This window comes from Amblyomma maculatum, chromosome 3 (assembly GCF_055883805.1).
Source record: "Amblyomma maculatum isolate TAMU_Amacu chromosome 3, ASM5588380v1, whole genome shotgun sequence".
In the NCBI taxonomy this organism is placed as follows: Eukaryota; Metazoa; Arthropoda; class Arachnida; order Ixodida; family Ixodidae; genus Amblyomma; species Amblyomma maculatum.
Window position 1 is genome coordinate 210,541,522 of NC_139346.1, and position 72,089 is coordinate 210,613,610.

Here is a 72,089-nt window from a genome sequence, read left to right on the forward strand (position 1 = left end):
ACTTGCTACGGGGCGTTACTTCCGACGCTGACTTTCTTCTTCTTCTTCCTCTTCTTCTTCTCCCTCGTTGTAATGGCACATACCCACAGTGGGGTATTGGCCAGAATTCGTTGTAGGTGACATATTTCTTCATCTTTTTTTTTTTTTACCTTTTTAAATATGACACATACCCAAGTGGGCTTTGGTCAAGGCGTAGTGGTATGTATTTACATGGAAATTTCCATGGGTGATTACGAGAAAAAAGTAGCGCCAATCTAGAATTAAAAAAAAAAAATGTACTGATGGAAAGCGACCGAAGAGCATTTAATGTAAAATAACAAACAGAAAATTTGGTGGATGAAGAAGATGTCAAAAAAATTTGAACGAGTTGGTAATTCAATCTACCAGATGCAATTATGTAATCATGGAGATTCACGTATAATAAGCCTAATGCAAATCCTTTGGCGCTCGCACCAAACGATAGTAACATTCATACACAGTCACACCAGCATCAAGCTCTCACTTTGACCACACATCAAAATTCCGGGAAACATGTACATGAATCGAGTAAAGGTAACCAGGCAGGAGTTCGATCTTGCGCAGCATGTACCCCTCGCATCATAGCACACTGTTCCCTGAACAGCGACGGGAATGGCGGGCTTTTAAACGCGCTCTTATTCGTTTTGATAATATTTTCGCTATTTGTCGCCAGGAGACGCTGCTCAGAGGACCCCACTTCCGTTGAGAGAACGGAATCACGCGTCGGCCTAATCAAAGCATTGTGTGTAGACAGAAAATTCGCGCTGGAGAATCATCGGGTAGTACTGGGGGAGGAATACATAGCTTAGGCGTGTTGCGACATCTACCGCCTTTTTCAGTGCCACCGCTTACTTCTAGAAATGTTGGACCTGGTTATATGGAAGCGTACTGCCTGGTTTAAAACATTTATCGATCTGGCTCAGCAGAGGGAATGGGAAGGGCCCCAGACCTTCGGGAAGTAGTCAAGTGCGAGCAGAAGCCCAAATGGTACTCACTCTCTTTAAGAACAATTAACCAGCCAAAGGACGAGGACGAAGAAATACGAGACACACACGGCAGCCGGACTAGCAACTGTGCTTCATTGAAAAGAGCACGTTTTCCAAGAAAACTAGCAAGACATGCACTGCTCGAAATGCCCTTCACAAACATGGTCTGTTGATTTTATAGCTCGGTACTCTCTTGGTCTGCCGGCCGCCACAGCTTAAGCCATTCGTCGTATTTTGGCACCGAAAAAAAAGCGGAAATATTTCCTTGCAGGATTTGCAGCCCGTATTGCAGCGGGGAACAAAGCGCTTTTTTCCACATTACATGAACGCAGAATATACCATGATCGAAGCATGGAGCGGGGGCGTGAGCGAATGCACCATGCAATGAGCAAAGAAAACATAACGCGCGCCGGTGCAAGTCGAGAACTGACTGCCGCTCCTTGCGGCAACCACGAACCCATGGCCCTCAACAGTCAACGTCACCTCTCGGTAGCCGCCTGAAATCGGAGCATCGGTGTCGCCACTTGCTCTTCGGTGCTGAGCGGCCTCAGTTCACACACCAAGGGGTGGAAGCAGCTCAGGGAGCAGTAAGAAAGCCATTTTGGAGCTGCTTTGGATCAATGCAACAAGAGTTCTGAAAAAACCTAATTATGTTTTGGGGCATGTTTCTAGGCTCAAACGCTTTTAGTACTGGCAAGTTTTGCTTTCTTACATAAAAAAATCCAATCTGCTTACTTTTTACTCAACGTTCAATGTTTACTAAGTAGGCACGCATCTCTGACAAGATGAGACAAAAATCCAAAACATGCACAGGTCCTTAAAATAACACAATCTGAGCAAAACTTCGGAACAGACAGGCAACAAATGAAATGCTTGCTTTTACACTTCATAACTGAACATCTAACTTGATTTTAAACCAGCTAAGAGACACAACACAGGGAAAAGAAGCAAACAAGGCGAGGCTGGCCCGATTAGGAATTCGCCCAGTCGTCAACCTTGTTACTTCATCAGGTTTAAAGGGGTCATGCCACGGTCATAGAGTTTTGCAGTGTGGCAGATAATACTGGACTTATTTTTTTAGTTCCGAAATTTGAGCGCCCTAAACACATTCCTTATTTCGAAATAAGTGTCTGAAGTTGACGCCGCGAAGCTCCTCCCACCGACAGCGATCGCCATGTTGAAACACTTGGTGACGCCACAGAGCGACACCGGCCACCGCATCGTCGGCTGCTGTGCCGGCGCCGAAGAGCTGCATGCAGATACACTGTCTGTGTTCGTGCCTGCTAACATGACTCCAATAAATGTACTCAGCATGTTCCTAAAAATAGAACACACAGACTGTAGTGAAGCGCGATTTAGTGCTTGCCCAGGAATACACCTTCGGTGCGACCGCCGCCATCGTCCGATGGCAGCACAGCTGGCACCGCTTGGGCGCGCCCACAGATGTGCCGCTATTCCGCGCTAACAGAAATCGACGAAAAGCTCAATTTGCAGTAACCCCGGTAAGCGGCATGAGTGCTGTTCAGCCGAAATTACCGCGGCTGACGCTGCTCGTGCACAGATCATGCAGCAGACCGCGACATCAGCCTATGTGGTCATCGGCTGCGCCGGTTGCCAGATCAGCAAGCTTTTCACGAAGAAACGCAAACACTAGTTTTAAAAATACCTGCAGCCCCGATTCAGCGGACACTTTTGAGGTTTAGTTGCCTGGCACATCAGGAATAAGATGCCATAAACAGTTTATATTCCAAAGTTGGTAACATGACCCCTTTAACTAAAAAGCTTTTCACTATTTTGACTTCATAAATTCAGAGAGGGAGCTCACTTTAATGTGCTCAAACCACCACTAATCTGGAGTTTACATCGATGAGCAGCACGTTTCCACTCCCTATCTTGTGCATGTGCTTTTTGATTCCATTCTTGTACTGATAAATTTCTGGGCACTGGTCAGTAGGGGTCCAGGGAGGGTAGTCGGCACTCATGGATAGCTTCTTCCCCCTTCATATTCATTACTTGACGCCCTTTTGTCAGTGGTTTCTGGCAGTGGCTTAAGCTGGGGCTTCCTTAATTTCAACATGATGGCAATAAGCCCTCCATGGCTTTCCAACGCTCCTGAGGACACCTTTAGTTATGTACACCTACGTGGCCTCACTTCCATAGCAGTTCAGGTACGCTTTTGTCTAGCATAGGCATGACAGCCTCAATGAAGTACCTGCTTGTTTTCACAGCAGAACCATTGGAACCACTCGTGCAGTTCTTTGCAGCCAGACAAGTTTCCTAACGACTCGTGGTAGCCGGGAGAAAGTGCTATGTCAAATCAACAGAGCATTTATTTTTTTTTGGCAGTCAATTCCCGGCCATCATATCATTTGAAATTTACCGTGAACAAACAATTATTAGGCTCCATGCTCGTCTAGTTTATGAAAAATGTATTAGGCTCAGCGAGAGATACCGCTGCCTTCGGCGTGTTGCCATCATATTTACTAGGGCGGCCTCTATACCGTGTACGCGCAACTCACAACATGTCATCGCCATGCTGTGCTTCACATAGTCGTCTAATAAAATTGCAACGAATCGAATCATTAGGAACTGCCATGAATTACCCACCGAGCTGCAAAACCGCGTTTAACTAAATTTGATGGGAAAACATCAAGGCAGTTTTGGATCAATATTTAGCTTTGGAGCAGGACGGAGCAGGAAGAGAAGTTTTCAGCAGAATGGAGCAAATGGAGCAGCACTTCCACCTTTGCACACCTATTCTGACACAGGTCTAGGCGCTCGTCACTATTCCTCAAGTGCAGGTGCGGACAAAGGTAAACGTGGCACGCCATTGCCTTCAAATATTTTTCTCGTGTTGCCTAATTGAAACTGGCAGCTTTTGTACGTACAGGCTAATAGTCGACCCTAGTGCACTTTCTCAGGGATAAATCATTACTTCCAATAGGGAAAACGTGAATGCAATATAAGTAGATTAAATGTGGTCTGTTTATTTATGTCCGCTATTACGTTACCATGACTTAGAACAGAACAGAACAGCTAGGTTGCATCAGTCACACCGCAGCGCCGGGAACACCATCAGACCCAGCATGCTTACGTCCACTAAAGAATAATGGGCATAACTACCCAATATATCACAACTGCTCGACTTTCACGCTTACAAGCATGTCAGTGGGCTCCTCTTTACACGGAGCCGTGTGTGGTCGTTCCCAGTTAAATCTGCTCCAGCTACGGTGAATCTGTCACTAAGGGACAGAGGCGGCGTCTTCGTTATGCCTATCTGCTTTATTTCAGGAGTGTTTAACGGTAATCACAGCAACCTCTGCTTACCGAGGCATGGTCTTCATTGAAGCAACAGGTGTTACCGCACATTGAACACGTGAATGCGCAAACCCTTTTGATCGCCTGCTAACTTCTTTATAAAAGCTGCACGGTTGCCCAAGGGATTTCGGGTTGACTTCGACGACTACCTCGGTTTGTTTGCTTCTACTAGCATCACACGATGCCGTGCGTCTGCGGCCTGGAGGTTCGCAACTTCGGATGATTTAGGGTCACAGATTTAGGGATACAGATTTCTTTGCATCTGGCTGTCCCACACCGGGCTGTCAAAGGTATAACCTGTGGCATAACATTTACCTCAGCGTAAGAAAGTATAACGATTGTTAGCCATGGTGCCCATTTCTCTTTCGTGCTTGCCTACCGTATGCGCTGCACTGCTTCCTGAAATCTTGACCCATCTTGATACAAGTTACTTTAAATCAGTGATGGCCCGCTTGATGTATGCTCAAGCATTGAACGCTGAAAGAGAGAGCGCTATTGCGAACTGACATGTTATTTATTCCCTACAGGCTTTTTTACATACGAGTCGCTTCAAAGCACCTATTGGAGATTCGTTTTAGATGCTCCACAGGGAGTCTTTTTTTGGGCATCTCGACGGGTTTTTAAAGAAGTATAGAGGTTAAATTATGCTTGAACCTATAGTTTCACGAGTGTAAGTCATCGGCCGCAGCCTCGCTCCCGCTTTTAATTTGGGACGCTTCCACGTTTGGCAAGCCTCTCTGCAACGGGCTAGCCTGGATTCTTGTTTATTGTCGGGGGTCTTGGCAGCCTGTCTGGCACGGCTCCGTTCGGGCTTTAACAAGAGTAGCTTCTACGTCAAGCTGCCTCTTTCTCTCTCTTTTTTTTTTTTTTAATACGTGGCCTGGTGGATTCATCCGGCAATACGCTCGCGGATCTCTCCAGCACACGTCCAGATGGCTTATGTATATGACGTATTTTCCAAGACTTAACGAATGAGCAGCGCAGAGTACTAGATTGTGCTGCAGTTGGAACTTGATGAAGACGATGACGTTTGCTGCAAAGCGCGAGTAGGGGAAGTCAAATGTTCGGAGCCAGATGACCTTGAGTTTTGTCATTGAAAAAGTGCAGCTTTTGCCTTATAAAAGTATTGTTAGCCGCCCCTCGATTTCTCGCCGCGCCTGACGACACCAACGCGCTTAGAGATGACTCGCAGGGCTCAGTTTGCAATATGAGTTCGTGAACATGATACACACAGAAATAACGTGATTGTGCTGTCTGCGCCCCCATTTCATTCGTTTTCGTTTACCGCGCCTTTCTCATGACATTGAACTGCGCCGACAAGTCCAGCTTCCATTTACTGATTGATCTAAAATTACAAAACCATAACCAGGATTATGCAGAAGCACTGCCGTCAGCTGCACATCCTATAACTAAACTTAGCACGCTTTATTTGTACGCAAGTGCAAAACATTCGTCATCACCAACCAATACGTCTGTTATAGAAAACGAGACAGAAAATAGTGAGTACTATTAAACGTGTACGTAACCGTACAATAGAACAGAAAGTTTTTTATTGTTATTATTACAACAGGTCGATCAAAAATTGCGTCTCGTAATATGGGATCGACGCTACCTTTTTTTTTTCTAGCTGAATACCGAGCCATGTAACCGAATAAAATAGACGAGGAGAGCCGTAAAGGATGAAGAAAATTTATTTACAAGTGTAAAATGCGCATGATAGGATATGGGAGGAAATGAGCACTCATCTTCCGAACCAGGCCTTGATGTCAGAAAGCCTACAAAGGTCCTTGCTTTCGGAAAAGATTCTAGACACTTCGTGGTGTTTCTATCACCACCATTATCCCTTGACTCGAGCGTGGCATCTCTACTTTCCTTCCTTCTTTGTTTTTTTTTTGCTTTTCAGCTGTACTGCACCGTAGATATGCGGCATACCCTTGTTGAACGAAAAATTCGGCATTCCTTAAGGGGCCGGCTGTCGCGTTGGAAAAGACACCCAACATCAAGCCGAAGTCGCGAGAGATATATGTGTCAGCGAGTAGTCGCTTCTCGCCGGCAAGGGAAGTACACTGATCACTTTGGAGGAAGAACCCGCCAGTGTATCTGCCGACTAAGTCGAAACAACGACCGAATGTGTCTCACGCTGGGGGCCTTCCGACAAACGTTCGAAGTAGTTCACAGGATGGAATACATTAAGGAGAAATAACTCGTTATTCGGTTTTGTTATTTGGTGGCTGAATACGTCGCGAAGGATGGATCGAAGGCTGAAAATTTGTTAAGAGCTACGAACTATAGACAATGAGTAAAGTGAGCCTTGCTGAAAGATTATGGTACTCTTATTGGAGAACGTACCTCTCTGGCTGCACTTGATTAGCGCCGCTGGCAAAGAGTAAAGTTTACGTCGAGTCGAACAGTCATCGGCTCGACATAATAATGGGAAGTGTATTCTGGATGCGTTTTCAGTTATGCGGGCTGTCGTCCCACGGAAGACATCAAGACCACAGCAGGAAGACGAGGGAAATGAACGGCTGCCCGTTCTTGCGGCCTTGGTTGGTTTCCTTTCACGCAGTTAAGCCGATATACATGCACAGCGCCGATTGAGGTTAGATACCTGAAATTGCAGGAACTCCCACCGAACGAGGTATTAGTTGCCATATTTGCGTACCACAAAGAAGAGCTATCACAACGCAGACTCATTTTGTGACTAAGAGGCCTGAGCCGAACAAAACAGGAAGCAGGCAGCGCAGCAGCACTGCAAAACACAATAAATACAAACTTCGACACGTTTTCTTTGGCAAAGCTTTGTACAAAATAAGATTTCTGATGTCATATGATAAACATCGGACTCATAAAACCAAGAAGAAAAAGAACGCGAACGAAAAGCAGCCGCACTTAACAGAGCAACAAACGACCGTCAAACGTTATAGGCCAAAAAAAAAATGAAATTAATAACCAAGGCTCCAGATTCTTCCAGTGCACGGCACTGGCTACAGTCGGCTACCAGAGCGGTGAGACACTCTAGGGTCTTCAGTGCAAGTAGCGCGATCACGTAGTATATTATTCTGTCGCCAATGTTAATACATAACCCAGCAGGAGCGTCAGGGTAAACGCAAGAGCGCGATTGACTAGTTACTCTTTGCGTATAGGACATGAAACGGAAAACGAAAAATGAGCTAGAAATCTTGCGGATCTCTTCTTCGCTCGCTCCTATAGCTGGTAACCTTGCATATCTCGCAGCCGGAGAAGGCACCAACAGCCAGGAGTAAATGTATTTTCACTGTACGACTCCAGTCAACTGGCGAAGCGCAATCGATTGCAAAGGCTAAATGGGAGGCCTCCCGGAGGAGACACCTATATCACATTTTGCAGAGAGCCGCGTACATTTACAATGACGGTGGAGACTGCGAAATATCCGCTTCTCAGAAGCCATAGCACTTCCGCACTTATCCTCAGCGATGGCACGTTTACAGCGCAGACACAGCACATGACATTGTAACAAGTCATCACAAACTGGCTTTAGATAACTTGGGTTTGGCTTGATTTATGGCGCTAAGCTTTGCAAAGCAGTTCAGACTATGAGGGGCGCCGTGGTGGGTGGCTCCGAATAATTTAGACCCTTCAGGGTTGCTTAACGTACACTTAAATCGCATAGTATACGGTGCTTTGCGTTTCGCTTCTATTTAAACGCGCTTGCTTCGGCCGAGACCACAATCAAGTCTCCTGGCTCAGTAGTCGAGCGCCCTAACCACTGCGGTACAGCAGTAAGATCCAGGTTAATTTCAAGTCCGTAATTACTCGTTTTCAAGTCTTGAGCTGTAACTACACTGCAAAAGTCACTTCATGAAGAATTAAGTCGTCGAAACCATTAAACTTGTCAACTACGCTCGTCGCTTTCGCCCTCTCCTCGAGTAATCTGATTCGTGAAAACACCGAAACCGGATGTCAGTTCGGTTGCCAACATTTCTAATTCCGGCGTTCCCATCAATCAAATAAGGATGAAAGCGGCGAAAACAACCCTTGTGAAAACGACGCGAACTCGGAATACGATCCCAGATTTCGCTACGCTTAGAGGAAGCGCTACAGCTTTCGTCGACTCACACTGGTCGTCACACTTTCAACCATCACTGAGCGAACGGTCTATATGAGAGAACTCTGACGTCAAATCAATTCTCCCATCGTCCTCAGGCAGTAGCAGAACTTCTCCAACCAATGGTTGCGTACGCAGAACGACTGGCCAGAAAACCAGTTGCACCTACTGACCTCCTTCAACACAGTGAAGTTATTCCCGCGCACACGCACAGTTCCTTCAAACACTGCCTGGCCAGGAGACAGCTTGACGGTAACCCAATAATGGCTAGTGTTGACCGCGCGCTCACCAGGCGTCGCCTGGAGCGCCGTCACATCCATGACATGAAGCAGCTGGTACACGGCACACTTGCGCACTGCCTGTGCAACCCAGCCGTTGATCTTCGATACGAAGTGGTTGGCCAGTGACCAGGCCAGTTCGGCCGACACGCCGCCGTCGGCCCGGGCATTGCACGTGCACCAGTGATGCGTGATGGAAGCGTCGGCGCACGTCCTTGTGTCCGGAACCTCGTGCAGCAAACTGATTCCATACGTGGTATTCGGATGCTGGACGTTAGGGTAGTCGAGCAGCTCGACCAGCGTAGCATGAACGTCAAAGTGCGTAGTGAGGCGCTGCTGGTTAATGCGCAGGTTGCGAGCTGCCTCCGGATTCTGCTTGAGAAACCAGGGCGGAAAGGCCAAGAATGCGAAAGGCTGCCGGTCCTCGAACTTGCCTATGTACGTGGCGCGCACATCTCCGAATCTTAAGCCGTGATCACTCAGGAAGACGAGAACCGTGTGATTGAGCGTCCCTGAAGATTGAAGTTTCTCTAGAGTTCGCCGGAAAGGCTCATCCGCGTAACCTGCACTGTTCAGCGAATCGTGAGTGATCTCGCTGATCCAGGTGTAGGAGAAGAAGCGTCGCTCAGCCATCGTGTCCGTGAATCGAATAAGGTAGTCAAGCAGTTCCTCAAAAGGCATTATGGGACCCAGGCATCGAACCCGCTGCCAGTCCTGCTTCTTCTTGGGCGAGTCATCCATGGCCATGATGACAGGCCTTAGGTAGTAGTCAGCCGGCGCGCGTCGAAATCCTTGGCTGAAGTAATTGAATAGACCATAAAACGGAGACTCTTCGAGGAACATTGTTCGGTAGCCTCGCTTACTATATTGCTTCCAGATGAACTGGTCAGTAAGGTTGTCATAAAAGCCATCTGGAGCAGCGTGGGTCGCTTCGAAGTCTTTGAGGCCGGTTATGAGCGGGACCTGGTTAGGATATGAGTTGTCACCAAGTTTGTTGTATCCACGCAGCTCAAACGCATCAAGATTTTCGCGCATAAACTTGGCTGTTTCCGGTAGGTGCCTGTCCAAGTTCAAGTATGAGACCGAGTCTAGACCCAGCACCAAAACGCTGAGGTTATGGGGAGTCCCGCCAGTTGTCATCGCGCAGCGGTCTTCAACGCTGCTCATGATGATCGGGTTCAGGAGAAACTGGTCGTGAAATGGTTCATCGGGATACTGGATCGTGGCGCATTCCACAAAGAGGAAATCCTTTGTCAACGGCCTTTCAAACAGCAAAGGCTCTCTGGGTCCGTAGAAATATTTTTCGTCTGGCTTATCTAGAGATTCATTTCGGTAGATTTCTTTGTAAAAGCAAATGAGGTCTTCTAAGCGCACGCCATGTTCCTCCAGGTTCTCAGGAATCAGAGCCGGGAATCCATGCCTGCAAATGATATAGTTCACCAATTAGTATCCCTTCAGATGTAGACAGGCTAAAATATTACGCGATTTGTTCTAATTTATACACACTGTATTGCTTTATTTTTACTCTAAATGCGTTCAGCATTGTCTCTCAACAGTGTAGGGCTATATGATATGAGATTCACCATATAGCAGCAGGTAATAACCAATTATACGTACAAAAAAGCAATAATAAAACAATTTGGTCCGCTTATTACGATATTATAGTATATTAATCACAACTGTTGCAGTGTTTCGGAATGGTATAAAGTCTTTGGAGGCAATTCGGTTCCAGTTTCTCGACGTACGATGGATGAATGAATTTGTAAAACACAATGATGTTGCATGTATAGAAGAAGGAGGGCAGACACCTGGTCGCCTCTGACTGCGTTTAATCCCAGGCTTTTCCCCCGGCTGTCAGTAGGGCCATTTTTTAACCTACACCAGCTATCCAAGTACAGCGAAAATCCCTTGTAGGTATAAGAAATTTGCTACACTTGTGTAGCTGGTGTAGGTTAAACAAATGACCCTATGTATGGAAACTTGGTGCTCAATCTCTCCATCGCGCGCCTTATTCTCTTGTTTTGCACTGTTGGTATCCTGTGGCGGAAGTTGGAAGCCGGTGTTTATAGAGCATCTCATGTCATCATTAACCAGATTTACGAGCGATATATCAGTACCTACTTAATCATGGTGGTCATCAGAGACCATTTATATGTCATTGCTCCACTCTCAAGAACATGGGATCATGACTTTCTTATGCGTGTGCTCCAATCGCTATGATTTGTTTATGTGTATGGAATGAGCAGTTCATATCGTAACTTATCGTTCTGATAATCTTGGGAGTGACGGATAACCGTTCAGTTTCAGTTTCCCGATGAGATGGAAATGATTTTAATGCCAAGTCGTATTTCAAGCTTGATACCCTGGATGTGCGGTAATGGTTTAAAACGATAGAAGCGCCGCTTTAATTTTCTTTAAGATGGCATCTGGTTGGTTAATTTAAAAAAAAAAAAAAAGGTTCCAGCCGGCTCCCATAACAAGGTTGCGTACTCTTGTTGCAAATCAAATGACCAATGATTTTGCACGGGAGCAAAGTGGAAGTTATATTTAGGTATTCTAGCGTGAGAATCGCCGTCTTAGCGTCGTGCCCAATGAGGGTTTCCAGCTATGATTAGAAGCACAGTGAGCGGCTAGGTGCCTGATCATGCTTCGGATGCGATTGCGATGCCACGTAATAGAAAATATGTTAGTAAGTATTCAGCCGTGCAGTGGATGCACACGGTTTAACATTTCTCGTAAATTTTTAATGTCATTTGTTAGACCTAGAGATGATGGTGAAAACATTTATTGACACTGGCTTAGATTAAGGGAAGGCTGGTCGGGTCCCTATTCCGGGACACGGTTGGTAAAAGCCGCGCACCCGTGCTCTTTCGACGAGGGCTCGTTGTTCCTCGAGGTTCGAGCTGGACAGGGCCGCCTCCCAGCCTTCCCACGTAGCTGATTTATTATATCAATGCTGGTATTTTGTTGAGAATGCCATACCATATGGTATAAGTTTGCCTTCTGGCCACAAAATTTGCACTGCACCGAAAAGGATTCGGGCTCAATTGCGTGAAGTGTTGCTGGATTATTAAATGACATAGTTTGTAACCTTCGAAGGTGACGCTCTTCCGATTTACTAAGACCCTTAGCCGGCTTCGGGAATGTCTGCCTTTCAAGGCGCAGATGCTGTAATATCTCTAAATATGTTGTTAATGGAAAGGGGTAGCCTAAATCAGCAAAGGAGGACGTAGAAGGATTCCGGGGAAGAAAAGCTCGGGCCGAAGCGTGTGCGCACTCGTTTCCTTCAACTCCCTGGTGACCTGGTACCCATATTAGCTCCTTCTGTGCAGCTGAAGTCCTACAATGATCAGAATTTTGCAGGCAAGCGGCGTGATTCTGCCACGCATATAGTTTCTATAAGCTGCCTGGGAATCTGTAACTATGTATTTCGATGCGGAGTGCGTTGCGGCTAGGGCTATCGCCACTACCTCCATAGCCTGCGTATCTCCGTTACGAACTGAAAGCCCGTCCACGACTTGCATTTGGTGCACCACTGATATTGTTGATATTCCCGCTACAGGACCCGCAGCGTCCACGAAGACGGCTCCTTCTTCTCTTGAATAAGATTCGTTCATCTTCTTGCTTCTCGCCACTCGTCTAGCACGATGATGCTCCGGGTGCATATTTTTGGAGAGCGGAAGCGTAAAGAATTTGTTCTTCCACTCTTGAGGTTTACCTTGTCTCCCAGCCACTTGTCGTCGAAAGCAAATGTTCAAATTTTCTAAGACCCTGCGACCAGTCGGTTGCGGCCAGTCGCATTACCTGGCTTGTAAGATGGGCACTTATCAGTTCATCAGCCGTATTGTGCACCCCCAGTTATAGCAGACGCTGCATAGATGCTTTCATGGGTAACCCGAGCGCCTTCTTATAAGCAGTTGGAATGATAACGTCCAGTTGGTTTAGATCGGTATTCCGAAGGTACGGGGTCACGTACACTATCCTGCAGATGATAAAGGCCTGTATTAGCCTAAGGGTATCTTTTTCTTGCATACCGTTCTTCTTGGTTGCGATCCGAGATAGCATACGGATGACCTGTTCGCACACCGTTCGGAGCTTAGTGATCGCTGCTGCGTTCACACCCTTGTTGTTAATAAGCAGATCTAGAGAGGAATAACCCTTGTTAGAAATGATAAAGTGCTATATAGCGGAATGCCAGGTATCATCCAGTCCGCCTGAGAACATTTATGCAACAAGTTTGATCGTGAGCTTCAGTAGCAAATGCTGACGAGAAACTCTCTCAAAGGGTCTGACGAAAGCTCAGAAATAAAAAACAGAGATAGCAGATTTAATGTATACGTACTTTTTTCATAAGTACATTTTATGTCGCACGTGGGTATGACTTACGGAGACCATGCTGAGGACGATGGAAAAACTGGACTACCTTCGGAAAAATCTACATCTTGTCAGAAAATAACCTGATATGAAATAGTGTATGAGATAATGGTGTCTGTAATAATGAGGTGAATATTTATTTCCAGGTTTTTATGCCTGCAGGTGTGACGTTGAACATTTTACAAATGGCCAGGAGCTCACTGAGGTCACTAAGGCTGTGGGAAGACTTTAATGCAGATACAGAGTAATAAAAAGGAGTTCTTTTCAACTTGTTTGTATTAAAAAGTCATTCTTCATTCTTCTCAGGAAACGTTGATTACCTGTCCTTTCTGTATATGCTGACGCTTGTCCGCCAGTACAAGACACATTAATCACTGAGGAAATTGTACTTAAAGATCTTCCCGCCAGTCAGTTCAAGCACGTGACGTCATTATACCGAAACGAAAAGGTTGTCACTGTTCTTAAGTCAATGGCAATGTGGTGTGTCCTCCGGGATCCGCATCGAAAAAATATTTCACTAGCAAATGCGACCGATGATGGCAGTTCAATTATTCTTTTCTGTCCTTTTTAAATTATAAAAGGTCGATTTTGAATAAAACGCAGTGCTTTATCGATACAAGCCAGCCTCTCATTTGGCTCAGTGTCTCTATAATATGGTGAATGCCGGCAGCGGCAATATAAAATTAGCGATTTCTTTAGAATCAAAGATGACATGGCACATCGCTAAACAGTTAGGGATACAAAGGACAAGTAATTCAGAGAGTAAAACATTAAAAGGAAAACACGAAAATAACCACAAAAAGCACTGTTCGAGTCGCTGGCACTTCATTACCGACCAGTGTCCTAACCTCGGTCCCTTGTAAAGCATTAGAACACATTATATATTCTTGTCTTATGAAGCAACGTACTGATAACGTCTTCACCACCGCTCAGCATGGCTTTCGTTCGAGTCTGCCTTGTGCGACTCAGCTCACCAAGTTCATCTATGATATTGCAGTAGGTATAGATAGCGGTGTTCAAATTGACACGTTTTTTTTTTTTACTTTTTATTTTTTTTATTTCAGTTTTGATTTACAAGGATGAGTAGGCAAAAGGCGTTATAGAATACCGGAGTGAAGCTTGACCTTTTATACACGAAAACAACAACCACAACAATACTTTCGCTGTAGTTTCGCATTCATTGCTTCCAAGTAAGCTATCATATATAGGTATTCCTTGTAGACTTCGCGGTTGGATTGAAGATTAATTGTATGGTAGTAAACGGTGCAACTTCGCATTCGGTTGGTGTATTATCGGGAGTGCTGCAAGGCTCGGTCCTCTTACCATTGTTGTTTCTTGGTTTTGTGAATGATCTGCCAAGTGATATGTGCTCTCGTTTTAGACTGTATGCAGATTATTGTGTTCTTTATCGCCCTACCTCGGGCGAAGATGATATATTGTGCTGCCTTCTGATCTGTATAAGCTGAGCGCGGTGTGATAGATGAACAAAAAAAAATCTCAACACAGCAATTGTCCAGTTGCAATTTACACACAAAAGTGTGGCACCTATAGTATATATTGTCGCGATGGAGCACCAGAGCAAGATGACCAGTGTGGCAGGCTTCTCATTCTGAACAGCCCGTGCCGTACCTGCGCTCCGAGCATGCGCTGTCCATCTTTATTTTCCTCTAACACTGATCTCAGCACCTCCGCTTTATAGAGTCGGCAGGCGCTATATAATACCAATGCTTTGGCCAAGTAGCTGACAGCGTAAAGTACCTCGGCGCATTGTTTACAGTGACATTAGAATGGACTGCACACGTTGATGCTGTAGGCACCAAGGCTTCCCGTCTTAGCTACAAGCATTACAACATAATCTTCCAAAACTTTAAAATAGATACAATGAGATAACCAGCCAACAAAGAATGCATTACATCTGTTATTTTTATAGAAGTAGCTGAAACATTCTCGCTGATATAAGTTTGTATTTCGTAATTTCGTTGTTTTTACCACATCAATTCTCAAAATGGTTATATCATATTAGTTATCATATTATGTAAAACAGTTGCAAGTTTCCGCTGCCGTGTCCATGTCAGTATACGGAATATATTTCTGCAATATATTTCTGAAGAGCATTCTGTTCTGTGAACATTTGTGCATTAATTTTCAATGGTGATTCTGCTTTTGTTATAGATGTAAAATGACACTTTCTTTTTTGTGCATGTGAATATGTTAACTATGTCGTGTTTTTTGTTTTGGTTTTTTCGCCTTGTAACGGCTGCCTGGGCATTGTCGAGCTGTATTTTCACAGCTTTTAGCTAAGGCAGCCGACCAGAATCTTTTGGCAAATAAATATATTGAATTAAAATTGAATTGAATTGAATCCCAAAAAAGGGCATTGTACCTCACGAATATTAGACCAGTTCTTGATGGGATCCGCTTACGAATATCTTAAAGGACGAATTAGAGCGAGTCCAGAAACGTGCGCGAGATTTGTAACTGGAAGATTGATTTCCATGGTAAGGGCTCCGAAATTCAATAATCGCTTTGGTGGAACTGTTATATATGTCCTAACAAGGAAAAATGCAGCGATTAAACTTCTTGCATAATATACCTAGAACAATAAAACCAGAAGTGCTAAAACACTCTATTTAAGGGATCCTCTTAGTGTTCTAGAAGGTTGGACAATACCATGAAAGTTAGAATTAATTAATATTAGTTTTAATATTCCGAATTACAATTCTGATGTACTCATTTTTCCCTAATACAATAAATGACTGGAATATGATGACGAATTGAGTATTTGTTAACCTGAACTTCCAGGCTGCCTTAGAAAATATCGTTCGCCTTTGGTATTTGCTGCCCTCGTAGTTGATTGCGCGGACCAGGGATGTGGCCTGTACCTTTGTTTGATGTTCCACTAGAGTTGTTATTGGCTTTATTTTTTTACTAAGTTCTGTTTTGCTGTGTTGCATTTTATCTGTGCTTTTGATTTATTAACCCTTCTGCAATAATGCCTTTCGGTGTCATGTAGGTATAATAAATGAGTAAACAAATAAACGAGTAGGTAACTTACATAAATAAATAAATAAATAAATAAATAAATAAATAAATAAATAAATAAATAAATAAATAAATAAATAAATAAATAAATAAATAAATAAATAAATAAATAAATAAATAAATGCAATTTTCTGCAGTCGGGCAACAGCGATTTTCGTTCACACAATTCGCGGGTTGTCTGGTGAATTAGCTGCTTGCGGCATTTTCTGCCATTATTTAATGTATTTCAAAATCTCTGGGAAATTGTATTTCAGCAGCCTTGAGTGGTGGCGTTTATGCACACTATTTCAAGAAGTTTAGAGCTCAATGGAATTGCTCTTAGCCACGCCGTGCAGCTCACAATGCTACCCCAGTGTTGAAAAGAACATCCTGAAAGAGAGATTTTTGTTCCTGCTCCCTCAGATGTATAGGACATGCGCAAATGGTGCAGAAGCCCTGTTACACAACCTAGAAATTACCTCCCTTGGCTCTAACCTATTGTGAAAGGATGCACATGTGGAGTTAACCTTAGAGTAGTCTGTGGTAAATACTTGGTCTTTGCCGCGCTCAAGTGACAGAATGTGTGCCCAGCAGTGCCCTATGGCCAGTGTCTTTTAAACTTCAATAATGCCTTTTTCACTCCTAGCCGCTCAGCATGTGAGCCATCAGGATACACGATGAGATAGATATCTACTCAAATAACCATTTGTAGAGCCCTCTCGTACGCACGCACTTTCAGAAATATAAGCGATACACTCAGCAGCGGTACGGGCTTCGTACATTTTCGCAAATAGGCCCAAGCGCCCTGCTTTGATAGAAAAACACAAGTCAAGTGGGCAGCGGTCTACAAGGGTAGGTTACAAGATTTAATAAGGAACAGTATGAAACGCTTAGCAAGCTGATCAAATCTGATCTTAAATAGCGACTCCGATTTAATTCAGTTCCGCCAGCTCCTATGTCAGTCCGGAAACAAAGTCAATAAATTATCTTTATTTGCAGTTTAATCTGATTCATACTGTGATAATCATGCAGTGATTTACCAGTCCCAATTTCTTTCTACATAGGGACCACCATTGAGAAATTTAATACGGGGTGATCGCTTAATTTGGGAAAGTATTATCTGTGAACAGAGTTCCAGAGAAGCCCATACTAAATGCAATATGTCGACGACTTTCTCTATGACCCCATAGTAGCGTGTGTGACAATCAAGAGTGGCTTTCCTGGACATCCCTTTTATCTTTCAGATAGCTGTAAAATATTGTAAAATGCTGTTAGAAAATATATTGGTGGGAATTAACTTACCTACTAATGTGCAGAAAACTCTTGTTTTAAAGTTTATCCTAGGTTCACACAGAGAGTTAAGCTACCTGCCAATGAAACCTATATAATGTGTTTTTGACTATTGTATAGGAATTAATGGAATATTGCAGGGCAATGCTTTGAGCACACTGATAAGAGTAGTCTAATCTCGAGACACCCAGCAAACTATTGTGTATAAAGTTTGTCCTGCGCTCGCACTAAGCAGTAAAAGCTGCGATTGAAAGCCTGCGGGGTGACGTTTTGACAAGAGGAGAAAACTATGTGTCCCGAAGGGCAATATACGGATATGCTCGTACTGAATATTATGGGTAAAATCGTATCTGTAAAAACACTGCGTTCATAAGTTCAGTTCAGTCGTTCAGTCGTGTCCGACTCTTCGTGACCCTATTGACCATGTCACGCCACGCTTTCCGGTCTCTCACTATCTTCCTAACATCACATAACTTCATCTGCAGTGCCTCGAGGATGCCATCTAACCATCGCGTTCGCTGCCTACCCTTTCTCCGGCGACCCTCAACCTTTCCCAACATCAAATCTTTCTCCAGCGACTCCTCTTTTCTCATCAGATGACCAAAGTAGCTGAGCTTTAACTTTAGAATTTGACCCTCCAGTGAGCAGTCAGGGTTTATGGTCGACAATATTGACTGATTTGATCTTCTGGCAGTCCAAGGAACTCCCAAGAGTCTTCGCCAGCACCACAATTCAAACGCGTCAATTCTTCGGCGGTCAGCCTTTTTCACAGTCCAACTCTCGTATCCATACATCACAACTGGAAAGACCATAGCACGAGTTATACGGATCTTGGTTGGCAGACTAATGTCTCTGCTCTTTACTAGGCGGTCAAGGCTAACCATTGCTCTCTTTCCCAGAAGCAGGCGTCTCCTAATTTCATGGCTGCAGTCTCCTTCCGAGGTAATCTTGGAGCCCAAGAAAAGAAAAGAAAAGAAAAACAGCTTTACAATGAAACAATTCCATTGTCCAGAACTTCTGGGTGGGTTGTGGAGGGCTAAACATTTATGACACTTTGTGCGAACTCTTAGTTTATGAAATAGAACTAATTGCCAGTACGTGCAAAACAGACCATTGTAATCCTGGAAATTCGAAGTTACCCATAAAAGAAGGGATATGTTGACCAACGAGCCTTACTATGCTTATTGAGTCGTGAAGCTGAGCGCAGGCGACGCAACTGGAGGGCGATCGTCTAGTATACAGGTGCCGTATCAGTCTGGTAACCTCTCGTTTATTTGACCAGGGTTTGGCACCATAGCCCTCGTGTGGAATGTTCCACCAAGTAACAAAATCAAGGGTTCTGGTTCGATAAGCAGAGAAACCTCACCTAATGGTGATGAAGTTGGGCCTCCCATTGCATCTGCTGCCGTCGGAGCGCCGCCGGAAGTAGGGCCTCACGGACGGGTCGAATGGGTCGAACTGGGGCAGCGTGCAGCCGGGTGTCCGGATGCGGTGGCCGATGGGAGTGGCACGATCCCAGGCGCCACCGGCAGACCCCGAGCTCTCCGCCATTGACGGCGTCGACCTCGGAGTCCACAGGTAGTGGCCCGCGCTGTATAGCAGCAGCACGTTGAGCGCCGTCACCAGCAGGAACAGGGGCCGAAACCGCGGCAGCCATGGCACGCTCATCGTGACCTCATCCGCTCAGGTGACCTCATCCTGCGTCATGAAATTTGTGCGAAAAATACAAGTTTTCTTTTCTACGTTGCTGCTTTCCTTTAGAAACCACCATGGAGGATTTTAGATTCAATCAAAAATTGTCCATTAACATTTAAGTTAACTATACAGTTCTAATCAGAAGACTGAAGAAGCGCTGTTCCGGCCGTATCGATTTACGGACGAAGAGTAAATAACTACTCACCTCTCCCCACTTTGCGACCCGCCAACCATAGCAGGCTGCAGGTGGCTTACAATTCACGGAGCAAATTGGGAAAACGGCAAATGACGAGGAAGCATCGACCTTTGACCCTCCCAGAAAAAAAGAAATCTGTCGAAGTGGAATCGAAACCAGGAATTTCTCAAGCGAGTAATGAATCTCATATGTAGGTAGCTATCACCGCAACCGATCCTCCCTCGCGTTTAACTGCCCCTGTTTCGCGGCGTGCACTGCATATCGTTATCCTCGCCAGCTCACATCCGTTCACGCACAATGTATCCAAACACACCGCTATCACATTGTCCTCTTTAATGTGCGTTAATTGGTTCCAAATTTTATAGTGCGCTACCACTAAGGGGCCCAGTCACCGCTATCGTCGATCTTTGCTTGAAGCCTGACCATATAAACCTTAGCCCCGAACCGAAAACGCAGTGATACGTGACCTGCTTTCACACATATACATCGCATTTGGCCAACTTAGCTGAATCAGCTGCATTTTTCTTCCGCAGTGGCGCTTCTGTACTATCGAATGATGCATACGCGGCACATCTCACTCTGAGTTGCAACAAAGTTGGTAGTTACGACTACGAACTCTAAGAATCAGAAATCCGATTTGGACAGATGAACCAATCTGATACAGTGCTTAAACTTCACTCGACACATCTAGTTGCCCTTCATCTGTAGAGGGAAGGAAGGCATTCAAGTCCTACCGTTGTACAGTGCTATTCAAATCTGAAGAAGCTTCCCTAGGCCTCTGACGGTTGTGGCAGTAAGTAGACGCGCTTCGTACCAGGAGCACCATAACCCGGACAAAGCAACACCACTGCACCGTAAGCGCCCCATAGGACTCTTTCGCTCGTGCATGTGGTCAGGTGGCGAGGCTGAATGTTTCTCCTCACCGCGCGCTCTGGAATTCGGAGCGACTAGCACGCTTTCTTGTATCCTGACGCGAAGTGCCAACGCACTACAGACAGCGGTTCTCAACTGAACATAAAATAAATGACCTTTCATTCATCTTTCCACGTATCCTCCTGCGCGAAACAAAGAAGTGAGACAGGTGTCCCCACTCCTCAGCGATCCATTTTATTCAGCTGCTTCATTCCGTTTTCCTGACACTGGTTTTCCTCCGCGACGGCTCCTTACTGTTTCCGCAGTATCACCACACTGTTCCGAGTATGCGACTAACGCTCTCTTCACACGTACGAGACACAAGGCGCGTTTCGACGAAAAGGTGTTTACGCTTAACAAAGAGCGCAACACACTGACGCAACGGCACCTTGCGATGCTCCCTCGAAAGGTTGCGACTCAGCGGGACATCAACATATGCAACGCTTTTCAGTGCAGGAAGCCGCTCCTCCAAGGGATCGCCCCCAATGCGAGAGGTTAAAAACATGCTTGGTTTAACATACTAATGTTTTGGTTTGCTATATAACAAAAAAAAAAAAGACGAAAAACGTCAACCAGAGCACAACACTGGACGAAGAAAGAACACGACACATCGCGCTGACTAATAAGTGGTTATCGATTTGTGTGTCGTGTTCTTTCTTCGTCTTGTGTTCGGCGCTGGTTTACTTTTTTTTAAATATGTAATGTACCAACTTGCCCCAGCCTCTGCCCTGGAATTTTTAGACAGCACCCTGGCATTTAAAGGTGAACCTAGTCACCTCTGAAACAAGGAGCTCGCTGACGCCTGCCGTGGTAAAGCCCGTTGATACAGCTTAAATAAAAGAAATCAAGACACGATCCGCAGATAATCAAGAAGTAATGTGAACGCATATTATGTAAAACAGTTGCAAGTTACCGCTGTCGTGTCCATGTCCGTATTACTGAAGAGTTAAAAATTGTGAACATTTTTACACTGATTTCAAATGGTGATCCTGCTTTTGTTACAGGCGTAAAATGACAAACTCTTGACAAACTTTTTTTTTTTTTGTGCATGTGAATACTTGAACTATGTCTGCTATTTTGTTTTTGCCTTCTAACGGCTGTCTGGGCCTTGTCGAGCTGTATTTTAACAACCTTTAGATCAGGCAGCCGACCAGAATCTTTTGGCAAATAAAGTGAAGCACACCACTTCAGCACACGATGATATTTCTAAGACATACCCAAAGTATACTTTAAAGACACAATTGTTGCCCTCATTTGAATTAATGTTGTGAAAATTTTTTCCGCTTGATTTCACTGAGCACAATCAAGAAAGTCTATGATATGGCGCGGTGCATTCGCTCCCAGTCCTGTCGCACATAATTCCCAGAAATTTTCACGCGAGCGCAAGCAACATTTTATTGCATACACATCGACCAGCGCTGTTTGCAACGTGCTGTAAGTCAATTTTGTGCAAGAAATCTTATTACACAGCAGCGATAGAACTTCGCCGATTCTCTTTGTTCGATAGAAACATTCAAAATAGGATTTACATTGAAGGCTCCGCCTTCTAGAATACGGGTCCGCGAGCTATGGTCTCGCCCGACGAGTGAAAAACCAAGTCTTTCTTAAAAATACCAGTTTATTCCGGATCAACAGAAAAGTATAAAATAGAAAAGAAACAGCATTGGTCAAAACTGCGCTAGAAACATGCCGTCGAAGTGCGCGACAATGGACTATGCAGAATAAAACGGAACATGGGTCAGGGCTTCACCGCGGGAACACAAAACACACTGTGGCGCGGATAGGGCGAGTAATACTGCTGTCACACGGGCACGGCTGAACTCCTTTTAACTCCCTTCAACGAAGGTAGTCTTTATCTCAATGGAGATACGCACCGTGTCACACGGCAGTCCTTTAGGAAAGGAAGTTTAAGGAGGTTCCTAGCGTAAGGAGTTCCAATCATCTCCCTCGAGCAGGTAAAGGGAGTACTCTGGTTCCCCGTGAGCTTTAGTACAGGTTTAAAAGAAGTACTTAAGCATTAATTTTGCGTTTTTAACTAATTTTGATACTATAGCGCTACGTAGAGCACGGAAAAAAGGAAATGCGCTAATATCCAAGCATACACGCAAGAATTTTGCAAGCACATTGTGGCCAGCAGAAAGGACAAACCCACTATGCCAGTAAAAGTAACAGCGCATTCCTTTCATATGAATGAAGGTACATTTATATTTTAAATTCAATTCAAACTGTTGAAAGGAAAGTAGATAAAAATTAATTTACCCGTTTCTAACTTGATTATTTTATATGCAAACACAAAACGAACAGCGCCTAATGGGACCCTGACGGCGTCTTTGAGGAGCTCATTCTTAGCCGTGTGACACGGCGACAACTCCCTTGGGGCTGAACTCCCTCTGTGGTCCTTTATGGAAAAGAAGTTCGAGGGAGTTGGGACTTGCCCGTGTGACAGAAGTATAATAGGGCTTAAGCGTTGACGACGGTACAAAAGCATTGCTTCTCGCGTGGCAGCACTCACGCTAACACTCCTAAGGCTTTCTTGTAGGCGCTGCTTCCGTCTTCGTCTCGCAGGACTCCGCTCCGTCGTCCGTGTACATACCGCCGACCTGGGACGCTGCCTCGTCGCCCTTCGCTGGCCGGCCGCCCGGCGAAAAAGCCCCGAGCCATGCTTCCGACGCGCTTATCTACCCTCGGTCTCGCGCCGATAACATGCCGCCCCCGCTCCAGGCAGCTCGCTCATGCGTACTCGCGCTGCCCGGGCAGACACCAACACAAACAGAAAAAAGCGCGCGCGGTTTAAAACACTAATGGCGGCTGCGGGGCTCCACAACATGAAGGAATTATTACCCTTATGCGCCGCTACAAAGCCTGCTGTAGCCGAATGGCTTTACTGTGGTGGATGTAAACTTCAATTACTAGGCCATTTGACACTGGTAATTATTTCCTTAAGTCCACAATTCTTGCCTTCAGACAAGCGAGGGGGCCTACGAAGGAATATTTGCCAAGTAGCGAAGTTGGCTGCTCTTCGAAGTCACAGGTGAACTGCGACACGTTTTCTGGACGAAATATTCTTCCGTTGGATGTGCAGAAAGGAGAAAACGAAGGCCGTGTTTGACGGAATACAATACGGTGACTTGCAGTCTCGCCATTCTGGACGACGCCGAAAGACAACGACACCACATAACACAAAGATCTGGACACATGGGCCAGCCACAGGGAGATGTTTACATTTCTAGCCGTCATAGCACCTCTGCATCTAGATCACTTATGACGAAGGGTACATTTGCGAAAAAAAAAAATACTATAGGGGAATATTACGCTGAATGGCTTCGGCGAGGTATGGTCGATTCCTGGCCTGAGCTCTTCAAATGACAAATCAGCTCCATAGCTACAATACAGACCACCTATTTCTCATTTAAAAGAACGAATTTACGTTGTGAGGAGGCGTGTTGCGCGGAGTAAAGTATGCGGGCACAAAGTATAGTCACACACTTTGATTTGGTGCAAGTAGAACTAGCCGCCTTGTTTGGAGATTGCATTCATGACTGCCAACTTCCTTGATTTATCGCAGATAATAAGCTATTGGAGCGTAAAGCGGACGAACATACACAAAGCCAAGACAAAGGACATATAGATCGTCATGCCGACTTCCGTTTTGTCGTTGCTGTTATTGTGTTTCTTTTATGTTTCCATCAAAGCAAAGAAAAAGAGTAATGTCGACATTGCCTCAGCGTTCTACGTAAGCACGCGGCTGGCGGTACCTATGTCACCATGAGCGAAGAGACGAAACCCGGGCTCGAAGAACTCCAGTATCAGCTTCATCAGTGCCATGATTAACCAGTTGGCGGTCGCAAGGTCCTGTCGAATCACTGAATCACTGAGCGCTTGTCGCTAACAGGACGCTCCACTGTCTCCGCTGCCACGGCAGGCTTAAGGGCGCGAACCACGCTATATGGTCTTCGGTCTTCGGGGCTCTCAATCATGCGTCTTCTCGGGACCTGTCCCGCGTTGGCTCGCTTCCAGCGCGGCCGCTGCAGGAGGCGACCTCAAGATGATAAGTCAAGCCGTCACGTAGTAGGGAGAAGAATGCTGCCTCTGCGCTCTTTCTCCTATCATCGCGGTGAGCGAGCGCTCAGACACGTCGCCCGCAGTCACTCGGAAAAAGCACGGGTGGGGTTCGACGGCAAACCATGGTCACTGCGAAGGAATTTGAGGTTAGCTCGCGAGTGTAACGCCATTTCAGATCACATGTTTACGCAGCACAGTACGTAGGTTTTACCATTCATAGTACGAACAGCGATCACATACCGGAGACGGGCGAACTTGCCTGTCGACGTAATTGTCACGAACTTCGGGAATAGGCGACAATATGGAGAAAACTCCCCTCGCTAGATAGGGAGACCGAGGAAAACTTCCAGTTTTTGTAGTACGTAAAAAAAAGATATGGATAGTATTTCAAAATTCTAACTAGCTTTTAGGGCGACAAGTAAGGCATTCATTGCTGAGGAAATTGGATTTCAACTTCTTCCCGTCATTCGATTGAAACTGGCTACGTCAGGACTGGAAAAGATTTCATGATAACCGCTTAAGAGCGCGTGATGGCATATCCCGGTATCGGGGACGCGCAGTCAGAAACTGTCGCGCGATGTACCGCAGTGCGAGCGTGGCGACACCCTTTCCTTCTGTTGAGTGGCGCTGCTGAGCAGTGACGAATGCGAGCTTCACTTTCAATGGGTGTATTGGCAAAGAGGCGAAACACACACAGTATGAACATTCACACATCCGCTAGCGGCTAGCCGACACCTGAAACACCGCAGGCCCCACAAGTCTGAACTGGGCGTCGGGCCTGCGCAGACTCACGCTCAGAGTGCGCGCCTTCCTAAAATCTAAGCGAAGCGTTGATAATTTAAAGAACCAACAGGAAGTTTGAAGATTAGCGCCCATGGCGAGAGGCTACAGCCATTGGTGAATTCTAGTATAGCTGCGGGCTACGTGAAAATGCTTTTTGGAAACTATGTTAGTTAGAAAAAAAAAAGGAATTAATTTCGATTTTGCATCAAACCTATAAGAATCGTTATGTACTCAAGTAATTTGCAGCAAATGCTGGTTAGTAAAGGGTGGGTATTCAGTTGTTGAATTTATAATATATATACCGTTTTTAAATATTGAGATCTTCCAGGTTTTTTTCTGCCCGTAGGGGCAAAATATATCGACAAAGAGTGCTGCAAGATAAGGCAGAAAATATGGCTTGAGATGAACACTGCCTTTCAATACCCTACAGTTAATGCAATTTATATCATTGCTTGTTGAGACGTTAAGGTCAGCATTGAGAAGAGCGATATCATCAGCAAGATTTGAATAGGATCGCCATACATTTGTAGTCATGTTCAGCAGCTACGTGCAAGCTGGAATAGTCTTCGCATGGTAAGATGTGATGACATTCGCTAAGCGAAAGTTGCAGTTGGACTTTCTCGCAGAGCGAGATGTGGTTACTAGAATTGCCGAGGGATATAACTCACAAAATATTTAGGATTAGATTTTAGAAGCGATGAAAGGTCGTCATGGCATCTTTGGAAGTGCGAGTAGCGGATCAATATTGTTAGGACGAGGAAGAAGCGGGCAATGGCGCGGGCAGGAGCTCACGCTCTAGGTCTACCGGCAATCATTAAAGTATTTTCATCTCATCGGTCACCTTCTGTCAATTCTCCAGCTCGCCGCCCCATAATAATATGCTTTGGTTAACCCTAGCTGAACTGCGAAAGCAACGGGGGAAGTTTCTTTTGCCTGCTGCATTATTCCTTCCCCCCCCCCCCCCCCCCCCTCCTCCCGTGCCTGAGTGTCGTAGGGGTGACGAGAATGCAAACGGTTCTGGCAGGCTGATTCTGATATCACCCTGCCGTATGAAAGGAGCGACTCACCCAAATCGACTGGGTGCGCGCGAACTATATTTTCATATACAAGCTTTTTTCCCCCAGACGATGGATAGTTTTATTGAATCATCGACTAGGTTTATTATTAGAGACAGAAACCAGGGGAACGTGCATGCCAACAAGATTAATTATGATAGTCTTGAAAAGAACCCGCCTTCTGTTCAAAGCAGACCTATTGAAAAATTTAACAACAATGTTTCAATGAAAGATACGTTTAATTCAGTATTCATGCTCTTGTAATTTACTATATTGTTATCGCGGATCTCTCTAGACACCATGTTAACGGGACATTAAGCTCTAATTGTGCAGGTTTATGGTCGTCAATACCGTCTAAATATACAATATAAATTTTAATATATAATTTGAGGTACACTACAGAAGACAAGATGCGAAATGTAGAACCGCGAGTTGGTTGATTATTGTTCAAAAAAAAAAAAAACTGAATTTCAAGGTGAAATGGAGTGTAAAAAAGAACGTACAATAAGAGCGATGAGCCATATGCTGAGGCGCGACGGAAGGGTGGCGAATTTGAGCAATATTTCTGCGTAAGCTCGAAGTGACCAAGAACCTAGATGATTTAAGCTGGATGGAAGAAGTGAGAATAGCAAGCGAGGTGGCGATTACGGGTAAGATTTCACCCATCATTTGAGGTCTGTTATGTGACTGTACTAACTTCAACTATCCCTCTCTCACAACTTTTATATCCACTCATCCCCTTCTCCCAGTGCAGGGTAGCAAATCGGTTGTTTTTACTGGTTAACCTCCCTGCCTTTCCTCCTCCTCCTCCTTTGAGGTGGGAGAGCCAGGCGGCACAAGTCATATCGGCCTGACGTTGACACTATTTTGGCAATGCACTGGTCCTGTGCTGGGCCTGAGGTCGCCAACATAGTGCCAGTAATGGGCCAATTGCTGCGCCGCAAAAGATCCAAAGTGTAAAACCACGAGGTGGACGGCAACATACAACTGGCGCTTGCATTGAATTTGTTGCACAAGCAGTCCGCAATGTTGCAAGAGTGGTAACGGTGATGAGTAATATGGGCGCAGAGGTATTATTATTATTTTTTTTTTCATCGGGTAGAAGGAGTTCGCCATTTGTTTAAGCAGAACGACCATGCCTTCACGTACGTGGTGCACGCACTTCGGTCAGTATATAGTTCGCCTACCATTAAACTAGGGCGCTACCATGTTGCGGTTAGTACCACCGTCGGCATCATCCAAGAACGAGCACACTTGGCCACACCTAAGCAGCCGGCATCGGATAGTAGTAAATGATATCGATAACAGCTGAAGGACAGCAACAGATGGTCTAGGCTGCACGTGAGAGCGCTTTCTTTTTTCTTGCTATCCGTGTTAATACAACTGAGTTAGTGGCGCTGTCGTAGATGTATATCTTTTCGATACTTCGTTTACCAGCAGCTGGTTGAAATTTCATATTCTAGTCATGAGCGAATTTCTGAGTGATTTCTCTCTCCTCTGCCTCGTTACCAAAAATAAATATTCACGAATAACATAATTAGAGTCGTTAAACTAGGACAAAGATGCCTGAGTCAATAGCTGGTCTTCGTGACATGCCGCTGCAAATATACACTGTAGAGCCTACTTATAAAGGCTGCAGTTGTAATGCACGCTTGATTATTACGAATGAGGATAGAGACACATTGAGAATATGTATTACGGCTATGCGACACTCCACTCTGCAGTCGAAAAACGCGCGCTTTTCCGTCAAGCCGCACAGAGAAAAGCATCAAAGCGACCGTGATCGTGATTCAAAAAATCCCCCCCCCCCCCCCTCACACACACATACAAGCACACACACACACACAAAAAGAAACAGTGAAAGAACGGCACTTAAATTGCAGTTAACCGCTGGCCAAGCGTGCGCCGACCGGCCACGAGGACAATTTGTGCGTTTGTGCGTACCGACTTGACAAATTTTTGAAGTGGAAGCCGAAGCACAGCCAGCACGGGACGGAGGCAGCGCTGAAAGCGAAACAAGAGCCCACGGCGGTGATCAAATAATGACGGCTACCTAAAAAGTTAAACTTTTTCCAAGATCTATAGGGCTCGAATGGCGACCAACTGTAACCATTTGCTGTGAAGGTGCCAATCGCTCCCGTCCGAAGTAACGGATATCAGCCAGGATTACATGAAGCGTTGGAAAGCTATAGAAAGCGCCTTGATAGAAACTGATTTGAAGAAACAAGCGTTCACAGGGGTGAATCTACAGAACTAAGCGGCAGTTTTGTCTGATAGCATTTTTTTCTTTCTATCTTTATTTATCTTTTTTTTTTTTTGGGGGGGGGGGGGGATTGTTTTGCAACGAACGTCATACACGGTTATTGGAATCGGCGTGGGATTCGTTATAAATGGACTCGACTGTTGCTCTCACCGCTAAACCAGAGGTCTGTTCCAGCCTGATCAGCTGCTGCTTCCCGTTTCTGCGCTACTGCCGTTGTCTTGCCCTAGCCTTCTTCCGCGGTTGCAGACCATCCGTGCTATTCCAAGCCCCGGCTCGTCGCCACCTGAAACACCGAAGGTACCTCCGGACGTCGACTCAACGTAGACTGGCATTCACAGCATATAATACAAACCAGTGCATGCAAAATATAATAAGCCTCTATTCACTCATACGCTCACTATACCACGGACCAAGAATCTTGTTCGATCTTGTTGGTGCCATCGCTTTGATAGGCTAAGCTCTTTTGTGGGATCACAACCACGTGGCCTCACGTAGGTAATTCAAACTTTGTCCGATATAGCGGTTTCAAGTTCTCCAGCCAACAAAGAGAATGATGGAGCATACATGATTGAACATTGAGTGACCATATAACCATGTGTGGTGCTTGCATGTTAAAAACTAAAGCCTTTGAACTGGATTGCAACCGGGGATGTGCGAAGCTGGGTACTCACGTTCAACAGCCGAGCGTTTTAACCAGTGAGCCACCGCAACCATGTTTTCTCTCTCTTTTTTTTTTTTTAAGAAAATACCTTTATTTACCTACATGTGTACAAGGCTGTTACTCATTCATAGCCGAGAGCACAGATGATCAAAGTAATAACAATGTCATGAAATAACCAAGAACTGAGAGTACGTAAATCAAAGTGCGTAAGAATCATTGAGAGGGGGGTGGTAATAAGGGTGCGTGCTCTCATTCGTTATAATCAGGTTTAAGCGTCCGCCATTTGAGGGAGAAAGTCCCAGACGACACAAGGAGCAGAATTAGACTCTCGACCTGCGAGATCAAGCGCACCTTTTCACCGCAGCTAGTAGCGGAGGCCAGGGTTAAAAACTCTGCCATTTGATGCGGCGGCTCTAAGATAGTGCTGACTGTAGAGCTGAAACAGCAGCTTCTCGTGCTTTCGAACTATAATCAATTTAACAGAGATATAACCCTTGGAAGTGTTTTAGCCTTCTTACACTGCTAGAAAGCAGATGACTTAGTTTAGGCACCGTACTCATACATGAATTGCGTAACAATTACGTGAAATAACCACATGTGAATGTGACAAAAATGTCTACAAAAACTGCACAGCGACCAAACTCTTCCAGAACTGGACATGCGTGATTTTAATCCGAAAGAGTGTCAAGCGAGGTGACGCAACTTCCGCGCTGTTATTCACGGGTGATCAACAAGAGACATTCATAAGGTTCATTAGGGAATGCGTAGATATGACTTGAAAATTATTGCAGAACGCCTTAGTATTATCCAGTCTGCCAAGTAATTCATGGAAGGAATTTGCATCTATATCTGCGTACCTAATCGCAAAAATCTTATACCGGTATATAGGCTAAATGAATATGAAGAAAACAAGAACCACGAAAAAAGGCTTGCAGGAGTGAGTCACAGTCACGATATGTGAATACGTGTTGGAAGGCCGATTGATGAGAGCAGAGCCAGACCACAAGGCAGAACTAACGAGGAGAGTTGGAATATGCTATATTTAGCAGTTACTCTCGAGTATACGCAGCAGCTTACCAGCATCCAACAAAGCAGAGCTCACAACAATTGCACCCAGCCATTGTCCTCCTCTGGCGATTAATATTCGTAGTTAAAGAAAAAAATCTTCAAACCAAATAAAAAGAAACATAAAATTAAGCTGCGGCAATTGGGGTCATAATGACAACGTTAAGACACGGACATAAGTAAGCGCCCTTCTTATCCTCGTCCTTTCTGCGCGTTGTCATAACGTTACGTTCTTGGTTATGTCCGACTAAACGGCCTCTCAGTACAGTTTGTTAGAGTTAACAGATAGGACGTAAGTTCAGTGGGCAGCGAAACGTTAACGATATCCTATAGCTGACATCAAAGAGAGAAAATAAAAATTACATACGCGGGGAATGTATAACAAAAGCCTGTTGGATCTCAAGAGTGCGTGAGTGTGTGCGCAGAAGGGGGCGGCGAAGGGTGAAGTCTGCAGATGGGACCAGGCATATTACAAGAGTAGAACGGGCCGTAACCGGAACAGAGTCCAGCAGTGGACTCTGCGCCCTCTGCCCAGCATTGGGGACAGCAGAGGATAAAGAAGGCGATTAGGATCATTACCACGCAGTTAATTTAGCCTTCAACAATTAGCTTGTTCCGGCAGCATGGCTTTGCAGATCTAGAAGCGCCTGATCGGTGAAGCGCCTTATCTCACCAAGTGTGCTGATTTGAACCACTCTTCGGTCTCGCCACGAAAGCGGGACAGTTATATTTGCCTGCTCACAAAACGCAGCTGGCCGCTTGCCCAACCGGAACAAAGTGCACTTTGTACCCCATTCTTTTCAATTTGTCTTTTTTAATCCGCGACTATTCCTATCCGGAATAGCTTAGACGGCGCATTTCTTCAGTTCTGCGAATCCGGTTTAGCGCGGGCGAGAAAAACACCGCCCTAGTTCGTTTTTCTTTCTTTTTCTTGTTTGCAGCCGAAACCAAGCTGTTCCTCAAACTCTGCGGGAGAAGCACATTTACTTCCATTTTCTTTTTTCTACGAAGAAAGCTCAAAAGGTGCAAGACATGTGCACCTTCAAAAAGTGTCCCACGTAATATGTACACGGCTGAAACGGCTGCACTTCTTCGGAGCCCTTGCGATGGTGAAATATCAATTGAGAACGCTTTTACAGTCAGCCACGACCTAGGAAACATATTAAGTACTGAAATAAAGCGATTTCGCATCAAAGATAAAGTATGACGCGTCTGTTCACATCACATCCAATGGTCATCACGTATTACTGACGTTACGAGAATGCCCTGATCTGCTCATCCTTCACAGCTCCTTTTCTTTGTCCGCGTGCTATTGTGCACAATCAACGCAACTGTTACTCTATATAGTAATAACATGGGGAGGCGTTAGGAAAAAGATGCCTCAGTAAACGAACGTATTTAATTTCTGTCACTCGGTCTTGTGCAAGAATGGATTATTAGAATAGTTACTTTCTTAAGGCAAGTTTATTCATCTTTGCCGTCGTTAAAATTAGTCGACATGTTAAATTTTAATTCCGCCACATATTAAAAAGTTCTGTAGAAGCCCTTTATGGACAAGTTTCTTTCAGTTCCTGATATTAAAGGTTATAACAAACTTGTCCAAACTACTTTCCTAACATGCGAGCGTTGCAGTGCACCAACACTCTCCCAAAATGTCGTAATATTCATTTTTGAAAAGTTACAATTTACTAGTATCCAGAGTTAGTATGACATTTATGACAATTTGAAACCATGGTTGAAGGAAGCCAACATTCAACAAAACCAAGGAAAGCATAAAATAATATTAATATTGGGCCTTCAATTTATGGGTTTGATCAATGAAAAGCTACTAGCGTAGTCAACTTACCGCTGAAAGATAATTTATTAGAAAACAGAAGAACATGAAATACATGCCACCGGGGGGGGGGGGGGGGGGGGGGGGGGGGGGGGTTTGGACTTATCTCGAACCCGACATCACGTGTTCGTGTCCCACCGGGCCTGTGATTTTTTTTTTATCTTCGAGCCAATTATATTTCAGTTATAAATTGATTACAGTATTATCGTATCATTGTTCTACACCAAATAAAAATAATAAGAACAGACCACTGTACTCTACTCGATATCGGTGACTGTCGGCTTGCTTCATATGTGTCATAACGAACTCCCAGCTTCTGCATCCTTGTCTGCACGGAAGTATTGAATAACTTTGAGATAGTTCAAGAAAGCAGCTATAGAATCGAAGGCCCCGTACGGCGCTTTAAATAATTGCCATGAATTTTATACAAATATATTTGGCGCCAACTTTTTCACTCTACTGAACATTGTAGAATATCGCTTCCAAGCCAAGTGGTATTTTACTGATGCGCATTAAGTATGGTAATTAATGCAGACCGTTTTTTTTTTTTCAGCCGTTTATAAACCTGTATTTCAAATACTACAAGAGATAGGTCAGTGCGCTCTGTGTAGCTAAGTTTTACAACAAGGCAGTCGCCGCGTACTTGATCGAGCTTTATGATTAGTCGATTATTAACTACAATTAATTAAACAAATGCTTAATTTTTGGTCTTAATGGAAATGTTATATTGAGGGTTACCAACATCAAGGTTAGGCCCGCTTTTAAGTTTCTTAGCTGTCATGTCAGTGTGTATCTAATGTCAAAAATGCACATTTGAAATGTTGTTATGCATTCACGCATCGTTTTGTTATACAATGACATTGTTAAGCGTGATATCTTCGCCAGAGGAGTGTTAACGTCTCCAACGTTACCAAACATAACAAATATGTCCATATCTGGGGCTCAAGAATTGCGACAGGCGCCATTTAATAAATGTGCATTGACGGAAAGCCAACTCAACGAGCTTTATTATGCCTTGTTTCGCCATTTGATATTTCGCGCTACACTCATCAAGAAGATGTTAGAATTTGGCTCACTTTTGCTATTAACAGCTTTAAATTTCACAGTGCAATATTGACCCTGAAAATAAAAGTAGGAGTTGATTAGTTAATTACAGTTAATTACTATTTGTATCATTAAGCTCTATCACGTACGTAATGTCTGCTGTCTAAAACTAATCTGCACAAACGTATCTCTTACAGCTTTTAAAATACAAGCATGTAAATGGGTAAATGAATCGCCGTATAGGCTGTGTGCACGGCTGATCCACCGACAGCGCTGTGTTCAGCGACACTGGACACAACTTCTGAGTCTCGAGTGGCATGGCGCCCTATAGGATTACAAGTGCAGAAAAGTCTTAAACCATTATTATCTCACAGTGTACCTACGATGTCGCCCATTTGTGAAAGTATGAAGCCTCATTACAAAGGAGATTTATTTTAAAACTTCGTGATACGTGCGCGTGGGAGTCACCCAGTGGCCGATGGGAACGCGACCTATCGAGATGCAAATCATATGTGAAACTTTTTCCTTTCATCGTTTATTCATACAGGCAAATTGAATTGGATTGAATTCAATGGTATCCGGCCGGGAAGGGTCTGACAGGTTTCTCTTGGCACGTGGTTAAGGATAAAGGGTATCAGGGTCAAGTCAAATTAAGTCAAGACATCTTTATCCGAACATCGCAGAGATGATAGGGGTTCAGGCAAAAAGCCTAACAAAGGCTCGACGAGGGGTTGAAAACACTTGGAAACACTTGATATTATACTCAAACATGTAACAATAAGTCCGCTTTTCACAGTTGTCTAAGTTAGCAAGAAATGCACTTTGATGAAAATTACACAAAAAAAGTGTAACAAGAATGTCCCATCAACTATCGAGTGGATTGAGCAGTTTATTTTTGCTCGCTTGTCATGCCATTTGAGTACTGCTTTTCATGTAGAACATTCTAGGCTAGTTTCAACGACCTTACTACTGGGCCAGTGTAGCGCACGTGATAGTATGCTGGACTTCAATAGAAGTCTGTGCTATTCGGACAAATGTGTCCTCCTCCTTAACATACACCTATCATATGCATACCATCAAGCAGGTGATAGAAAAATGCTCGGAATATGGCCAGCCCTTATACTTAGCATTCATTGATTACGAAAAAGCATTTCACTCAGTAGAAACCTCGGAAGTCATACAGGCATTGCGAAATCAAGGTGTAGACGAGCGGTATGTGAAAGTACTGGAAGATATCTATAGGGGCTACACAACAGCCATAGTTCTGCATAAAGAAAGTAACGAAATTCCTCTAAAGAAAGGTGTTAGGCAAGGAGACACGATCTCCCCAGTACTATTCACAGCTTGCTTAGAAGAAGTATTCAGAGACTTGGAATGGGAGCAGTTTGGGATAAGGGTAAATGGAGAATATCCCAGTAGTCTTCAATTCGCTGATGGCATTGCCTTGCTAAGTAACTCAGAGGATGAACTGCAAAGAATGATTTATGACCTATACAGGAAACGTAGAAAGGTAGGCTTGCAAATCAATATGCAGAAGACTAGGGAAGGGCAGTTAAAGTTAGGTAGTGAAGCGCTGGAAGTAGCAGGCGAATATGTCTACTTAGAACAGGTAGTAACCGCAGATCCGAACCATGAAAGGAAAATAACCAGGAGAATAAGATTGGGATGGAGCGCATTTGGTAAGCACTCCCAGATAATGACGAGCAGCTTACCGGTATCGCTCAAGAGAAAAGTATACAACAGTTGCATCTTACCTGTACTCATCTATGTGGCTGGAACGTAGATGCTAACGAAAAGGATTCTACTTAAGTTGAGGACAACACGGAGGGCTATGGAACGAAAAATGGTAGAGGTAACGTTAAGAGATAGGAAGCGTGCAGAGTGAGTCAGAGAAATAACTCAAGTTACTGACATTCTAGTGGAAATAAGGAAGAAGAATGGGGCATGGGCAGGACTTGTAATGCGGAGAGAATGACCGATGGTCACTTAGGGTAACAAATTGGATTCCAAGGGAAGGAAAGCATAGCAAGGGGAGGCAGAAAGTTAGGTGGGCGGATGAGGTTAAGAAGTTCACAGGGGTCAAGTGGATGCAGCTAGCACAGGGCCGGATTAATTGGAGAAATATGAGAGAGGCCTTCGCTCCGCAATGGATATAGTCCGGCTGGTGATGATAATGATGATTATAACATTTTAAAAAGGCAGCTTCGAAATTACTTTGGATATCACCAAAGTCTTCCCCAAAGCACACGTCATCTTTGAACGAATGGCTGTCTACATGTGTAAACGGTGAAACGAGGAAAGTCGTATGTTTTCTTTTTGTGGATCATGCTCCGGACAGGTGCCCACACCAAGGAGTGACTCCCACGCGCACGTTTCGCATTGTTTAAAAAATACATTGCCATCAAAATGAAGTTTCATAGTTTCTAAATCTGTTCTAGGGTGTTTCCTGCTTTTTTCATGACAGATCTGCATCACTGGTGCACTGTGAAATCATAAAAACGCTTTGAAACCCTTTGTTTCATTTCTATGGGCACCATCCCGCTCTGGGTGCAAATTGTCAACTGGTGGCGCGGACATCGCTCCAGAGTTAAATGTGCACGTTGCTTATATGTCTGTTTTACGCTAACTCGTGTAACATAGGCAATGACTTGTCGCTTATTTCACACGATTTATGTACACTGCATTTCCTTTTTCTCCTGAAGCTTCGTACTATCTGCATTGTGCCTAACATCAGCCTTCAGGCTATGTGTCCAACCTCTTCCTGTCGATCAATCCAAATATAATCGAGTAGAAAAACTACCTAGCTATTACGGTTACCTTTAGGAACCTAACAATAATATTACCGCAAGCACTTCATTCCAACCCAGACGGACCCCCATTTAATAAAATGGGCACTGTGAAGGGCCTTTATCGAAAGAAATAGGATGTGACACGCAAGTTGATTGCTTTAGCTTCAAATAAACTGTTAAGTGGGCCGTTATATCAAACTTTACGCCCTCCTCACCCCTCCCCACTATCCCCCTACCAATATTCAAAGAAAGAGAAAGAAAGAAAAAGCGAGAACAGAGTTCGCAAATTCCTGACGGCTTCAATCGTAGTTGTGTACAATTTAACCACTTTGCTCACTTCAAATTGCCACGCCTACACAAGCAGCCAGTCATTCCCTCTCGAAGACAGGATTTGAAAAACAGCACTGTGTACGACCAATCCCGTTTCATACATAGCTTCTTATGCCATTCTGCTGCTTCCGAAGCCGTGGGCTACAGGGAGATTCGCCGTGTTGGCATGCACAATGGCTTCTAGCTGCTGCTTCGTGCATGACCAAACCAGGCTTCTAAAGGGGAATTTTGAGCCCTGCAGACCGTCCACCGTTTCTGATGGACCGAACAGTTGCGCTCAGCTGAAATGAATAATCAGGAAGGCTTAGCGCGGTTCATAAGAAAAGGCTAATAGCTCTCGCGTTCTAGAAGCCGAAGATGCCACCTAGAAACACAAGGCCCTACGAGGCCTCTTTATCATCGAGCTTCAAGACAGTGAATGTCTTAATTCGCGATGCTGCTGAGTTTCAGCGACTCCCCGATTGTGCCAGGCGCTAAGCGGACAAGCATGGTCAGGCATGATGGTTGATGATGATAATGATAACGACGACGACTACGACAACGACTAGGATTAGGCTTACCCCACTAGTTCGATGCCAGCGACAAGCGTCTTTCTTGCGATAATGGGAAACGAGACTCATCCTTCGAGCTTTGGCCAGCTTGTACTTCTGTGTCAGTTCTCGCTCGCGCCAGATCGGTACTGTATGTTCGCTTTAAGACAAGTGCGAACGCAAACTCGCAGCCCATCCTGAGCCAGTACTGCCGTGTTGTCATCGAATTGTGATGGCTGTATACATTTCCGGTGCTGAAGCATCTGCGAGCCGGAAACGCAAGCATTGCATCTTCTTTCGAGCTCAACGTATAGTTATTTCTCGGACTTAGAGATGGTGGTTTCCTGCATGATTGTGCGCCACGGAGAACAGACAGGCACAACTTTAACAGCGAAAAGGTAGCGGATCGTACCATGTTTTATGTGAAGACTCCTCTTTTTTGTTTCTCCAACTGCGGCTGTTGTAATTTAGGGTAGAAGGCACTTAACGCTTATTAGTGTGCCGGCGCCTGAGTAAACCATCAATTTTAATTCTGTATTCATGTCTAGCGCGCTGTGTAGTTACGGCGACCTCCATAATGTGACAGGCACCCCGGAGAGGACTGGTGCAGCGGAAAAGCACTGAAATATTTGCTGTACTAGAGACATTTTCATGGCACAGAGGGTAATGGGTTACAACAGTACAGGGACAAAAGCTACACTTTCGCCATTTCGTTAAGGCGGCGCCTTGTTCACGATTCTTGCAAGAATTTCACCTCACATTTGTAACGCATGAATCACTTGGATATAAAATCGCGTCTCAGTAGGGGCAAAGACCTGTGCTACAGCTGCTTCTGAGTCTTCTTAGAACTGGCGGCAGGCAGGAATCTTCACCGACAGGCATTACAGAAAAAAACATTCTGCGCTAAATGGGCATTGTACTGCGTACAACACAGCCTGCGCTTCTTTATTTTTTTCAAGGAGAGTCATCGCTAAAATTAGTACATATAGTGCAAAAACCTAGCCGCAGTTATATACTCTCAAATGAAAGGAAATTTATCGACGTTCCCAGAGAATTACGTTCATAATTTCTTTTTTTTTTCTATTACATGTATTAGAGAGTGGTATCGCTTAACTGAAATGTAAGTGTGCTGAGTGAATGAAGATGCCTTCTTTTGTATACTGTAACCCCACTGCTATAACGCCTTTAAGCGCTGCGGGGTAATCTCTGAATAAAGAATAAAAAATAATTAATTCCTTCATAACTTGCAGTACAGTGCTTATAAGGAAGGAAAGATACGCAAAAATTACGGAACACAAATATTGACCTCTCAGGTCATATTTCTTTGGCAGATATGATACGGCTAGGAGCATCATCATAGGAAGTGTCTCAGTGCAAGCATCTAAATCAGGACAACGCTCACCTGCTGTCTGAACATGTTTAGTCATGTTTTTTTTTTTAATTTTTGAGGATAAGTAAGCACAAAATATACTAGTTAAATGGAAGCTTGTTTTTATTTTGTTACTGCGCTTATTTATTTTTCTGCATCAATAAGCATCATTTTTAACACCCCTTGCATTTCTCACCACATAAGGTAGTTCTGCGGCCGTATTCTATAAGGTTCCGTTTTCCATGTGAAATCGTTTCGGCTTTCTGGCATGCCCTCAAGAGTTTGCGCATGGAAACCGACCGCCCCATCGGCTCATTAGCGACCGCACTTGCATTGGCTGCACGACGCAGCAAGTGGTGAGCCGGTGCAAGTGGCGATGGCTTCCGCCGACGGCGGGACGCGCTCCTGTAGTTACTGGCCGCTCGTTGCCTTACGCTTCCTTCATGCTGACGTCGGACAAAATCAAATGGGAAGTGGCAAACAGAAGGTTATGAAATACACTCCCTGTTCATTATATTGTGCAGACGACATTATGTAAGTTTCATTACGACGACTATTGTTGAACTGTTTTCGTTGTATAAGAGTAACATGTCATTAATGAAGCGGGGTGATGTGTATGGGGAGAGGGGAAAGGAGCCCCACACGGCGGCAGGCATTCTTTGGTTTCATATTTGTCCAGTGGGCAAGCTTTGCTGTCTCAATAAAATGCGCTGACTTTTCCAGGAAAATTATCATTGTACGCTGAAAAGACTATAGTATGGCAAATATCTATGAACGAGTGAGCGTTCCGTCATTGTACCAGAGTAGTTTAGAATTCTGAGCTTAAGTGCAGTAAACTGTCGCATACAGCGGCAATGAAGAACACAACAGCTGCACAAAGTTTATGTCTACGACCATCAGGGACAAATAATGCCAAATACAAAAGATCCTCACGTATACATGTAGTGAACACGAAGAAGGATTGCACGGAATGTAACATGATGCAAACTCCTTGTCTCCCATTGATGTAATGGAGAATATCTGCACTTACCAGAAGTGGGAGAACTTCTGAATTCCACGAAAAAAGATGTTATTCGCTTGTATCAGTTTTAGAGCGGTTCAGTTTACTCTGCCATATATCAAACAGCCCATTGTATGTTTCAAGCATAAAATTCAACGCATAAATCAGAAGGAATATTCTACCGCACAGAGCACCTGAGGCTTTCTTTCAACGACTATTATTTGCAGTCATTTCATCTGTTTTTCTTTTCTCATAATTATTCCTCGGCGAACGTACCGAAAAAACTCATTTTTCCTTCGGTGCTAACTCCCTCTGCAACTGTAGTATGTGTAACGCAAGCTCATACAAGTTCAGGTAGCTCCAACATATACGCGAATATATGAACGTGAGGAGGTCACACATCGTGGATGCTTGTTGAATGTAAACTCTCCTCGAAATAAGAATCGACAGTTTGCATCAAATCAACGCGAGCATATCAGGGCACTATTGGGAGCCACTTACCGCGAAGCCCGCTACTGCAGGACCAGGAATCATCGAAGCTGGGCGACGGCGTCTGGAGATCGCTCGCAATGCCGGAACATCCCACGGCCGACTCAAAATCGCAGCCTTTTCAAGCTGGCATCACAAAAGATCCAGATTTTACTCGGGAGAGGCGTTGCTCTAACCAGTGATCCAGTCTGTCAAGCGCCGTCGGATGCTTCGGCGCTGCCGCGGGCAGCGAACTTCGATTGCGGCAACACTCCCGGAGAGAGAAGAGCCTTCGCCTTGGCACTGCGCAGCCGCCGAGGTTCGTTAGCGAAGAAAGAGCCGCTGCAGCTGCGAGCGCCGGCTGGGTGTCTGCTGGTTGCGGTGGAACGCGCGTGACTGACGAACAACTGCGGTGGCTCGTTTCCTTCGTGGGAACGGGTAGAACCGGCGCGCTCCGATGTCGACGCAGACGCCGGCCCAAGTCACCGATCTAGGCCTGGCGATCCGATCATCGTGAGCCGGGCTTGGTCTTTTCCTGCCGCGCTCTCGTCGTCTGCTGCAGCGTCGTCCTTACCCCTCCCGTTTCTAGCGCTGTGCGCGAGGCTTGGCGTCGCTGACCTCACGAACGGTTAGATGCAAGGCGCGTCATTCCCAGTTGGGTTTGCAGACGGCGCTGAAATGTGCTGCTAACACCGCTTAGATGCTCCTCCCTCAGAATTTTCCCGCGCGCGCATAGGCGAAGAAGGAAGCCGGACGAAGAACTGGCGGCGGGATTTGCGTTGGCGGTGGCAACGGCACGGTGCGGCGGTGTTGCGCGCTCTTTCCCCGGCATCGTCTGTGCGAGAGAGAGAGCACTCAGCCGCCTCCACTGCGCGTGCGCAGCTTTGGGATGGGAATCCCGCGTGTTTTTCGGAGCTGCGGGCTCCGCAGAGGGGAGCGGGAACCGCGGATCGAGGGATGCAGGGCACGGAGGAGGAGCAGCAGCGTCGCGTGAAAGGCAAAATGCGGAGAGGGACGAGAAATGTCAAGTGCCGAGTGTTCCCCCTTTTTAGCCGCCGGGTGCACAAGCAGTCTTATGATAGCAATATTGTGCAGCCTCAGGGGACTCCTTGCTCAAGGCAGTATGCTTAAATTGCCTACATCCGCCTCATCTTCGAATGACGCGTCGTCTTTATCCAAGCGCCCCTTAATGACGCAATAATGCAGTATGCTGTTTCTACTCTCTCCTGTATACTCTCTCGTATGTTGGTACTGCTATGAGGGCATGAACCAACGTAAAACTGTTCGTTGTTCCTTGGTATCACTCTATTCGAAAACCACGAAAGCCTGACATATATTAGATTAGCCCGAAAATGTTAAGCGAAGCATGCGTCTTTAAATTCAGCTTAAAAATTTGTTCCATGATCGGCAGTTTCAGCGCCAAAGAAGCCAACAAAATTTTCGGACAGTGTATTCCTAAATAATCAGCAGTGTTTCGGTTGGTTCCAGCCTGAGAATGTTTATTTGCTTCCCAAGAAGGCACATGTCTCATTTCGCTGCTTGCCGATTCGGACGCGCTACACAAGGACGCCCGTATACGTCACTCGTTTGTTCCATCTGTCACCAGCCATTTACGCCGTTATACCATCTTCTACTGTTCATCGGTCATGTGCACCCCAATTACTTTTACTGGCAAGCGGAAGTATTGTGTGGAGTAGCTCCGCACTGAGGGCCTCTTAACATCTCTGCGGAAAATGCGACTCGTTTCGGGCCCTTTGTTTTCTTTTGGGTATGTTTTGGGCATGTTTTCTTTTGGGTAGGAATAACATAAAACCAGATCAGACGTAGGCCTAAAGAACAATGACAGAGAGGACGGAACTAATAATCTAAACTCTCTCGGGACTGCTTTATCCAAGAGGGGAAATCTAACAAACTTCACGTGGTGCTTCAGCTAACCAACACTGAATAAATACTCCAGATCACGCCACTTCTTGCTCACAAACGGCACACGATTTTTTTTTTCTTTCGTGGTTGACCCAATCTGTTCAATCATGCAATATCGGTAGTAAAAGCTACACAGGCGCGAAAGGGAAACATTTCGGGTGTTCATTAAACTGCGATAAGCCAAGCAGGATGCGTACAACGGAAACTCTAACGGAGGCACGCTGCGATATCATTAGCGAGTTCTTCCGGGGAAATAAATTGTGTAGCACGCAATCAGGATTCGCAGCCTGTTGCAGACAGAGACAAAAATCTAGCCGTGTAACAGGCCACGCTCCTCAGCAACTGCAGCCTTTCGTTCCTCCAAGCCACCCCCTGCCTTTGTTTGGCCGCTAACCAGCGGTATATGGAATTCATCCTAGCCTCTGAGGCTCCCGATCTACGGTGGCGAAACGCAAAAAGAAAAGAAAAAATATGCGTGTAGTTGTTCTGCGATCCACATGAAAAAATTCGACATGGTTGGTACAAGTTGATCCGAAGCACTTGCCTGGACGGCGTGCCTCATGAAACCTGGTGTATTATTTTTGCATGTGATCAAGCCTACTGGCTATTAAACAGCCAGTTAGCTGTTCCTCTCTCAAAGCGAATGGGGTTTCTGAAGGTTCTCTCCAATTTTTTGAATGACATGTATTGGATAAAGTCAATATTTAGTATATTAGACAAATTATCTTACTTACTAGTTAATTAATTGCAAAACATAAATTACCTGAAAAGACCGGAAGACTGGCAGCTCTATGATAAGGGTAGCTCTGAGCTACCTCAAATGTCTTACTTTTTTAACCCTTGGCTAAATTTAGCCGGGGCACCCTGTATGACTTGGAAGTGAGAGTAACCGAACGACACAGCGTGTCGCGATGCCGTATAGCGAGGCGTCTTTATTAACGAATTTTAGCTGGTCGGAGGGAGGTGTTCTATAGCATGGACGTGTACCGGACCATCGGGCTGCTTACTGCGCGTACACCTGCCTCCCTCCCCCCACTCCTCCTCCTCCTCCTCCTCCTTCTCCTCACTTCCAGGCCCATGTAGGTGTAGCTTAAGTCTAAGGTTATGAGCTACACATGGGAAACAGGTTGGGCGAAAACTCCCTATTTGTTGGCCGTATACCGAGTCCGCCACCTTTCCGAGAGGAAACAGCGGAAGCTCCGAGGAGCAGCGCATCGATAAGTCAGCATGTCATCGCCTTCCTGCGAGTTACAGGTCGCCGCCAGCTCCCGTTTCACCTCCAACGACGGCCCACGGGGTCGTAGTCATTAGAGAACAACAACGTATATCTAACAGACCAAGTGCTGCGATGACAGAAGAATACAAAGGAGAACTCACGAAAATTTTCTTTATATATCAGTGACTTACACGAATATGCCGCCAAACAAGCTGGAGTAGATGTAATTGTAGTAGTACATGTATATGTAGTACATGTATTGGCCCCCTGGCATTAACCTTCATGGATATCATTATACCGTAGATTTTATATCTCATTGTATAGGCAGCATCCTCACTAGACAGATGACGTCGTTTTCATTTCCATGCGCTGTTACCCTTTGGTATGCGAAAGCATCTGAGAAAATCCGCGCAACTGTTTGGTGTGAGGCTCGAAGTACTGCGTACACCTGTAAGCGTTGCAACGGGCGTGGAAACAGGCTTCGGCGCTGACTTACGAAGCCGGAGAAACGGGCTCTGCAGCAACCAAATCGCCACGGTCTTGCTTCATTAGGTGAAAAACAGGCCGGCTAAGATATGCGCCTTGCAGATGCGATCACTGGCAGCCAAGTTAGTTCGGAGCATCCGGTTGGGTACTCGTGCATACGATTTTTCGGAAGACAGCTGAATTCTTTTCTGCAACGAATGCCGGTGCAGTGACGAAATACTTTAGGCGCTGTCTGACGTAAAAGCACTGGGATGGAACCTGGGACGGCGAGACCCGAGGAAAAAATATTAGACAGGCACGCGCTTTGTGCCTGTCTCGAAATGTTTACGCGTGAGCATAGTGTATCTGACCTACATGGCAGCGCGCGTGTGTGCTGTCGATCGTGTCACTGGATGAATAAAGGGTATATTGGACGAGTGTTGCTTCAGGCAAACCATTGCGTGCAGTCGACCAGGTGATTTATCACCTGCAAGGCCATCTACGCAGCTGCGGGCCTTACTGTTTATTTCGAATTTCGCAAAGAAATGTGTCAAATACAATTACCCGTTTCGAAATGTGCATAACCCCACCCCCTCTCCTCAGCAGTTTTACTACTCGAAATATTTTTCTGTATAAGATATATTGAAACAGCGGTTAGACCGCGCTAGAGTAGCATGTATGCTTACCATGATTTTAGTATAGTCTCATTAATAAAAAAAAAAACAGAAAATCGAATTAAAGGTTTGTCCAGAATAAAATAATTCTTTCGTATTCAGTACACCTCATGAATATAGTTGAATCCGCTTTCACTTGCGACAAAAAAGATGTTTTGACAGATTTAGCACGATGCTGGCGACATAACCAGCCAATTTTTAATGGCAAATGTAAACGTAAAATATCGCTTTAAATTGCCACCAGTATTTAAGAATTCCTTCTAATAAATGAATCCGTGTTAAAAAAAAAATGACTTGGGACGCTTGACGCTGCAAACGTGGCCTCTGTCCTGTGTGGGCTGCAGTGCCGAGAAGCACTGCAGCGCGTACGGAGCACGGCAGGTCACATGGCAGGTTGGCTCCGTGTAGTGATCGACGTTGTTTTGCTGAGCATGCCCTTCAGATAGGGCATTCCGTGAACGAAATTTGCTGGTCCACAACACCGAAAGAAGCACAATTTTGGAAACCATAAAATGTCATACGACTGTTACTGCCAAACCGGCTACAAATATCCCATTACATTCAAGCGCCTAAGTGTTATAGGTAAAACGCAAACTATTAGAAACTCATTAACCAACATACTAGTTAGCATGATCCACCAGTTTTCTGATCTCAGCCAGCGCTGGTATTGCAGCATCGATGAATCCATCTCGATATCTCAGAATCCCTATTTTCTTTTTTTTTTCTTTTTCATTCTGGTTCACCTTTGTTGAAACGCTCCCTATACTGCGTAAAGTTCGGACTGACATCCACTGTCCTACCATTGTCGAGACCACCTGTTCGGCCCCGTGCTTTTATGCTTGCTCGCCCTCTTATATGGTTTGCTGTTTAAAGCGCACATAACCAGCAATTTGGACATTTTCTCTGAAAAAACGTTCCTGGGCCTAAATTTGGTACAAATTCTACAACTTCACGAGAAACATGATCTGCAGGTCCTGTCCACACAGGCTTCTAGTTATTCGCTATTATAATTTTTAAGAACCGCTTCCATTTCTTTAAGGCAATAATAATTACTCGATCGTGAGCGCAGAATGAACTTCGGGGACAAAGTCATGCGAAGTTTAGAACGTCTGTAAATATTTTCGTATGCGTATCTTACAATATTCCAGAGTTGTGCCTTACATTGTAGCTCATTGGTTTTCTGTGCGGGTCTTAATTCCTCTTTCTGAGTACAGGAAAAAATTTGAGGACTTGAATCTTGGTATGCATTGGAGCTCAAACCATTTCTTTCATTATCGTCATAAAAGTATCTTACAATACTCCACAACGGCCTCGTAATCATTAAAAAAAAAAAAAAGAAAAAGAGCCCCTTGGTTTTCGACGCCAGTCTTAACGGCTGGTTATGAGCTCAGGGAAAACTAAAATTAAGTTTTTGCCGCGCATTTGGAGCTTAGACCATTCCAGTCAACATGTGCGTAACAATGTCAGAATATCCCGCCCCACGGTGTCCCTGAATCCTGGGCTCGTCTAGCGTTTCATGATGCCGAAATTTGGCCCGCTTGAGGGCTTGCTGCTGATGTATGACTTTCATGTGGTTGACTTTTAACTGTGATTAATTACGTATATTTGCTTGATTTGCTTAGTTTTGTACCTTATAAGAGAAATGAGGGTCAAAATTAAAATACAAAAATGAAAGAACAAGCGGAAAACTAGACAAAAACAGTCAAAAACTGATATCAAGGAGATACTGCTAACATACAGTGCCAATAAATGTTTAGAGATCTGCTAGGTTAATATGTTGCGAAACTATGTTAAAATGTGAAAAATATTCTGAAAGTAGCTGTCAGTATTTTTAATAGGATAATATTTTATGTAATGTTGAAAAGAATTGGGTCATTTTGCATCTGAAATGAATTTCGGGAAGTTGCTACAGAATCTTCAGCTTTGCGAGAAAATATTATAACAACTGCGTTACACTACTACTTAGTTGTCTACGTCACGAGTGTAGCCCAAGGATATCAAACAAGCGGCCCTCCAGCTCCAAAAAATTCAGTGCTTGTTCAGAAAGCAAGTGCCAGCTTGAGGAGTCGGTTTTACCACCAGGCTTGATTTTCAATAAAAGACGTCGTTACCAGGCGGTGTGCGTTCTTTGTAGAAAATAAGAGGCATTGACCCTTAATCTGCCTGAGTATCTGACTTACAGGTGCGGACATAAGTAAACGGAGCGCGCTATCTCGTTCAAATTAAAATCACGCCTTCTGCACTGGAGATAAGAAAATAGTATCTGTCCATGGGAAAGAGCAGTGTCGACTGCTACCGGTTTGTACATACCACGACTGTCAGTTTTAATTACGCTATGCGTGAATAATTTTAGAAGGAAATAGTGTGCTCCGTTTACTTTTGTCCGCACCGGTACGTCAGGTGCTTCAAGTGCAAGGCACCGGACAACTCGCTCCCTCTGTCATCTCCAAGCATGCATCATTTTCTTTTGAGGATAACTAACAGTGGTATTTGCTAACCGTTTCAATTGTTTAGCAGCTCTCTCCTTGACATACAGAAATGGCAGCCGTCCGCCTTTTAGGCAGATCCCAACGCGTGCTAGTGTTAATCTTGAGTGGATGCTCTACTACTCGGGGTGCGACTCCGGAAATCGCCTCGCTGGGTCCAGATGACCTTGAGTCGCTGATTCCGAATGACTGTGACCGAATCAAGTGTAGCTGTCCACCGAAAAGTGAGACAGATACCGCGTCTTTTTTTCAAAAAACCAACTCAGACTTAAATATTGGCGGAATGAAAAGGCGGTGATAAGGACGCCATCGCATCTGCTATTGAGGCGAAGCTTAAGCATGTCCCTAATTTAAACCGTGTGCAATCTTGATAAACCACGCAAAACCATGCCTAACTGAGCATTCGCAAGTATAACTGTAGGATCAAGCCAAGCTTAAAACCCGATTTTTTTTTTTTTTTTACGAAAAAGTGCATTGGGCTGGGACCGAGAGTTCTTTGTTGTTTTTATTTATTTTTGTCATTATCTTCTTATTGTTTATTGTTTGTATTGACATTTTTCTTATCTTTCGGCTCTTGGCACGCGCGAGAAATTTCTCAATGCGGCACGCATAGCCCTATGAGTTTGAGACCTTTGGATTCTCACCACACCGGCCACGTCACACTGAAGTCGTCGCCACAGCCGCGCGACCGCAAGTCAGTCAATCCATCGGTTGACTCACTCGTCGACTCACGAGGACAGGTACGTGTGCACCGGTGCGAGGGAATGCGCGCGTGTAAATATGACGCTCGAGGGAAGAGAGACAGCACACTCTGGGACGATGCGCTCTCGCCAAGGACTGGGCTCGGCGCAACAATGGGGGCCGCCTGGGCGACGGCGGCAGCTGCCAAGGAAGGTGACACCCGGCTGGACTCTACCAGCGTCTTCCGGACGGTATTCCGCCTTAAGTCGATATAGGGCTCAATCATTGCCGCTACACTCTGGTCGTGGGCTTTCCGATACCCATGCAAAGTACGAGCATATAACATAACAAAGTATTTCTCCTGCGATTCTATATCATTTTTGTCGTCCGGTGACGCCGACTTAGCAGCTGCCGGAGATACGGAGGGCGTAGACCGAACTCCGACGTTCATCTGCCAGCCACTGTGTATTCTGGACATGTGATCTGTGGTCCTGTCGTGCAGGGCCACTGACAGGACTACAGGGCGAGATCGCATGACCACTGACGCAGCACACATATCTCGTGTCCTATCACGCAGTTCTACGCGCACACATAACCGCAGGTCATGCATGATTAAACCACAGGAACACATGACGAGGAACACACAGGTGTTTGGTTTGGTTTGGTTTCTAGGGTTTAACGTCCCAAAGCGACTCAGACTATAAGAGACGCCGTAGTGGAGGACTCCGGAAATTTCGACCACCTGGGGTTCTTTAACTTGCACTGACATCGCACAGCACACGGACGCCACTCCGTTTCGCCTCCATCGAAATGCAGCCGCCGAGGCCGGGTTACACAGGTGTGGACAGACTCATCGAAGTGGAGGGCATATGCAACGCAACTATTCTTGTCTGTTTTATTGCTTCCTGGAAGAACGAGAGGTTTGGGTATTCGCATTTTATTCCGTGCATGTCTTGCATATACCGGAAGCACTCCCCTGGAGTGGGCGTATAAGCTTTGAGATTTTTAGGAAGATATGAGTTAGGGTATCTTCTTCAGGTGGACTATACCTGAATTACAGGTAAAAACACGTTAAAGAATTGACAAACCGGATCTAGAAACGGAGCACACAAGAAGCATGACCACTGGGAAGACATTTATTATCATCCTCTAGTTGCCACTATCTTGCCGTACATCTATATATTCCTCGTTCGCGTGCATAAAAGGGTCAGTAAGAAGTGTTGTCACTGTGAATCCACAGCGCAGAAAACAAGGACGAAGGAGGCGACGAAGACAAGCACTATCTCTGTTTATTTCGTCGACCTTGTTTTCGCTTTGTGTATTCGCTATGACACTGTGATGTCTGTGCGGTCACGTCTGCGAAAGCGCCAGCGTGTCTTCATTGTCAGGGGCACTTGAGGAAGCGGATATCAATCTAGACATAGCAACAGGCCTGCCTCGACGACAGCGGTTCCACAGCAAGGCCCTGCGCGCAGCAACAAGCTCGCGTGTCATCGGATACCCAGGTGCGGCGAACGCTACGGGAGGCTGCCCTTCCCAAGGGCAGCCGTAAAAGAAACAGGCATCGCCGACCCTGCATTGTGGTCGGTTTACAGTTACCAAGACCACGCCTCAGAGAACAGACGCGCTGACATGCGCTCCGACAATATGATACCCTCGCTTCCGCAGCGTCAAGAACCAGGTCTACTCGTGGGAAGCATGGTGACGTATTCGTCGCCGTGCCGGGGCCTACGTGAAAAGGCAGTTCCTTGTGGTGCTGTGTGCAAAAATGCCAAATGATGCTCTTCCATTGGCCAGTGCTCAAAGACAAAGGATTTCCTATTTAGGTACCTAGGGACAGGACACTGTATAAACACCGGGATCTGACCATTGCTGGGGACATTGGGAGACTTTCTCTAAAATCTCTACCATAATGTAAATAAATTTGCACTGCTCCTCGCTTCCGTGGTGCCTCGTCGCCTCGCCTCGCTGGCCTTCGCTACGGCTCCGGCGTCGCAACAACACCTTACCAACTTGCCCGAATGTTCATTAATCTGCGAGAAGTGTTGCGCGCTTTCTTTGTCGGTAGGACGAAATGCTTGATCCTTACGCATGTTTATCAGCTTTCACGAATAGAAGACAGAGATGCGTGAACGTGCGAATGAAAGATCAGTTGTGTGAATTCGTGTGTGCATCCTTCTTTGATTGCCGCATTTTCTGTTACTATAAACGAGCAATCAATTCAGTCATCAGCTAATATCACTCACAGAGATGCGTTGCCAAATGTCGGTGAGCAAAAGTAGCTGGATGGCAGCGTGAAAGTAGCTACAAAATCCAGCAAGGAGCTAAAAGTAGCTAGATTTTTTTTTCCCAGGAGTTTTTGTTTTATATTTTGGATATATAACGCATTTATTGGCAGCTGCATTATCCTAAACATTAAACACAGCTATTAAGACATGGCTTCCTGCAAGCGAATGATAAATGTGCTCAAGTTTTGATTCCGATAATTTAGGCAGGCGTAGTTTTCGCAAAGCGTCAAGGCTTGCGCGCTAAAAAACGACGAGCTGCGAATGCATCACTGCTCTGTAAACATGTAAAGAATGGACTTTTAACTAACTTTTGCGCGTACAGAGAGGCCTATGAACAGAGAGTTATGAAAGGTTTAATGACTGTGCAGGCGATATCTTCAGTCGGCGACTCGGCGTAACTCGGGCCGTCGTCCTGTCGGCCTCTTTCATCAGCTTGGCGCTGACCGCGCGTGATCCGCAGAGAGAGTCGAATCAGAGAGTCTATTCCAGGAGCCTTGGTCGCCGCGCAGGGAACGTTGTGTTTGAGTAATAGGAATGCCGACATATGCGTACACACATGTATAATAATGTACCGCGAGCACGAATTCGATGCTCATCTGAGACCCCGCGCTGCGTGACAGGCGCGACACCCTTCATCAGCTGCACCGCCGCATTGCCTCTCTTTACTTTGTGAGAGATTTTCTTTTCCCCACTGAGGCAGAGGCGACGTGGCTATGCGAGGCTATGCGAGGCATTTCCATAAGGAAAGCGTAGCGGGGGGCGGCAGAAAGTTAGGTGGGCGGATGAGGTTAAGAAGTTCGCAGGGGACAAGTGGATGCAGCTAGCACAGAACCGGGTTAAGTGGAGAAATATGGGAGAGGCCTTCGCCCTGCAGTGGGTACGGTCAGGCTGATGATGATGACCACCTAAGTGGCGCTGGGCATACCCGTTCGGCCTTGTATTGTATCCTCCTCTCTCTTTTCAAATGTTTGCTTCTTTCTCGCAAAGATACCTTTGTCTGGCTTGTGTCTTGTATAAAAACTATTAGATGGCGCTATGTGCCTGACGTCAGTTCCATTATTTGTAGCGTCTGTGGAAAGTAGTTTTTTCACACCAGAACAGGGATTTTCTGAGTTGTAGCCAGATTTAAGCTACATTTCATTAAAATAGCTACATTAGTAGCCAGATTTTGAAGGAGATAAAACAGCAACTCGTAGCTAAACTAAATTTTTTGGTAACTACTTGAGTCCAAAAGTAGCTAGATCTAGCTACAAAGTAGTAAGTTGGCAACACTCGCCGCCTGGACAACGCGCCATGGAGACGGCAACTCCCCCGCCGTGGGTATGTGCTATTTTGTCTGAGGTCATCATAATCATCATCATCATCACCGCAGCCGTCCACATTTCTACGTTTCGTCATTTGCCCTTGTCGTACCGTTGACCGGCAGCAGCTATCGTCTTCAAATGGCGCGGCGCCAATCACGTGACACCGCGACGTGTATTAGAGCTTTGTTAATTTTGCTCACAACCAAGCGATGTGAGTCGCCATATTTCATTGACGCACAGTTTAAGAGAGACGAGAACAAAATCTAGGAAGGACTACACTCGGCGTCCTTTGTACACTAATTGCTCTGGGTGTGCACTTCAAGCTTGAGAAATAGGCAACAAAAAAGCTTTCAGGCTGCGATTATTTCTTTTTCAGCGCCGCTTCGCCTGCCCATGTTGCGATCATAGGCGAGCCCGAAATGGTCCAATTCCTGCAGATGCAATAACTGGCGGTCACTCATCTGACTAACAGCTTTAAAAAGTCGACTCTTAATTTGCGCTTCCAGCTGTGGCTGCCTGCTCATTCAGCAAAGTTGCCCCAGTCTATATAAAGTAGAGATAGGAGCGGGGTGACGGCCTTTCTAAACCGGAAAACCGGAGAGGCTTAAAGCTGCTCCCTTGCCCGCCTTTGGGCCCGGATTGTGGAAAACTCCACGCTTGGCTCAGTTTTCGAGTTGAGTTATTCTTGGATGTTTTTCTAAAGGCAGTGCTCAAACTACCGTTTTGCTTAAATTCCTGGATACATAATTCTGCCCCGATTGCGCGCACCAATAGAGAAACTAGATGCTTAAAATCGCTCTGGTTGCCTGGCGGGGATCGCAGTTGGAGGGCAAGCTCAAGTCTGGAACGCGCATGGTTTACGTGGAGGATGTTTGGCAAACAAGCGGGGATTGAACAGATGGGTGAAGCACATCGCCCTTCTGGAACGGTGCCAACCATGCCTCTAGGGTATTCGGTTAGAGTTGCGAACACTTCAAGTTCAAAGTTAGCTCTTTAATTCCGTGATGAAACTATACAGTTAAACATTGGTATTTCAAACTCGCACAACTCAAACTCCATCTTTTTCGAACCGACGCAGTGGCGTCGTCAAATTTACGCGTCTCAACTTTAGTTTTAACTCAGCCTAACTGGAGCAAATTTTCAGCATAAAGCGCATTCCCGTCTTGTGTCTGATAGTCTTGTCCTTGACTGACGCTCTGTTTTTCTTTTCCTCAACATGCGCACTTATGCTTTACCAAAATGTCGCTCATTTTCTGTCGAGTCGAAATTATTTACTAGAGTTTAATTCATTATTCTGAAGTTCTTCCAGAGCCACTCATGAACGGAACGTTCGTATAGCCTTTGCGTTGCGTTGGAAGATGTCGCGAAAGGCAGCGCATATGAGGTCGTTGCTGATGGGTGGGAGATTAACGTTTTATAATAGCGAATTCTTATCTTCCGTTGCCTGAAGTTCTATTCAGGCATCCACTTATTTCAGCGCAAATTCACGAAACTGTTTCCATATCTAATTTGGTCTCACAATTGCGTTCCTTCGTTGTTTATAAGTTCTCGGATATGGGACTTGACCTTGGATCTTACCAATAAGTTCCCTGACCACCTCTAGCAGAATCACTAAATTTCCTGGCACTGCCTCACGACACCGGAATTTCAATACTGTCACATAAAAAAAGCTGCGATTAACTCAGGTCACTGTACAGTTTGTGCAGCATTGTTGTTTCAGTAATATAATTATATAACGATTAGGCTACAACTTTTATAACAACACTTGCATTTTATAACAGCAGTATTACTTTACAAAATGTCTTCTCCGTCATATATTACATCGCATTTAATTTTAAGGTATATGCGCTAGCCCTTTATTGGTTCGCTCATGTGCTGGCTGCAGGCTTCGCACAGCCGACACCACTAAGCTGTCGCCCCGCGTAGAACAAAAGTCGAGTTAAAGTTAGAGACAATAACAAAAAGTCCTAGACATTCACAATTCTCCCACACAACCTTAAAAAAAAAAAAAAAGCGCTTTCTTCGACATAATTTAATTATAAAAGTAATATTCACAAGGGCGAACGCGCGATGTCATATGCATGTCTTGCTTTTGTCATCCGTTTCTAGAAGGGAACAGTAGTTCAGGCGGTAGGGTTTGATCTCGGAGCGTCCACAGATGGTATTTGCCAAGTATGGCTTCCTTAGTGGCCTGGTCAGAACAATATGATTTGAGTGACGACCTGTGCAAACAATGAAGATTCTGTCTACTCCCCTTTACCCCCATTCATGGCCATGAGCCTTCCCATTTCATAAAGGACATGGAATCAATCAATCATCCGTTCTATTTTATCAGTGTTTCCTTTGCGCGGCATTTCTTCTTTGGGATTCATACATACATGCTTGAAATCTTGAATTCTTAAGTGATGACAAGTTTGCCTCTGAAGCTTTCGATTTATATAGAGGTTCGACAATATTTAGTACTTTTTTCCAAACCAAATAGAATACTAACAGTATAGTTTTGCTATTGAATCAAATGAGAACAGTTCAGCCAATATCTGAAAAGGAAATCTAACACGAATTTAATAATGAAAAAATTAACCGAATCGAATACGAACTGTACATATACCTTTTCAATATTCGCAACATGAGCGAATATTCAAAAAGCACTTGTGCGAAACAACAAAGCGCTAGTGGCTATGCTGCGGTAGTACGGCTCTATCATTTTTGCAGTTACAGATGTGGCTGGAGTATTACTATAGGAGGTGAAGATTAATCGAGAATAGCGCAGTAACCTGAGGTTTGCTGATGTCATTGCCTTGCTGAGCATCTCAGGTGAGGAATTACAAAGGATGAATAATGGCATATGCTGGCAAAGCAGAATAATATTGTTACGTTAGGCGATCCATGCGCATTGATATGCGCATAAGAAGGAAAAAGAAGAATCTAGGTAGTTTTTGGCGAAGAGGACGACGACGTTCGAGCAGTGTCGGCTGGTGCCTGCAGGAAAGACCTGTTGTGTGAAAGCCTTGTCTCCCGCCTCCGTTTTCTGCAACCTCAAGCTAAACTACCCCCGTAACAATATGTATACATAGAAAAATTACAAAATTGCACTTAGCTCCGCTGAAGAGCTCCATGGCGAAAGCCTTTCCCCCTTCTTTGCTTCTATCTCTCTCCTCTATCTCTTCTATCTACAGCTTCTCTTCTGCCTCTATCTTAAGTGTTTGTGTACTTCTTATCTTTTTATTTCGTTCTTTCTTTTCTTTGTCTTCGTCGTCGGCAACATCGGCATCTCATGACTCTTCCCCTCGTCATGCAATAATGAAAACCGTAACTGCCTGAAAAGGGAAATTATGTCGACGCCAGAACTTATTGAGACGTCTTGTCTCGCGGAGTCTCAGCCTTTCATGAGCCTGTAACTTTACAGGCTACAGAAGACTAAAGTTATACAGAATATACAGAAGACTAAAGTTATGTTCAACAGGTTTGCAAAGCAGCAATGGCTTGCGATAGGTAGTAAACTGCTGAAAAGTTTAAGGAAATACGTCTACTTAGGACGAGTAGTGACCGCAGATCCGGATCGCTAAAGAAAAATAACTAGACGAATCATTTTGGGTTGAAGCAGATTCGGCACGTATGATCAGAAAACAAATGGTAGATTACCAATGTCCCTCTAGAGGAAAGGATATAACGACTTTATCTTACCGGTACACACCTACAGGGCAGAAACTGAAAGAGTTAACTGAGGAATACGCAGATATCTATGAAACCAAAAATGGTATAGTTGTAACGTTAAATACAGGAAGCGTGCCGAATGGGACAGGTAACAAGCGCGAGTTAATGACATTCTAACAGAAGTAAAGAAGAAATCGGCATGGACAGGGTATGTAATGAGAAGGCAAGACTGCATGGTGATCCTAATGAGGGTCACAGAATGGATTCCAAGGGAAGGTAAGCGTAGCAGTGAACGGCGGAAAGTTAAGTGTGCGGATGAGATTAGGAATTGCGGGGATCAAATGGTGTAGCTGGAACAGGACCTGGTTAATTGGAGGAATGTGGGAGAGGCATTTGCCATGCAGTATGTATAGTCAGGCGGGTGATGATAATGGTGAAATACGTCTGTCAAAAAACGCTACACTTATATCCATTAGAGGGTGGCAACGCGAAGTCAGTATATTAAACGTACCTTTCGATGTTGATAGCGGCAGTGTCTAAGCGAGCACTACACTACATCATCTGAGGCTGGCGAGGCCTACGAATGAGATATGGCCTCCGAGATCGGGCATCGAAGTCGGGTTTGCGGAGCCTTCCTGTCCCCTGCTGCGTCGTGCAATCTTTGTGGGCACCTATGAGGATTATGTACGTCGCCACGCGGTCCATTCGCGTGGCGACGCTGAACGCTCCATCCCAAGCACACAAATCGCGTTAACATGGTGCATGGCTTGTGTGATCCCTGTTTCCAGTGCGCTATACACAGAGCACTTAGAAGCCCACTGATAGACTTCGCCGATGGCTGTCGGAAGCTTCCTTGACCTGACATAAAGCAAACTAAAATAAGACAAGTGAATGCCGCGGTACTGGGTTTCGATCCCGCGGTGGAGCGAACAGATCAGCTTCGTCGGCGACTGCATTTGACCACTGCGCCATCGCTAGAGCTGATTATCGGGGAAAATGCCAGTCTCTAGCACTCGGCTTTTGCATGTCGACTTCCGTCCGTGCGAATCACTTGAAACCAGAACCTCTAACTAAAACCGAAGCAAAAAATACGGAGCACTAGTGCACCTAATTCGCATTTGGATTGTTTAAATTATCACGTCTTAACATTCATCCGTGCGTTCTGAGCTGGATTCGAGGATTTTTGGCTAACCGTCAACAGTTCGTGTATGCTAACTCACATTTTTCCTCCTTAACCCCAGTGCTTTCAGGCGTACCGCAAGGTACGGTGCTTGGGCCTCTTCTTTTTTTTATATACATTAATGACCTGCCTAACAATATTTCTTCTCATATTCGCCTCTTCGCTGATGACTGCGTCGTTTACCGAGCCATAACAAGTTCCACTGACTCTCTCTCTTTACAAAGGGATCTTTCTCGCATACAGGACTGGTGTAACACTTGGCTCATGTCTTTAAATGTCTCTAAAACTGTCCACTTGCCCATTCACCGCCGTCGTAACTACATTGCTCCCGATTACTGCATCAATAACATCCAGATTGCAAAAACTGAATCAGTGAAATACCTCGGTGTACATATTTCATGTGACCTAACATGGATACAGCATACTAACCAGATAATAAATTCTGCTAACCGCGCTCTAGGTTATATACGACGTAACCTTTCTATCGCTTCTCCCCCTATTAAACAACTTGCTTTCCAAACGTTTGTGCGTCCTAAACTAGAGTATGCTAATGCTATTTTTGACCCATACCAAAATAACCTTACTAATGCCCTCGAATCAGTTCAGAACAGAGCAACAAGATTCATTTTGTCAAATTATTCCTACTATTCGAGTATTTCGGCACTAAAAGCACAAACTTACCCTCCCTAGCCTCACGGCGTAGAATCGCGCGTCTTAACCTTTTTCATAAATTTTTTTATTCTTTGCCATCTGATAACACGTACATAAAGAGAGCCCACCGTATCTCCCGCTCCAGCCACATTAATGCAGTGTATCCCCCTCAAGCTCACACTACTACTTTTCAGCAGTCTTTTTTCTTGCGCACCGCACAGGACTGGAATGGCCTGCCCGCCGAAGTCGCTACAGTCATCGACCCCAAAATATTCAAACGGCTCATTGAAAACATCTCATATTGATCATCGACCCCAAAATTTTCAAGCGCATCATCGAAAACATCTCATTAAGATTTTTGTTATACTTATATGCCCTGTAATGCCCACTCCCTCATGTAATGTCTCATCAGAGACCTTTGAGGAATAAATAAATAAATAAATAAATAAATAAATAAATAATTAAATAAATAAATAAATAAATAAATAAATAAATAAATAAATAAATAAATAAATAAATAAATAAACCATGCACAACCGTCAGTCACTTTTTCAAAGAGTCGTAGAAGAAAACTACAAAAGGCCGTATTAGAATTTAGTGCGTATTAGCCGAAACTATTCGAAAACTTTAGAATCGATTCAATTCGCTTGGAATAGATTTGAACGTGTACTATACATTTCATTCTTTAACGAAATCAATGTTGATATATTCGAATGGCTAATAAAAATTGCTGAATCATCACCCCCCCCCCCCCCCCCCCCATTTTATGCCATATTTGTCGCCGCGTCCTCCTGCTTGTCTTATCATTCCTGGTGGGTTGAGTACATTTTCAGTGGCTGGAGTCTGCTTTTCTGGGGCCCGTGACAGCCCAGGAAGACAGCGCTCTCTTCAGCTTAACATCGCAGGAGTTGGACGACGGTGCTCGGACAGTAGGCGTCGACAGCAGAGCTAGATGTGCTAAAGTTGTGTGCGAAAACACGCGTGCTCGTCTCCGCTGCCGGCTTGACGATGGCGCAATGCGGAGAACGTAACTGTAGAAGGAGCAATTGCGACGCGTGTTTCCGCTCAAGCATCGCCACATGACTGAAAGCACTCCCGTGAAGTTCAAGGCGTGGCCACAGAGACCTGTGTAAAGGAACTAGTTATGTCCACTGCAATAAATAACTGCGGCCAATTTCAATGGTCTCGCATTTCACTTTGTTGCTGTTTATTCATCTTGTACCCCTCTATTTTGTGGGCCGTACTCGGCGCCCTTTTGTGTGAAGTACAGTAGTTTGAACGTATAAATAAATACATCGATTGTTCTTTCTTCGTAGCCTCTAGCCTACGCCCGCATTTCGTGAAAATAACAGCATTCTATACTGTAAGCGTGAGCTAATCCGAGTGCGTATACATGTATTTTGGTTTGTATACGTGATTAATATATATGTGGCTCTTCAGAACTGAGCGAGAAGGTTGCGTATCTTGCAGACGTCCAGTGTTTCTGCTTCTGGCTGATACCAAATTTATTCGCTACAATATAACGTCAATGTCACAATGTGACTGCGGGAAGTCACTGATTAGGCTGCCGTCGCTCACAGGTTGTCTGTTTGTGAGCTCATGCGACACATAGGTGGGAGCTGTGGAAGGAAGGCAGTCACTAGGCAGATTCAAGAGTCCTCCTGCGCTGAGCCCACTTCAGCTTCTCCTCGGCGACCTTTTGATATGCTTTAACGAACATCGTAGCTTTCACTAACGGGAAGTGGTTGGTCCGCAGCTTCGCAGCTATAATCTCGTTTTTCACTACAGAGTCCTGCTTCTTTTAGTTCAAATATGGATATAAATCTGGTCTTTATGTATGTATGTATGTATGTATGTATGTATGTATGTATGTATGTATGTATGTATGTATGTATGTATGTATGTATGTATGTATGTATGTATGTATGTATGTATGTATGTATGTATGTATGTATGTATGTATGTATGTATGTATGTATGTATGTATGTATGTATGTATGTATGTATGTGTGTATGTATGTATGTATGTATGTATGTATGTATGTATGTATGTATGTATGTATGTATGTATGTATGTATGTATGTATGTATGTATTGTGGAAGAAGGCTAGGTCAAGACGGCGAGGTCTTGGCGGCAAGGACAGCGAAGCCTTGTCCAGCGTTTTAATCCGGTCACCAACCCAGGCACGCGCCAGAGCCGGCGCCGCGGGACGATGATGATGGTATGTACAAATGAAAGAAGATGATGATGGCATGTACAAATGAAAGAAGGTCCACAGAAGGCTCACACAATCTGCCCGGGGGGTCGGAAGCGGCCAGCCTGGCCGCTCCTAACTAACTGTACCGCGGCGCACAAACGGTTTCAAGCGAGAGACATGAACAATTTCAGTTCCACGGTGGCGTCGATCGGCTGGGGGATCAACAGGCGCGACTTTGTAGTTAACTGGAGAAGTTTGGCTGATGATCTTGTAGGGACCAAGGTAGCGGTGGTGGAATTTGTCACTAAGGCCAGGGGTGCGCAGTGGAGTATAAAGCAGTACTTCGTCACCGGGACGATAAAAGACCACGCGATGCGTAGAATCGTAGCGGCTCTTGCGGTCTTCCTGGCACGCTGCTGTGTTGAGGCGGGCAAGATGACGGCATCTGGCCACACGAGATAAGAACTGGGTAGGTACCGATGTGGAGTAGTCGGGCGTAGAGAAGAAGGAAGCGTCGAGAATTGTAGTGGGAGGACGGCCATAAACGAGGAAAAATGGAGAATAACCGGTAGTCCGTTGTACTGCTGTGTTATAGGCGAAAGTGACGAATGGTAGAATAGTGTCCCAATTTCGATGATCCGGTGTGATATACATGGAGATCATATCCGATAAGGCGCGGTGAAATCGCTCAGTCAGCCCGTTAGTCTGGGGATGGTAGCTCGAGGTTGTCTTATGAAGGGTGGATGACGCGTAAAGAACTTCGGCAACGACTGTCGATAAGAAGGCCGTCCCGCGGTCACTTAGGAGCACCCGAGGAGCGCCATGACGCAATACAGTTGATTGCAAAAAGAAATTTGCTACTTCTTGAGCGGAACCGGTCGGTACAGGTGCTGTCTCAGCATAGCGTGTAAGGTGGTCGACAGCTGTTATAATCCAATGGTTACCCCCCTCGGAGAGAGGTAGGGACCATATAAATCGATGCCGACTACGTCGAATGGCGTGGCGGGACAGGGAACAGGTTGTAGAAGGCCAGCGGGTGAAGAAGTCGGCCGTTTGCGACGTTGGCATAGAGGGCAGGATGCGACGTATTTGGCAACGCTGGAAGATAGGCCAGGCCAAAAGAATCGTTTTTTCACGCGGTCGTAGGTTTTGTCAATACGAAGGTGACCTGCAGTAGCGTCATCGTGGAGAGCCGCCAGTATTCGTTGACGAAGCACACGCGGCACGACTGGTATCCAGCGAGTTCCGTCAGGGCAATACACGAAGCGGAGTAGGATGCCATCTTCGAGCTTGAAATTGCGAAGTTATCGGCGAAGCCGAGCATTGGGCGGGTCCGAAGCGCCAATAAGGCGATCGATGATGGGACGGCAGTAGGCATCGGCTAATTGCTGTGAGCGGAGAGTGTGTTTGTTCTCTGCGTCGTCAAATGAAACTGTTGTGATATACGTCGGGGAAAGAGATGGTCGGCTGTGGTCATAGGTGGAAATGCATTGGGAAGAAAAACAGCAAGCCGATTCCGAAAGTGGACAGCGAGAAAGAGCGTCGGCGTCTTGGTGTTGGCGACCCGATTTATAAATGACGTCAAAATCGTATTCTTGCAGGCGTAGAATCCAACGGCCAAGTCGGCCTGTCAAATTTTTGAGCGAAGACAACCAGCAAAGAGCATGGTGATCGGTCACAACTGTGAAGTGCCGACCGTATAGGTAAGGGCGAAACTTTTGGACAGCCCAGACGACGGCAAGGCACTCCTGTTCTGTAATAGTGTAGTTTTTCTCAGCTGGAGTCAGAGTCCGACTGGCGAAGGCAATCACTTTCTCACGCGAAGTTGCATCGCGCTGCAGAAGTACAGCGCCAAGACCGATACCACTGGCATCAGTGTGCAGGATGGTTGGAGCGCTGTCACTGAAGTGGCCAAGAACAGGGTCTGATGTGAGGGCGTGCTTCAGGTTATTAAAAGCAGCTTCGCACTGTTCAGTCCACACGAAAGGGCTGCGTGCTTTAAGTAGTTGATGGAGGGGAGCAGCAATACATGCAAAATGCTTTATAAAACGCCGGAAATAAGACGCCAGGCCGAGAAAACTGCGCAACTCTGTAGTCCGTTGTGGACGAGCAAATTTCAAGACCGCAATAATTTTTTCAGGGTCTGGACGAATGCCATCATGGCTGACTAGATGTCCCAATATTTTAATTTCCTTCTGTGCAAAGTGGCACTTCTTGGTGTTGAGCTGAAGGCCCGCTGAAGCGAGACACGTGAGGACCTCATTCAGGCGCGTGAGATGGTCGTTAAAAGTTGACGAAAAGATGACAATGTCATCCAAGTAGCATAAACAGGTTCTCCATTTTAGGCCACGAAGCACAGTATCGATCATCCTTTCAAATGTCGCTGGTGCGTTACAAAGTCCGAAAGGCATAACATTAAATTCGTAAAGGCCATCGGGAGTTGCGAAAGCGGTTTTTTCTTTATCGTCCTCGTGCATAGGTATTTGCCAATAACCTGAGCGGAGGTCCAAAGTCGAGAAATATTCGGCGCCTTGGAGATAGTCAAGGGCGTCATCAATTCTTGGCATTGGGTATACATCTTTGCGGGTAATTTTGTTGAGTGCGCGGTAATCAACACAAAAGCGTACCGAGCCGTCCTTTTTTTTTAACTAACACTACTGGGGAGGACCATGGACTTGTCGAGGGACGAATAATATTGCGATGGAGCATGTCATTTACATTTTCTTCAATTACCTTTCGTTCAGAGAGGGAAACCCGATAAGGCCGTCGGCGAACGATAGAGTTACCTTCAGTAATGATGCGATGGTGCGCAACACTAGTCCGTCCCAGTGGTGGGGAAGTGGCATCAAAAATGGCTTGGTGTTGTCGAAGCAATGTCAGCAGTTCTTGGCGTTGGTTCGGCGTGAGGTTAGGATTAATAGTCTTTGTGAGAACAGAAAGAGAGACGTCTGTCGAAACACGGTGCTGAGACTGAGGGGCGGTGAGCACCATCAAGGACAAAGGTTGAACATCCACCTTGCAGGGGAGAGAAGTTCCTTTTCGGAGCACGAGGGATTCACGTGAAGTGTTAGTGGCCGCTACTGTCGCTGAGCCGTTGCAGAACCTCACAAGACTAGACGGGAAGGCGATACCGCGTTCAAGATGACGATAAGATGGTGCGATGAGTACGTCCCCGTCAGCGATGTGGTCAGAAACAACGGTAAGCAGTTTTTCGCACTGAGGAGGCAGAACAGTATCAGCGGCGGCAACGAGGGGATGATGTCGTTCAGAAACTTCAGATGAAAAATCGCTGTCTGTCATATGGATAACACGGTCGCCACAAGAAATTAATGCCGAAGCGGTTGACAAAAAATCCCATCCAAAAATTATCAGATGCGCACATGGAGAGAGCACAGCAAACTGCACATGATGGCGGACGCCGTCAATAACAACTCGTACGGTGCACTTTGCTAAAGGCCGCAAAGGGACGTCATTGGCTCCACGGAGTTCAGGCCCATCATATGGTGTCGTAACTTTTCGCAAACGGTAGCACAAATCAGCGTGAATGACAGAAATTGCAGCCCCTGTATCAATCAATGCTTCTACTGGTAATCCTTCAGCGAAAACAGAAATCACATTATACGGGCGATCTGGAGGACTTTTGGTAAGTTCGCAGACTGCAGTTTGACCTCCGGAAACTGCAACGCTTAGTTTTCCGGATGGCGGACAGGGAGAGTTGTTGCGGGTCGGAGAGGGGAAACTGAGCGGCGGTATGGGGATAGGGACCGACGTCGGGACGCATGGGTTCCACGAGGCTCAGACGAGGATTCTGGAGGTGGGGATGATCTTCGAGGTGGGCTGGACATAGGAGGTCGTCGCTGATAATATGAGGGTACGTCACTTTCGAATGCGTCATAACCACGCCGCTCGTTCTGAATACGGCGACGGCAGAAGCGGGATATGTGTCCTCGTATTCCACAGTAGTAGCACACTGGGCGAGAGGGGCGCCAGGGTGCGTAATAGGGTGGCGTAAGCTGAGCCGTCGTCACGGCGTTGACGTGGTTGTAGGGCGATGCCAGTTGGGGCGGCGGAACAAAAGGAGGGGGTGATGCTGCGACGTGCGCGTAAGTCGATGCTTGGCGGGGTGCAGGAGGGTCGGACGGCATAGGTCGCGTGATTGTTGCCAGCTCATCTTTAATGATGTTGCGTAGACCGGCGTCATTAGAAGGTACGGAAGAATGATCGCACCCGTGTCGACAGACAGGCTTGAGGGCTTGGAGCTCCTCCCGGATGATGGCTCGAATCAGTGCCCGTAGATCCAGGTCAGCATAGGTCGGGCCTGTAGCAATGCTGGGCTGCAATCGGGAGGACTGCAGCTGGTCGATGCGTTGGCAGGTCGCAATAATGGCGTCAACAGTAGAAGGATTCTGGGCAATCAGGGTATTATAAGCCACAGAATTAATTCCTTTTAAGATGTGGTGTACGCGTTCAGGTTCCGGCATGGTGGGACTAACACGCCGGCAGAGTGCAAGTATGGCCTCTATATAAGACGCGTACGACTCATCGGGACCTTGGAGGCGAGAGGCGAGCTTGTTCTTCGCGACCTCAGTGCGAACTGCTGGGTCGGCGAAATATTGGCGGAACTGCTGCTTGAATGTTGTCCAGTTAGTGGTGTGGGGTTCGCGGTTAATAAACCAGGTTCTGGCGACCTCAATGAGGTAGAAAGAAACGTTCAGAAATTTTAGAGCGTCGTCCCACCGGTTGTAGTTACTGCAGCGTTCATAGGTGTCCAGCCAGTCATCGACGTCTTCGTCGCGACGACCAGCGAACAGCGGCGGGTCGCGTTGTCGTGCGGGCATAGTCGGAGGGGGTGGTGCAGCCGAGGTAGAGGGTCCTGCCGAATCGTGGGTGCTCTCGGTAGACATAACGATGGTGGCAGGCGGTAAACAGCGACCGGAACGTAGCTCCAGCGAGAGGCAGGGCACAAAACAGCAAGGGGATCAATTCTCACCTCCACCACTTGTGGAAGAAGGCTAGGTCAAGACGGCGAGGTCTTGGCGGCAAGGACAGCGAAGCCTTGTCTAGCGTTTTAATCCGGTCACCAACCCAGGCACGCGCCAGAGCCGGCGCCGCGGGACGATGATGATGGTATGTACAAATGAAAGAAGATGATGATGGCATGTACAAATGAAAGAAGGTCCACAGAAGGCTCACAGTATGTATGTATGTATGTATGTATGTATGTATGTATGTATGTATGTATGTATGTATGTATGTATGTATGTATGTATGTATGTATGTATGTATGTATGTATGTATGTATGTATGTATGTATGTATGTATGTATGTATGTATGTATGTATGTATGTATGTATGTATGTATGTATGTATGTATGTATGTATGTATGTATGTATGTATGTATGTATGTATGTATGTATGTATGTATGTATGTATGTATGTATGTATGTATGTATGTATGTATGTATGTATGTATGTATGTATGTATGTATGTATGTATGTATGTATGTATGTATGTATGTATGTATGTATGTATGTATGTCATTTTCTGACTGAACCACTAGCGTATGCTCCCAGCCTTCACTTTCCATACGTCGGTTAGGCAGCACGACAGAGTAGATAGGTAGGCAATATACATGACAACAACTGACGCAGTATTACAAAGACATCGTTCTTTGTAATTCTAAAGTGCGCAAACGTAACTGGCAAAGTAGACGAAAGAAAAAAAAATCATCAAGTTGGCGGCAATTTATGAACAATGGCTACACGGCTACACAGGCATGCAAGAGAGCAAAAGTTTTTTAAACAGAGCTACCAGCATTCTTTCTTTCTGTCCACTGCGAGAGATTGAAGGAAATTACCAGAGCAATGAGTGCTCCCATCAAGTGTAGATGTGTTATCTGCTCGTGATTTTCGCGCCAATTTCAATCAGATCAGTTCTACTTTTGAAGTATTTAAACTTTGCACCGATTTGATGGTGGGTGCTTGCGCTTCGATCATTGTGTTCACCTTCTGCTGTCCGTATTAACTTTACCACTCCTATCTTAGTTCTGACCGGGCCGATAATATTTCAAATAAATGATTAAAAGTCGTGCATGTGTGTGTGTGGGGGGGGGGGGGGGGGGGAGGGGGGGGAGGGAGAGTTACCCCTGTATATGGTGCCTTGCATACGTGCTTGACGCATCATTTTTATATAAGGACATTTTTTTACGATGTTTTACGTCGGGGCATAAAATGACATATTATGATGGATGAAGGGTACGGTCAAATAAATGAAGAAAAAAGGTTAGCTGATGCAATGATGTCCAGGAGTGCGACGAAGCGGAATATATGGCGACGGAATGGGGGTGGGGGGGGGGGGGGGTAGAGATCTCAGTGCGAAAACCAAGCTGCGCAACCCGCTACGTCATTGTAGCTACGGCGCAAGAGAAAATTAATCAACGAAAATTCCACTTGACAAAATTGACCCAGCGAATGTGCCTGAAAAGCCGGTGCCTCTGTCTAGTGTAAATTTCACTTCCCAACATATGTGACATTGAAATATAGCGTCAAAATAATTAAAACATTTCTCAACTGATATATGACGTCCCAGCTGTGTCTGAGATGTTATTTTATTAACATTGAAGATAAATACCTTAATTACATAAATGGTTGGAGACACTCCCCAGGTAACCATCGGTACAGACGGCCAACTGATTTATCCTAGGCATTCGACTACGCTAACGAGCAGGTTAGAGAGTTTCAAAGAGAGCAGTGGTGCTCGGCTGAAAACATTTGCTGTGCCGGGTTAACTTGCTACCTCGACAGCTCAAATATGGTCTGAGCTGATCGTCATTATCAAAATTGTTCATCGACGATGCCGCTGAGAAAGCACACATCATGTACCCTTAGATTGCTGACCAGCCCTTGTTTGCATCATAGGGCAATATAGATGACCTCAAGAGGTGTGAATGCTAAATATTCTGTGGTGGTTTGTGCCACGCATATTGTTTACATGAATCAAGTGACGCTCACGCACAGAAGCAGTGAGAATGGCATCGTTCGGTCTTCCAAACAGACGCGATGACCCGCGTCGCCGCGTCCGGTGCTCACTGACGGCGAGGAGACTTTCGTCCGTATATCTAATGTCCCTACTCCTCTTTCCCTTTACAGCGTAATTCCCCATAAATTAGCTTTGAACATCCCCTTCTAATCTAAGTGAACTTCATTCATTCATTCATTCATTCATTCATTCATTCATTGCGAAAGCCCCTTGCTACATAGACTAGTTTTTTTTTTTTTTTTTTTTTTTTCAAATAAGCATCACCGCGCCTCTTCTGAAAGGGGAGAGGAGGGGCAGGGTTGCGGGTTCAGGTGGATGGCTTCAAGGCGGATGCATCTTACAGGAGAGCGCACTGGGCTCGCTAGATAAACAGCCGTCGCCATACCCCAGAATTTTCGAGGAAAATCGGCATCCTTTCAAATGGACTGGCAAAAATTTGCGCGTGATTTCGCATCCAAATTATGGCGTGTCCGTTCTTTGCGCATCATTAGGGTGATGTAGTGTCATTTCCTTCTCATTTAGCATCTATCTGCTAGTCAAGCTGGAGGGATTCGAGCCGACTTCATATATACCTCCGATTGTACCCCCTTAATTTTCAGCGTCCACCAAGAAGTGAAACAGACGTTGCGTCTTTCTTTCCCCCCAAACCAACTTAAACGAGAAAAATATAAAAGTATTCGTGGAACGAAAATGTGTTTTTTACAAAGGCGCTGTCGCGTGAGTGTGATTTTTCTCGCGACGGAGAACACTGGCGCCTGCATCTTTTCTGTCGTACATTGCCAAGTCTTTTTTTCGGTGTCATTATATAGCTGCCAACGTACGTCGTAAGCGAGCGCACACTCGACTCCCGTGGCGTGGTCTCCATCTTCATGCGACGGCAGTTTTCAAACGAAGCAGGTGCGAACCATTGTTTTACCTGAACTGAAAAAGGAAATGGTAAGAAGAGGTTCTTGAAGGCCAGAACTGTGATAACGTGCACAGGTGATGCAAACAAGAAATGTCGTTTTTGCGGGTCGACACAGCAGCTGTGCTCGCTGGGGAAGCGCCGTTTCCTGAATGCTTCTGCTGCACGCTTTATGGAGGTCGTCGTACGACACCCGATCACATTTTGTGAAAACTGGATGAGAACTCGCACTGTCCCCCTTATATGTATCAGTGACATCCTTAATACACGTAAAAATAGGCCGGAAGAACAGAAGGCGCTGCATTTAACTTTATGCATCACACACAAGAAATTAACTCGTTCGCGTTTTGGTACCTAATATTTAATTGCACGAAGACCCTCTGTAGATACTTGTTGCTGTTCTTATGAAAATGTTTTGAGCACTGTTCAAGTGGCGACATAGTTTTGTGTGTGTGAAAAAGGAAAAATCAGGTCCCATTGAGATAAGCGCAAGATATCTGCTATGCTTCATATGTCTTGGGCTGAATTTCTTTATTTTAATTTCTCATCTGTTTCAGAAAATAGACCAGATGTATTTGTGACGTGATATACTGCGAATGAAAGGCTCATCATATCATCGTTCATACTATGGAGTCTAATTGCTTGCTACCTACCTCACCATTGGCTAATCACGGTAAATTGCCTGCTCTAGCTTTATGGTTCGAAAGTGCATTGCCGCGCGAAAGCTTTACACCGAGAGCGGCACCGCGTAGTTAGAAGCCACTCTTATCAAAGTGAAGCTTATGGATGTGGCTCATGCGCTTTGTTCTGAAATTTCTGACAACAATAGAGTAAATCTTAAGATTTGCCGTGGCTAAGGACGATTGAGTGTCACCTCCTTACATTATTGCGGATGAGCTAAGCTATGTGTCCCGCTAGTTGACGACACCGATTGTTAGGTTGAGTACCGGCTGTTTGGTGATTTTACAGCAAGGAATTCGTCTGAATTTTTATTTTGTGCTGAACGTACATTGAAAAAACGGCGTTTGACGTTTTCACGAAATTATTTTCCCCAAGTAATTCATGAGGCTGAAAACATTGCAGTTCAGTTGTACACGTAATGTGTTGCGAGGTTACGTCATAAAATTGAAAACATTAAGCAACATCGCTGGGCTCCAAATCGTGCAGTGTCGCAAGCAGACTTTACTAAGTGTCGTGAAACAATCAGCACATTAATGCAGTACAGTGAAAGAACAACAAAATATGTCCTTGCTTGCGCTTTACGCATGTGGCGTCCTCATTTACTTGTTATTGTCCGCATATTGAAGCATATCTGTTGGTAACAAAGTAGCTCACTCGCAGATGCCCTTAGTTTAACGAATGCCGTCCTTAGGTGAGCGAGCAGTCCGTACGCTTGTTGTGCGCTTGGAATGAGTGGGAGCGGACACGCTGAGGCCGCCTCCTGTCGCCCGGCTTGTGACGGGCGTTGCGCTGCCAGCACTGTCCGTCCCCGATCCGCTGTGAGAAGACTGAGCAGAAACCGAAGCGGCGGCCTTCTCTGATAAGGCCTCGGCGATGGCGGCCTCGGACTCGGTCAGGCTGTCGCCGTGGTCTTTGTAGCGACGGTAGTAGCAGTAGATGCCGTACAGGATGCCGAACTGCGTAGAAACGCCACCAAGCGAACATGGTTTACTCCCGGCGGCTTAAACTCGTTCAATCAATCAATCAATCAATCAATCAATCAATCAATCAATCAATCAATCAATCAATCAATCAATCAATCAATCAATCAATCAATCAATCAATCAAAATAATTTTTGTTTGTACGCAAAGAAATAAATAAGGAATATTTGAACCGATAGCCGCGGGGCTAGTAGATTCCATGACCTCTTGCTGCAAATCTGCGTAAAGTATGTCTATCACGCTTAGCAGTCATGCTCGCACGCGTAACAATTTGTGCCGCTTCTCTGTTTTACCGGAAGATGAGACTCGGCTTTTTGTTGTTGTTGTTGCTGCTGCTGCTGTTGTTTACCATGCTGACAAACGTTATCTTATTTTTAATTGACAAATTTTATGCTCTAGGGCAATAACTCACGCATAGCCTTTCATCAGTTTACCAAATGCCTCTACACCGACGAGGAAACTATTGCGAACCACGCAATTACGCTTAATTTCCGCTTAGCGACTGAAGGGTATACTTTTATAATGCACTGAAATAGAATGGGAGCCATACTAATTTATTTCAAAATGGCCGACGTGCCTCTATTCAACCACATAAAGGTGCGTTTATAATGTTCGAAAGAATTCCCGCACCAGTGTTACATCATCATCATCATTATCATCATCAGCCTGACTATGCCCACTGCAGGGCGAAGGCCTCTCCCATATTTCTCCACTTAACCCGGTTCTGTGCTAGCTGCATCCACTTGACCCCTCCGAACTTTTAACCCCATCCGCCCACCTAACTTTCTGCCGCCCCCTGCTACGCTTTCCTTCCCTTGGAATCCAGTTTGTTGCCCTAAGTGACCATCGGCTATCCTCTCTTCGCACTACATGTCCAGCCCATGCCCATTTCTTCTTCTTAATTTCCACTAGTATGTCGGTAACCCGAGTTATTTCTCTGACCCTCTATGCACGCTTCCTATCTCTTAATGTTACCCCTACCATTTTTCGTTCCATAGCCCTCTGGGTTGTCCTCAACTTAAGTAGAACTCTCTTGGTTAGCCTCCACGTTTCAGCCCCATAGGTGAGTACAGGTAAGATGCAACTGTTATATACTTTCCTCTTTAGCGATACCGGCAAGCTGCTAGTCATAATCGGTGAGTGCTTGCCAAATGCGCTGCATCCCAATCTTATTCTTCTTGTGATTTCCTTTTCATGGTCCGGATCTGCGGTTACTACCTGTCCTAAGTAGACATATTTGCCTACTACTTTCAGTACTTCGCTACCTAATCTAAACTGCTGTTCCTTTCCGAGGCTGTTGAACATTACCTTAGTCTTCTGCGTATTGATTTTCAAGCCTACCTTTCTACTTTTCCTATCTAGGTCACCAATCATTATTTGCAGTTCATCCCCCGAGTTGCTTAGTAAGGCAATGTCGTCAGCAAATCGCAGATTACTGAGGTATTCTCCATCTACCCTTATCCCTAACTGCTCCCATTCCAAGTCTCTGAATACTTCCTCTAAACAAGCTGTGAATAGTACTGGGGAGATCGTGTCTCCTTGCCTAACACCTTTCTTTATGGGAATTTTGTTACTTTCTTTATGCAGAACTATGGTTGCTGTGCAGCCACTATATATATCTTCCAGCACTTTCACGTATGGCTCGTCTACCCCCTGATTTCGCAATGCCTGCATCACCGCCGAGGTTTCAACTGAGTAAAATGCTTTTTCGTAATCAATGAATGCTATGTATAAGGGCTGGTTATATTCCGAGCATTTTTATATCTCCTGATTGATGGTATGGATATGATCGATAGTAGAGTATCGTTTCCGAAAACCTGCTTGATCCTTTGCTTGATTGCAGTCTAAGGTTGTCCTGATTCTATTAGCGATTACCTTAGTAAATACCTTACACGTAACAGACAGTAAGCTGATTGGTCTGTAATTTTTAAGGTCCTTAGAGTCCCCTTTCTTAGGAATGAGGATAATGTTTGCATTCTTCGATGGTTCCGGTACCATCGATGACACCAGGCACTGCGTATACAGGGTGGCCAGCTTTTCTAACACGATATCCCCTCCGTCCTTCAGCATATCTGTAGTTATCTGATCCTCTCCAGCCGATTTCCCCCTTTTCATAGTTTCTAATGCTTTCTTGACCTCGTCCTTCGTAACTGGTGGAACATCTGACTGTTTTTCCCTACCGTCAATCTCCTTACGGTCCTGACTACTTTGGCTACTGTAGAGATCTGTATAGAACTCCTCGGCTACTTTGACTATCTTGTCCATATTCGTGATGACGTTGCCCTCCTTGTCCCTTATCGCATACATCTCGTTATCGCCTATGCCCAATTTCTTATTTACCGCTTTAAGGCTTCCCCCGTTCGTCTAACCGTAACCATTAACCGTAACCAGTGTTACGGTTAATCCCAAATTCCTTCTCGGAGCATTTGTTAACTTGATCGGATGGGAGAGGCTTCGAAAGCAAATACTTGTTCGTGAGGCACAAAGTGAATATCCCCAATCTGAGCATTTGTGTAGTGTACACGAGCTCGACACGCATGTTTCACGTCCTTAGATTTCTCGGCAGGGAATATCTTATCAAATATAGTTTGGGTGAAAACTTGGAGGATGTGGTGAATTTTACAACCTATAGTTCAGCTGAAAACTGCGCCATATAACACTCGGCTGGAAAACAGCAGCATTTCGCGATTACTTAAGCGATTACAGCCATCATCAACTACTGTCTGATGTCAGAAAAAATATTGCCGCCTCGAATTACTAAAACGTTCCATTGCTGAAAGTAGGCACTTAAATGTGCCTGCACTTATACCCTCAAAACAACGTCTGTTTTTGTGCAATTGCTCAAAAGACACGGGATATTTTTTCTACAAAAGCTCTTGCTTGGTTTCTCCCGTAGTGATGTTTCATCGGGGGACAACCTTTATTTGAGAATATTCATTCTTCGTGCATCAAAATGGCTGACTGTACACCGTGTGATCACTTGAATGAAGGGATCGTATGCCAACTTCGCCTGCTGCGTTTCAAGAGTGTGCTCCTTTGAGTTGGCTCTATGTTGTGTCGCGGTTTTCATGTTTTCTTCAAGGTATCTTGGTCTCATATATGTTTTTGAACAGTCTCTGGAAGATTCATATTGCGACAGTGCCAGCTACTACGAGCGCGCTAGCGTCAATTGAAAGGAAAGTGTTGTTCGGCCACGAAAGAATTAGTCTTGTACAATAACCGTTAATTATTATCTTTTCTAACTTTCAAGGCAAGTTCCAATTTTTTGTGGTTTGCGCGTGTACTGCAACAAAAGGATAAGAATATCAATATGGGCACGAATTTGTGCTCATACAGAAAGCTGTTGCTTTCATTGACGCAGCGCCGCGGTGCGTTTACTACTGGCGTCACATGAACTCTCCCAAAGCATTACGAAGTTTTATTACCAGTACAAAAGCATCAAAGGATATTGTTTTTACGGTGACCAAGATTGTGCTACTTATTTCAGCTTTAAGGTCGGAATGTCACTGATACCTTTTTTATATATATTTAAGCTCTAAAAGCCTTTTCATGGCCTCCTGTAGACACTCTGAGCTGTGTATATTTTTTCGCTCTTTATAAAACGTCCATTGGCCCATTTAATTAGTTAATTATTTATTTATTTATTTTGCAAGGGTCCTTACACGGATAGATGAAACCTGTGGAATGTTTTCGCGCACTGAATCTCAATATTTGCTTTTAACGGCTTGTAGTACAAGTGTGTAGTCTCTTAACTTTTAAATAAAATATTTGCAGACATTATAAAAGTTATGGACAGCACTTGATTTACATGCCGGCCTACCTTGGCTAGAAGAGTTGCCGTGTAGAACGCACCGTTCTCCGTCAGGAACGACACCTGCGGGCCACAGCAAGGACGCAGTTCTGGCATATTATTAGCTTCCACTGTCATCTATAGCATTCTGGCACGCCAACATATTTCATGGCAAGTGGTCGGGTTGAAAAAAGTTTATGCTTAGCTTATTGCTTCGATTATCTATTATACACATTCTTCTTGCACCTTTTCAAGAATTTCAGCATTCTTTTCACCGTTCCAGGCTATTGCCTGCCCCTGCCTCGACGCCAACACTTGTAGCTAAGAATGTTGACCTTTCTTGGGGCAACATTTCAAGAATGTAAATCTCCCACCAAGGAGATAACACAGAAAGTTGAGCTAGTTGGTGCATATTTTTAAGGAATAACAGCGCGGAGACAAAGGACAAGGAAGAAGACAACACCTGCGCTGGTGTTGTCTTCTTCCTTGTCCTTTGTCTCCGCGCTGTTATTCCTTAAAAATATGCACCAAGGAGACTCATCCTGTGC

General features: G+C 45.3%; 2 protein-coding genes across 4 annotated transcripts in view; both read right to left on the reverse strand.

Moving 5' to 3' along the window:
* Positions 1–6,190: 6,190 nt before the first annotated feature.
* Positions 6,191–40,358, reverse strand: LOC146197610 (uncharacterized). 3 transcript variants are annotated; one of them, XM_084599517.1, is made up of 3 exons: positions 39,459–40,358; positions 18,736–19,067; positions 6,191–10,104 (listed from the first exon to the last, which is right to left on the reverse strand). In XM_084599517.1, exons 2-3 carry the CDS (start codon positions 19,035–19,037, stop codon positions 8,478–8,480), a joined length of 1,929 nt encoding a protein of 642 aa, XP_084455643.1. In that variant the 5' UTR covers positions 19,038–19,067; positions 39,459–40,358; the 3' UTR covers positions 6,191–8,477. The 3 variants fall into 3 exon arrangements, with proteins under 3 accessions (XP_084455643.1, XP_084455645.1, XP_084455644.1); XM_084599519.1 differs by lacking the exon at positions 39,459–40,358 and adding an exon at positions 28,486–28,611; XM_084599518.1 differs by lacking the exon at positions 39,459–40,358 and adding an exon at positions 22,685–22,936.
* Positions 40,359–67,441: 27,083 nt separating this feature from the next.
* LOC146197611 (uncharacterized) overlaps positions 67,442–72,089 on the reverse strand; it is an 11,339-nt gene continuing 6,691 nt past the window's right edge. The window contains exons 6-7 of the mRNA XM_084597208.1: positions 71,572–71,625; positions 67,442–67,726 (exon numbers count right to left, since the gene is read on the reverse strand). Of these exons, the coding sequence (XP_084453334.1) occupies positions 67,442–67,726; positions 71,572–71,625 (339 nt within the window). The remainder of the gene's footprint in view (positions 67,727–71,571; positions 71,626–72,089) is intronic.

Excerpts from the sequence above, each read along its gene's own strand:
- LOC146197610 (XM_084599517.1), bottom strand. The coding sequence starts at position 19,037 with ATGAGCGTGCCATGGCTGCCGCGGTTTCGGCCCCTGTTCCTGCTGGTG. Across the intron at positions 10,105-18,735 it reads CCCAACTTCATCACCATTAG|GCATGGATTCCCGGCTCTGA; the intron begins GTGAGGTTTCTC and ends TATCATTTGCAG.